Below are 72,089 nucleotides of genomic sequence, written 5' to 3'. Positions count from 1 at the left end.
AGTACTCCCGTACGCTCCCGTACCCCGACACGTAATAGTGTCAGTTAGAAGAACTAACGGATGAACACATAGTTCAAAAACACCTAATGAACATATAGTTCGAGAACACCTTATGAACATATAGTTCAAACATACCTACTGATTACAAGTCTGCTAACGTTCCATTGGACTATCTAAAATAGTCTGTGGCCGTTGTCTATACTCTGCTAGATGACTAGATCATCTTAAACATCGATACCTCTCATCACCTTTATTCATCACACACCATCTAATTCATCTACCCATGGTTTTACCCAACATATTTGTAGATAAAAATACATATACAGTTTAAAACTTGTATAAAACACCTATTCAACAGTCACCTTAATTAAACAATTAATATAATTACACATAGCACGTATTTTAAAGAAAATACTTCATATATATGTGTAAGGTGAAAGTAACTATACACTCACTTGATCAGAAGATGATCGGACAGCACTATGGCTTCTAGAAGTAGTATTCTTCGGTGAAACCGGGAGATCTTCACAAAAACCGGGCTTCTCGCGGGCAGAGCTTCGGCTCGGAAACTTTACTTCTCGGGATCTTCGGGACTTCGGGACTTGCTTCGGGGCTCGGGAATGATACCGGGGCTTCAGGATATTTCTTGCACGTAAAACGGGGTAAAAACGAGTGAGAGAGAAGAGTTTGAACAAAAGAAAACGGCAACCCTCGACATCTATTTATAGGGTGCTGAAACCTCGATTACGCTGGGCGTAACCCCAAATTACGCTGGGCGTAATCCTCCGTCGACATGTACGCTGGGCGTACAAAGATCTACGCGGGGCGTAGTTCGGATAAGCTTTGGTATGCGTGCCACGAACTTCAAAAATTCACAACTTTCGCATACGAGGTCCGTTTTCGACGTTCTTTATATCCACGCGTAGGTGAGATTATGCTCTACAACTTTCATTTAGACTCTGTCGGCTAATTTTGACGTTATTTTTATTGTATTATTTTTATTAGGCCGGGACAGGAAAACTCCGTTATAAAATCATAACTTCTTCATCTGACGTCCGTTTTCGTCTGTCTTTTTAATGTTGGACTACTAACGACGAGATCTTCGATTCTCGTTTAGATTGTTTCGGCCAAATATCACTCGATCTCAATTTCGAGATTTGGGCTGTATACCGCTAAGTCGAAACTTAGAAAAATCATAACTTCCTCATACGAAGTCAGATTTAGACATTCTTTTCATGCACGCTATTGGTTTAACGAACTCTACGACTTTAGTTTAGACCACTAAGGCTAAATATCGCTCTATCGTAAATTCACTATTTACGTCGCGCTGTGTCGTGCCGGTTCTGTCACGAAACTTCGACAGGTCATAACCTCTTCGTTATAACTCGGATTTCGGCGTTCTTTATATGTACAGAATCCTTGTAACATATACTGCAACTTGGTTAAGATTACTCCTTCTAAATAATCTTCCATCAAAAAGTCATTTTTGATGCTTATCGTTTCTAAATTGACTGGCCCGGATCTACGGGCGTTACACAGCCAGCAGCCAAGGATTTTCTGTTTGATTCGGTAGTGCGAGGTGAGTCTTTTCACTATATCCATAGGTCGAAGGCACCAATGCCATCCCATTACGTGTTATGTGGAATGCTAGTTGTCTCTTTGATACTTGCATGAAAGACCATGGGGGTAGTCCATGACACTTGGATATCAGACCATGGGGGGAACCCATGGCATTCCAGGTAAAGACCTTGGGGGAGCCCATGGCACTTGGTTATTAGACCATGGGGGACCTATGACATTACAAGTAAAGACCATGGGGGAGCCCATGGAAACTATATGTATGTTGCATGATATTCTGTGGTTGTATGTTTTATGGTATTTTGGGGAACTTAATAAGCTTTGTGCTTACGGGTTTCAGTTTATGTTTTAGGTACTCCGGTATTAAAATGCAAGAGCTTGGGACGATTGCAGAGCACACGCCACATGTTTTCGCATTCTGTGAATTACTCTGATTTGATGATGTTTGTCTAAATCTTGGTTACCTTGGTTTTATGGGAAAATTATGTATTAACGATTCATTGATGTAAAAACAAAAAAAAAATATGTCATGATTTTCAGGACGTTACAAGTTGGTATCAGAGCCTTGGTTTGAGGAATTCGGACATACTATTGGGTGTGTCTGACCTCAAACTGAGGATTTGGTAAAGTTTTCAAAAGAAAAGTATTTTTAAGAAAGGAGTTTTCTAAGATAAGAAAAGGGTGTGGTGCATGCAATCATCCATGCTCAAGTAAGTTTTCCCAAAATACTCATACATGTTATTTGATATGATTTGATTTATGAATCTGTGAGTCGCATGCTAGTTAGGGCTAAGGATCTGCTCAGTTTTTGCATGATAGAATATTATGAGAGATTCCTTTGTATGTATATTGTATGAGATGGTAGACTTGCATGCTAGTGTTGATTAGTTAGTGGTAGATTGGCCTGATATCTGATGCATTGTAGCCTTAGGAGTATTGGATGCTATGATGGAATGGGAATATCTATTGGAATCAGTAACTGCTAAGTGTATGCTTTAAAAATTGTATATGGTTAGGATCTTATAGCCCTAAAATAATTGATTTGGCCATATTTCCTATTCCTTGTTTGGTTGTGGTTCTAGGGCAGATTCTTTTATTCGATAGTCTATTTGATCCTGTTTTGTATATAATTTGTATGTATAAGGCAACCAACAGTGAGGGTGGAAATTTCTAGCATGAGTTGTGGTGTGGTTTGAATGTCCTATGATCGTTCTATAGATTGGAGTGTTATTGCACGAATGCTGCTTGCTTTGTGGAACTCTTAGGTGATGGGAGTTAGCTACTAAGTGAACATGATTGTATTCATGAGGTGGGTGACTGACATTGTGGGGAGTTCTTCAGCAGCTGATGGCAGGGTAAAGTTGGGAACCTAGGAAGGCATAGGGATTGCTTCAGTGGGTTTTGTTGTGCTAGGTAGCGAGTGGTTAGTATATGGATTTGAGAAGGCGACTTAGAGGATTCGGTAGGATTCTTGAGGAAAGTATGGATAGGTGTGGAAGGTAGTATTGGGCCCGTACTACTGAAAGCACAAGATTTATACTCGAATCGGGAAGAGTTCTAGAAAATCTAGGAAGCCTGTGGGATGAGGATTCTTGGGTATGTTCTGACCCTTTGATTATTGTTTTTCTGTATGGTGTTGAGCGCTCAGGGAGGAGGTTTAGGTTCTGGTTCCAGCTTAGGTGCAAAACTGAGCCGATTAGCGGGCAGATGCAGGAATTCATCTCGTTGGAGATTACCTGTGGTATTTTGGAGTAGACTCCTTTGATCTTTGGTTCAGCTAAGGAGGGGATTTTGGAGATTTTGGATGAGCGCTTGGGCACGATCCGTGCTGAGGTTATGGCTATCATTGGAGCTTGCACTCTATCATTTCGCGAGCGGGAGATCAATTTGGAGCACCTGGGGAAGAGGGGCCAGATCAGGTGCAATCAAGGGAGGGTCCCAGGAAGAGACCTAAGACTTCGGATCAGCGATTGGGGGACCAGCAGGGCCGGGGTTAGTGCAACACATGTAGGAAACTGCAGGATGGAGCTTGCTGTTCCAGGGGTATGGGTTGCTAGAAGTGTAGCAGGATTGATCATGTCAGCATGGATTGTCCTCAGGGGGCAATCCCGTTATGTTTTCTCTGCGACCAATTGGGCCACAAGAGGGTCGTCTATCCGATGAGGAAGGGGGAGCAATGAGTGCACCTACTCCGACTATTTTGCGGATATCTGATAGTCGTGAGGGTAGGGGTAGGAGACCCAACAGAGAGGAGCCGATCATTGCAGTGTCAGTCAGGGGAGACCAGTGCTCCAGCAGGTGATATTGCGGGTATGTTATCTTTTGCTTTTTATTCGGTTGTTATCGGTATTTATGTTGCTTAGAATGTTTTATTGGTTTGGGTAAGCGTTATATTTGGTTTAATTCCATGTTATTGTTGGGTTATATATTCGAGAATTGTTATGTGCCTTTTGCAATCCATGAATCATTAGTGGGTTATTGAGGGGTTGCATCTCGTGTAGCGGGTTCCAATGTGTTCGGTTGTTATTCTGGTGTTGGTCAGAATCGTTTCAGGGGTATTGTGTGGAAGGTCTATGGTTAGGATTCAGCGGGTTAGTTCTCCAGTGTCGTTAGGGTTCAATGATTTTAGTAATCGTTCTGGTAGGAGCGGTAGTTGCCTATGGAAGAACTGTTGGGTTCAAGCACTATTGTTGCTAGGAGAGGAGCGGTAGCAGGAAGATGGTGGTGTCAGTTGCATGAGTTGTTTGGTTATTGGAAATGTCAGGGGAGTTTTATATTTTCTCAGGTTGCAGTCGATTACGATTCAATGATTCTTCGAAAGTGGGAGTGGGGATGAAGATTCGTCCGTTCAGGGGAAAGGGTTATGGTTTTTAGTCGCCAGCACAAGAACTCAGGGAATTGGTATGGTATCATGGGGGTGATTTGGATTATCGGAATGGCTAAGGTTTCAAGAGTATTCTTCCGGGTTTCGGGAGTTGGGCAATCATTGAGTTTGGCTAGCAATGGAACGCTAGTATTGTTTAGCATAGGTCATAAGTGGTTCATGTTGTATGAAGTTGATGGGTTGGGAATCCATAAGGATTTAAGAGATGAGAGAGCTTCGTCGAATCCTAAGGGGGGGGGGGAGAATCGATCGGAAATTCCGGAAGTTTGGAAGGGTGTGGAACTAGGATAAGTTTCACATCTTGGCCAGGGAGAGAGACGACCCAAGCGGCCGTTTAGATTGAGATCGTGTAAGTGGGAGTTCAGAAAACTTCCAACCGTTGGGAGGCGTCTTCTTTATTGTGCGTAGCAGGCTTGCGGTTGAGTCCAGGTTGAAGGCTTTGGGATTCGAAGTGTGACCCGAAAATCTGATTGGATGCAGGTTTCGACTAAGGATGCTTGGGGTTGTGATGGTTTGGGTGTGCTAAGGCCATTGGTGGTAACCATGATTGGTTGGAAGTGTTGTATGACTGTGATGGGATCGTAGCATTCACCAGTTCGAGATAGACTATAATTAGAGGTGGTCATGAGCGTTAAAGGGGAATCAGTTCGTGCCTTGGGCACGCTGGTCAAGATTGTCGAGAAGTATTCTCTATTTTAGGTTAAGAACCATTGGGGTCTGAGGTGGAGTCGGGCCTGTGTAGCTTTAGATGAGTAGGACCCATGGGCGAGGCTCGTGTCATTATGGCATTACAGGTCGGACCTGGTAGAGACCGTTGGGTTAAGGTTTTGGATTCTGAGTTGCAGGATCAAGTGGGTGGTCATTGTGTGACGTAGAGGGGTTTATAGGCTGGGTAGCCTTGTTATTTGGACTCTTGGGAACCTGGTGGTTGGACCAGGTGCGAGATTGGTAGTCTTAGCGATGGTTGGGAACCTTTATATCTTTTTATAGAGAGGGATTGTCGTAAATCAGAAGGTTTGAGGTGAAATGCAAGTGCAGATCCGTGCATCTCGGGTTATGAGTTGAGGATCAGGTTGAATTTGGTGAGATATCGAGTCGGGTTCGCAAGTGTTTATATGCAGGATTTTCTTTTCAGTGGGATAAGAATTGGGGTATCTATATGTTGAGGGCATCAATCAAAGGGTTCAAGGGTAAGAATGGATTTAGTTTTGATGATAAATCAAGCCATTGTGATTGTGTTTTTTGTTGGTACTCTCTTTGAAGGAAATCAAGATAAGACAAGGCGGTATTCTTGATTTGGAACTCGAGTGTGGAGTCGCTTGATATTCGGAGAATATGTTAGGACACTTTCGGTTTTGATTAAATAATCTCAGAGTAAATGATTTGATACTGTTGCACACCTCTCGTCTGATTCTAACCGTTGCAGGGATGAGTCTATAACTCGAAGGATTATCTGAGCCTTCTGTTAAGTATAAGTATTTTGCGACAATATTTGGTTTGTGATTCTGTCTCCTAGTGGGAACCTTGAGTTATCAGGAGTTGAGTAGTCAGTTGGGAGATAAATGGAAATGATTTACCAACGGTTCAGTATGGGCATCTTTCAGAGAGTCAGACCATCTCGAAACTTCAGATTTCAAGGTTCGGAAGGGTAGTTGTGGTTTCTGCAAGGGATTAAGGATTCGTTCTTCATCGGGTTTGGAGAGTTCTTCTAGGATTGGTTTCGGTGGCCATGGGAAGGCTGTGGTATACTCGGGATTATGGCCATGTGGCTCAGGTTGTTTGGTGTGCTGGGGATGGTAAGGAATGATTTCGAGTACGAAATCTAATTTAAGTGGGAAAGACTTGTAACACCCTGTTCCGGATGGATTCCAAATTCGAGGTTGCGGCCCAAAGATCGGTCATCATCGGGCTTAGGGCCTTTGAGTAGATGATATATAGGGCCATTTGGGTGCGAGTGATGTAATTGAAGAGATTCGGGTGTTCGGTTCGTGTTTTGGAGCCTAGAGGTATTTCGGTAAATTTTCAGATCGGGCTTTTGTGTAAACTGGATTTTTGTTCGAAAGGTCTTAAGGCTGGTATGGGTTGATAGAAGTGTAGAAATTGTCGTTACCTTTCCGTGGATATAAATATCATCGGAAATGGACATATAACAAAGAAGTTATGGCCTTCGGAAGTGTGGTGGTTTTATGGTTTAGCCGGGTATGTGGGGCGTACACAGGTGTACGCATAGCATACTTGTGAAAAGGGCACTATGCGGGGCATACCTCGGCACACGTTGGGCGTACTGATCAGGATGGTTGCGGGTGCTCTACGGAGTTCACTGGGCGTACCATAAGTACGTTGGGCGTACTAAAGTCAGACCAAAATCCTATTTTAGAGTCTTGGACCCTATTTAAGCTCCTTATCTCATAACCTAACCCTAATATCTTCAGCTGCCATCCCTCTAAACCCTAAAAATCGACCCTTAGCCCCCATTTGACTGATTCTTGAGCTTCAAAGTGATTTATGTGTGCTTTTGGTGTTTGAGGAGGAAGAATGAACTTCTTGAAGAGTCATTGCTTGACTTGGAGCTGTTGGATCCAGGCTTTGTTCACCTAGATCTAACTTCTGGAGGTATAAAGTCTCAACCTTGGCAAATTTTTCTTGTAGATCTAGCTAGGTGGCATTTTGTTATGATTTTGGTCCCTTTGTGGTGGTTCTTGTGAGTAGAAGTTACTCCAAAACCTTTGAGCTTCATATTTTGCCCTTGTTGGGGTTATGGAGTCATAATGTTCGGATCTAGATGAGTATAAACCTTCCATGCATTATTTGGTAGTCTTTTGGTGAAGCTTGGGACTTAGGGTTTTGATTTGGGTACCATTAAGTCATGCTAAGTCATAAAGTCAGGAACTTTATGACTTAAGAAGTCCCTTTGAATTAGATCTGGAACTTTGGACTAAGCCCTTAAGGTATTAAGTAGTTTTTAAGATATTTTGAAGTGATTTTGACCCTTAGAGTTCATCTTTGGTCTTGGGCTTCATTAGGCCATGCAAAGGTTTAAATCCTTCGACTTTATGGACCAAGTCACTTATATTTGACTATTCTGAGGTTTTAGACGTCTTGGCTTAAGCGATTAATACGTTTTATAGGTTGGTTGTGGGTTGGGTCAGTACGTGGGGCGTACCTCCTCGTACGCGAGGCGTACTGGTTTCTTGGTCATATGCTTAGGGTACCCATTGAGTACGCGGGGCGTACTCAGTCAGATGAGACTTTGCATTTTGGGCTTCAAGTTTGGGCTTGGGTGTGGGGTTATTAATGGGCCATCTGAGTACAAGTATTTTGGACTAAGAAAAATGGTTGGGCTTTCGGGTAAAGGCCCATGTAAGGGGTTTGGGCCGACTTTTGGAAAATTGGGCCATATTTGGGTCTTGGTTGATTAATTGACCTTTGGGCCTTTTAGATTGTGAGTTTGAGCCTTACTCTTGGACCAAGCTAGGTTAGAGGTAAAATGGCCTTTTTACCCCAAGTATGGTTTTATGGTAATGGATTGGAACCCAATTGTTGATTGGGTGTTGTTTTGACTTTGAGAGTTCGGGGATCTGTCAGCCAGCAGCCAGGTATTTTTTGTTTGATTCAGTAGTGCGAGGTGAGTCTTCTCACTATATCCATGGGTCGAAGGCACCAATGCCTGCCCATTACGTGTTTTGTGGAATGCTAGTTGTCTCTGTGATACTTGCATGAAAGACCATTGGGGTAGTCCATGGCACTTGAATATCAGACCATGGGGGGAGCCCATGACATTCCAGGTAAAGTTCATGGAGGGAGCCCATGGCACATTATTAGACCATGGGTGGGACCCACGACATTCCAGGTAAAGACCATGGGGGGGAGCCCATGACAACTTCATGTATGTTGCATGATATTATGTGGTTGTATGTTATGTGGTATTTTGGGGAACTTACTAAGCTTTGTGCTTATGGTTTTTAGTTTGTATTTCAGGTACTTCGGTTTTCAAATGAAAGAGCTCGCGACGATTGCAGAGCACACACCACATGTTTCCGCATTCTGTGAATTACTCTGATTTGATGATGTTTTGCTAAATCTTGGTTACCTTGGTTTTATGGGAGTGTTATGTATTAACGACTCATTAATCTAAAAACAAAAAAAAAATTATGTCATGATTTTCGGGACGTTACACATCTGATCTGTATCACTAAACAATAAAAGTTATAACATAAAATGACATCATCTTTGAAAAAGGCTTGGTTAAAGGACTAAATAAGGCACTAAATCAGAAGCTTACAGGACGTTAACAAAAGACAGAAATACCCCATTCTTCTTGTTACATGGTTAACAAATAAACAAAATTTGAAGAACATGTTGGCTACAAAATAATCTCATCAAGATATTTACCAAAATGGAATAAAAATTCTGAGAGTTATTGATTTTTAGTGTTATAATATATGTTGGCAGTATTGAACACCTGGTAGGTGGAAGTTAAACTTTGACAATTCCCTTGTACCCAAAAACCAATTTCACCTAAATTAAACCTATTGATATTGATATTAACTTACATAAGAAAATGTAGAGTTATCGATCATCACTCGTCTTCAAGGAATTCATGTGTCACAACTGGCATTTTGCTAGGAAATTCTACTCTCATGTAATCATTCACCTAGTGTAATAACTTGTACTCTGAGAGAATATCATACTCTATGCTCATTCAAATACATCTCACGTGTTCAACTAAGGGCTGAAAACCCTAAAAATCCCGGTTTAAGTTCACTATGGACTAGGATTCTCTTATTGGGCCTAATGGACCAATAAACCTTCAACTTGAACTACTTTGGGCCTAGAAACCCTAATTGGGTTCTAATTGGACCCACACTCATAAAACTTAACATTTTGGGCCATAATGAGCCTAAAATGGATTAGTTTACCCTATTGGGCCTTATTGGACCATAACAACTCCAATTAACTCTAACGGACCTAAAACCCATCCGTTTATCTTATGTTGGGCCGTAAGTACTTCCAAGGGCCCAATGGGCCGAAAATTTATAATTAGACTTCATAAAAATTGAGCAAGGCCAAGGTTGGGCTCAAAAACATTTCATTATCATTTCTCTTAGCCCATTCTCGGCCCAACATCAATTAACACAAAAAGAAAACTAATGGGAGAAAATGGGGTGACACCTCATAAATAATTGTTGGATATCCATGCAAGAGTGCATGTATCCATGCACCTCTCACATCACACCCCTTAAAGAGTCAACTTATCTCTCTCTCATCTCTCACTTTAATTCTCAGCCACACTCTCATTTCTCCAACCTTTCTCTTTTCAAACTCAAAAATACTTATCTAGATCATCTAACACTCCTCCATCCACTTTCCTCAAGAAAACTGTGAGTATAAGGAAGATCTTCAAGAGAATCACTTCAAGCTTCATTTTGTGGTAAGATCTTGCAAATCCAAGTGTCATACTTCATCTTTAAACTCATTCACTCCTCTTACACCCATGTGTTCGTGAATCATACTCTTAGAGCATCTTAGAGCTCGAAAATCATCTCAATAACACATCTAGGGCCGAGATCTCTTCACTTCTTCATCAACAACCGAAACATCAAAGCAAAGGTGAGTTCATACCCCTATTTTCGATTTTTACTTGGTTTTGGGGGAGAATACAAGTTGATTTATGTAGATCTATGTGTATATGCATGAATATGTGTGTTTTTCATGACTTATTTGTTGATTATGTGCTATACACTTCATAAATCTAAAAATATGTTAAGAACATTAAGTTTATCACTTGGATCTACATGAAAACCTTGAGAAAAGTATGTATTATCACATATTAGACATGTAAACTAGTAGACTGGGATTTATGCCCTTAAAATAGCAAAAATGAGTGTTGTGTTCAAAGATCTATAAACTAAACTCAAAATTCAGCCCTTGACAGAAACGTTTTGGTCCAATCTCGAACTGTTTTGACCACCTAAATGATAATATTTTTCAAAACTGTTTTACATGCAAAACGTTCAAGTTTATACCTTTAAAATGACTACTCTCACGTTTTCATGCGATATTTCTACAATTTTTGGCGAATTTTACAAAACTGCCTATCAGATTTGAAATAATTTCGGATCAGCCTGTGAAGATGAGCAATTTCACACTTGTTAGAGGCCATTAAAAATTTTGAGAAACATTGTGAACAAAGTAGACAAAATTTCCAAACTTCCAGAATTTACGGATCCAAATTTCGATTTACGATGATTTTTCTACAAATTTTCCAACAACTAGGCCAGAAAAGCCAAAAACCAGAAAAATGTGTGTTTTCACAAAAATCAAGCCAAAAATGATATTTTTGAAAAAAATGGGTTTAAAATGTTATTTTTACCACAAACTAGTCATAAACACAAGTTTTGAACAAAATGGGGACTAAAGTGTTATTTTTACTAAAATTGGGTCTTAATTGTAAATTTTTGGCTTATTGGGCCAAGAACGTCATTTTTACAAAAAGTGGGCCTTTTATGTTATTTTAGTGAATACTTGAACCAAAACAACAATAAACTAACAAACGGATTAATTTTGATCATTTCTAGGTTATTGGGCCTTAGTGGCCCATTTATATGTTTGATAGGTTTTGTATACTATTTGCGTGCTATTTGGGCCTATAAATACCTTACATGTGAAATGGGCCTTAGTTGTCCTTTTACATATATTTTGGGCCCATGTTATATAATCTCATTCATATTAGGTTTTGAAATGACTCACATGTTTAGCGATGCCCTAGTGGCTCACTTACATGGTTCGTTGGGCCTGGAATGAGTTTTATACGTTTATCTTCGCGTAAATTCGATTAAGGATCTAGTGAGTTTTTGTTGGTTGACACCTATTAAGTGTAAGATCGTAGCCTGTAGTTATAATCAGAGTCTCTTGGAAGGAGAGCGGGGTTTTGTGTATAGATCTATATGGGGATGACACCCCACACCTGAGCTGTTCGCTACAGTTAGACTACATCGGTCTAGGGTGACTATAACCTTATTCTATTTTTCAGTCGGCGTTCACAAACGCCAAGACAGGTGAGATTGTCATTATTTAGTATGGTTATGACGGCTCACTTATAGGAATTAACGTTATGAAGTTTGCGTAAGACTATTTTCTTTTATGTTGGATTACTAGGAAACTTACTCACACTGGTACCCCACCTCGGTGTTGGTACGTCAGTATTAACTATTCTTCTTTTACGGGCAACATCGGGTTGTCCGGGGACATTCTATATACATTCTCTTCAATTACTTTTGACATTCTATTAAACAATAACACACATGCATTAATACAAGATCAGACATAAACATACCAAACTATTTTAAGAAAATACAGGATTTTCTTGTGATTACAAAGTTATACAAATCATTTTCTCAAATATACTTATGAACTCACCAACATTATATATGTTGACGTTTTCAAAATAACTTGTATTCTCAGGGACTCGTTAAGCAGAAGAATCAACAAGAATAGGGGATTTTGTTTTGTGTACTGTCAAACATCATACATTGAATGTTTTGGTCATGTTATTTAAAAGATTGTACTTGATGTAAACAATGGCAGTTGTATTATATTCTGCATGGTAATGATGATGTTATGTTTCATTTATATTCATTGTAATGATATTTCAAGATGAAGTCACGCACAAGCCCCCGGGCGTTTCCGCCGTCTGGTTCGGGGGTGTGACATCATGTCAATCGTTTCAAAATAAAGTAATTAGATATTTGATTGTACTGGGAGTTTGAAGAAAATTATTGGGTTTTCTAAAGTAAATATGAGAAACTTAAAAATGGAGGAAATTTGTTGAGGAATATGGAATTAACGAACCAGGTTGGACAAGCAAGCTGCAAGAGATGGAAGGGACATATGTTGTAGAGTACACATCTATACAAACAAGCCATCGACGTGAAATCAGGTGGACACTGAACCCATTAAATGTAACCATGGTCATCGACGGGAGATGATCACGAAATGTGCCTCCTTGAATCCTTGAACCTGAAAATTAAAACAAAAAAACATGTTCGTGGGATTAATCAGGAACCGATGTTCTAGAAATGATGATGTGAAATCAAAAAGATTCTAAGCAGATGAAGTCATGGTAAAAATAAGGAAACAATCGTTATTGTGATAAATCAAATCCCTTATGAATTTAAATTTGTGGGTACCTTTGTTTATAGACCCTATAGGGTATATTCACTTTTCCACACACACACACACACACACACATATATATATATATATATATATATATATATATATATATATATATATATATATATATATATGTATATATATATATATATATATATATATATATATATATATATATATATATGTGTGTGTGTGTGTGTATGTGTGTGTCTATATATATATATATATATATATATATATATATATATATATATATATATATATATATATATATATATATATGTATATATATACTCGTTTCCATCTTTTAGGCCACCACAGTACGCTGCTGCTACAGCTTCAGTTGTGAATGAAATATATTTTACACCACCTTGAACCTTGGATCCCCAGATTGTTGAGCAGTTCAGACAATTCATTGCTGCCAATCCGACTGACATGTCAGCTTCCTTCTCTCATTCATGTATAACTTCATCCAACACTTCAGGTATTCTGTCATCTTTGTGGATATGCATCTCATCACATGTCACCATATTTGTCATCTTTTGTTTCGTTATCATCTCGTACACCTGTCTTTGTTATTTTTGCTTGTGCTACACCTATGTCAGTAGAGGGTGTTGGTTCTACTGTCACTCCTTATATATCATTAATAAATGTTTATTACATTCCTACACTTGCTTTAAATCTTGCATCGATCAGTCAGTTGTGTAAGTCTGGTTGTTGGGCCTTCTCTTCTGATTGATTCTACTGTGTATAGGACATTCGGTCTTGGAAGGTGATTGGGATAGGCCGTAGACTTGGGGAGCTTTATGTTTTGGAGCAGCTACATGTTGCTGTATCTAGTGTCGATTTGTCGTGTTTTTGTTTAAACCCTTCGTCGTTTGTTTTCTATTTTTGGCATTCTTGTTTCGGACATGTGTCAGCATCTCATTTATAGTTTTTGGTTTCCACTAACGTATTAGGTTCTTTGAAAACTGATGATATTTTTGATTGTTGTGCTTGTAAACTGGAAAAATTTTCTACTTTACCGTTTAATAAAAGTGTCACTCGTTCTGTTTCTCCCTTTGATATCGTGCATTCTGATGTGTGGGGTCCATCTCTGATCACCTCTAAACCGGGAGCTAACTATTGTGTTTCATTCATTGATGATTACACTCATTATACGTGGGTTTATTTTATGAAGCGCGGGTCTGACTTTGTCACCCTATATAGTGACTTTAGAGCTCTTGTCAAGACTCAACACCATGCTGTCATAAAATGTTTTCGGTGTGACTTGGGAGGGGAATTTACCTCTAATGATTTTAAACAATTATTGGCATCTGATGGCACTGTGCATCAGTTATCTTGTACAGACACCCCTTAGTAGAATAGTGTGCCAAAAAGAAAACACCGACATCTCCTAAAAACTGCAAGATCGTTGCTACTTTCTGTTGCAGTTCCTAATATGTTTTGGGGAGAAGTTGTTCATACCGCCACTTACATTATTAATAGCATTCCTACTGCGTACACTTCGGGGATGTCTCCTTATGAAATGTTGTTTGGGTAACTGCCAAATTATTCTTCATGACGAGTGTTTGGGTGTACTTGTTTTGTCTTGAATCCTCATGTAGAGAGAGATAAGTTGTCTTCAAAATCACCTCTTTGTGTATTTATGGGATATGGTATTGGTCAGAAAGGTTATTGATGTTATGATCCATCAAATCAGAAATTCTATGTCTCTCGTACTGTCACTTTTTTAGAGTACAATTCGTTTTATAGCATTCCTGTTCAGTCACGTGATGCAAACCAAGAGGAGCTTCGTACTATTGATCCATTTAGCATTAACATTGATGATCCATCACCTGCCATTGATTCACCACTTGTCGTTGATCCTCTGCCTGCAGATCATCAGGATCCCCCACCATCGAGGCCTTATCGTAATAAGAAGTCCACAAAGCTTACTGAATTTGTCTATTCCTCTTACTCACCAGTATTTGCCTCCTTTAGTGCTAATGTACATCGTCTCTCTGAGCCAACACCCTATAAAGAGGACGTTTCTGATCGTCTTTGGCATACCGCTATGGCTGAGGAACCTGCTGCACTTTATCAGACTCATACAAGGGATCTGGTTCCGCTTTCGCCCGAAAAGCAGACGATTGGTTGTCGTTGGGTATATAAAATCAAAAAAAGTATGATGGATCCATTGAGCATTATAAATCCAGACTTGATGCGAAAGGGTACGCGCAAAAGTATGGTATGGATTATGAGGAGGCTTTTGCTCCTGTTGCAAAAATGACGATTGCCGGCACCTTGATTGCAGTTTCTTCCATTTCCCAATGGAAGATTTATCAGATAGATGTCAAGAATGCATTCTTCAATAGCGATCTTCATGAGGAAGTATACATGTCTCCTCGCCCTTGCATTGCTAACCAACCAGGTGAAGTTTGTGGACTTCGGAAGGCACTATATGGCCACAAACAAGCCCCTCATGTTTAGTTTGAGAAATTTTCTAAGGTGTTTAATTCGCTTCGTTTTCAAACAAGTAACCATGACTCGGCTCTATTTGTTCGATGTACAAGTACATGTCAGATTATTCATTCCCTATATACGATGACATGATTATTACTAGTGATGATCATGATGGTATATAGTCTTTAAAGTGTGATTCGGCTCAGTCTCCAAAGGGTTATCTTTTATGTCAAACGAAGTATATTTCAGTTTTTTTGAACGCTCATGACTCAGGAATAATCGGACAATGGATATGCCTATAGAGAGTAATGCAAAGTATTCTCCAAATGATGGTGTCCCCTTATCAGATTTAAGCCTTTATCATACCATTATAGGGAGTTTCGTTTACCTGATTGTCACTAGAACATATATTGCTCTTGTAGTTCATGTGGTTAGCCAATTTGTCACTTCCCTACTATTGTTTATTTGCGAGATGTTCTTCATATTTTGAGATATCTTCGTGGTACTCAGTTCCGCACCTTTGTGTTTCCATCTGCATCCTCTCTTGATTTGTATGCCTATAGTGATGCAAATTGGGATAGTGATATATATGATTGTAAGTCCACTACCGAGTATTGTGTTTTTCTTTGAGATTCATTGATATCATAGAAGAGCAAGAAACAAGATGTTGTCTCTCGATCTTCTACATAATCTGAGTATCAAGCCACAGCTATCACCACTTGTGAGATTTATTCGTTGATATGGCTTTTTGCAAATATGGGCGTTCACATCTATCAACCTACCCATTTGTATTGTGACAACGAGAGTGTGATAATGATTTCTAAGAATTCAGTGTTTCATCAGAGCACAAAACACATTGAGATTTATTGTCATTTCACACGACATCATCTCCAGAAGAGAACTATCTCCCTTCCTTATGTTCCTTCCACTTTGCATATTATTGATATCCTTACGAAGCTATTGACTGCTCCTCAATTTCATTTTATGTCTGACAAACTATCAATGCTTATTGTTGTTGCATTGTAAGTTTGACGGGGGATGTTAGCCTAAGAAGATTTTGGGCTTTATTTTGTACTGGGATTTATGTTGGCCCGTTAGCTAGAAAACCCTAATTAGTTAGTCTATATATTTTGTCTTTTCCTTACATTGTATCATGTACTTCTCATTTGATAATAATATAAAATCCTATTCGTTATATGTCTTGTTAGTTTACATCTACTTCGTGTTAAAATGTTTACTTCGGGCTTATGCATCTTCGAGAATGATTTTTTTCTTTGTTCCAGTGTCATACCTACGATTTTACTTGGTGTTGCTGCAACAGATAAATGGGGAAAAAGAAACATAATGTTACACTTCTGGTCCTTAGAGTCTTAATTAAGTGACAATTTGGGACAGTTTCATAAAACGTTTACATTTTCGGGGCCGACTTTCGGGATAATCATATCAAACATTTTGACAAGAATTTTTCACATGAACAATACATAATTGACTCCGGTTCATGTTAAAGGTTGTCCAAAAAGTCAAAATTTCGAAAATTGTCATTTTTTTTTTACTTTTTTTGGATTTGAAGTTTCATGTTTATTCCACTTGTTGAGGGAGAGTATAGCATTGATATATCGGATTTGAATTCATTCTCATGGTAATTTTAAGGTTTTATAACCATATTTCAATTATAAAAAAATGAGAAGAATTTGGTATGGTCATTCCAAAAATATTGCGACTTTTCAACATGGTGATTTTTAATGAAGCTTGAAAACAATTATTGAATTCGAGTGTGTTTAGTGTCTTGATGAGCATATATGAAGTTTTTTTTTGTGACTGACTATGTGGTTTAATGTTTTTCGACTTTGGTATTTCTTGATCAAGTTTTATCAAAAATCTTAATCTTGATTTGTTACATGACACTTTTGGATCTTCATGCCTTTAGCAAATGTTGTTCATGATTATTTTGAAAACCGATGTGATGTTTATGGTGATTTATTCAAAAGATTTGGGAAGCATAGAAATCATACAGATTACTTAATCTGAAGTGGGTGTTTTTGATGAGTTTTCACTAAAAAGACAATTTTTGGATTACTTTCGATCGATAGCTTGAGTTGATATTTCCCTTAGAAGTTTTTCCTTTACATATCCTAAAGCCCATCGATGCTTATTGAGCATGGAAGATTTGAGTTTTTGGATTTCTTCATGGTTGCTTGCCATTATGATGTCACGAATGAACTTCTTATTACTAGATGCTTTTCGGATTTTTGAGTCGCGTCGTTCATTTTTTCATGGAGGATGAAAAGAAAAGACTTGGAAAACCCAATTAGACATGTGTGTTTTTATCAAGGTTGTAAAAATCGCTCGGTGGTAGCTCGGCGGTCGACTCGGGTCAAGCGATTAATCGGTTTGGCGGGGATTAATCGGGGACCATAAATTACTAACAAAACTATTTTAAAACTTAATATATCCTAAGAAAAAATTGTATTTGAAAATTTAAAATTTTGAAATTTTGAAATATTTGGTATAATATTTGAAAATTTGAATATTTAAAAATTTAAAATTTTGAAGTTTTGTAAATTTTGGTGTAATATTTGAAATTTTGAAATTTTGAATTTTTTAAAATCTTCCCGCCAAGGACCGCCGACAACCGCCAAGGACCGCCTAGCCCGAGTTTGACCGATATTGACCAATTTCCGCCAAGCACCTCTAATCGTAATCAGTTGCAGACCGCCTAGCGCCTAGGCCGATATTTACAACACTGGTTTTTAGTTTATGACTTAAGAGGGATACTTGAACATGCCCATCTATAAATAGTGATTGACATATTCATCGCAGAGTGTGTTTAAGAGATAAAATATTTAAGATTTGTGAGTCGAGTTAATTATTTAGATTAGATATAGTTCCTTTTATAATTCCTAACTATGATTGATAATGGCTTTTAACACCCATATCATCATGTCGACTGTGGTCTTATTATTTCGCATGTCAAATCAAGTTTTCATGTCCTAACAGAAGCATTTATACCTCTTATCTCCATCCTTTTGCAAGGTTATTATTAATTCTTATAGATCTTTTTGTTATCTTTTTAGGGATATAAAGTACATGTCCTAATTATCTTTCGACGGTTTTCTATAGATTTTACAAAATAACATACAAATTGTCCATCAATCTAGATCAATCCGTAAAGATGATCACCATCACCTTATAAATTAGTGATCATAATTCATTGTAAAAATATATTTTAAATTAGAATTCTTCATATAAGCTCAATCAAAGACCTCATACCAATTTTATTTTTCTAGAATTATTTATGCATTTTATAAGATGACTATTGTAAATAGCCATTATTCTGGACCATCCTGTGAAGAATGTCAATTCCATCCAACATGGAAATGGAATCGAGCCAGGCCCTTTTAAGGGAATAAACTAAACAAAATCATCAAAATATAGAAAAAACCCATATATAAATTTAAGTTTTCAAAATTTAATTATGATTTTTACAAAATAACCAGTGATCAGTGGACTTTCCGGACCAGTCGGAATTCATTCCAAAAACTATATATATTTTTTTCGAATTAGTTCAATCCCTTAGTATTAACAAAACTACAAATCCATAACTTTCAACGGTCATATTTTTCATGTAATTTTGACAATCCAATCATTTTATATGATTTTTAAAGCTAAGGGAAATTTTCAGAATTTTACGATACTAACAAGATTAACTTTACATTTTGTCCCACAAAACAATCACTTAATAAATAAGTTTATAACCATCTATTTCAACAAGATACAAGTTCTAATCATGCATACTAAGAGGTGCAATAAGAGTATCTTAATGGATTAAGAAATGAATCAAAATTAACATACAACTACAATTTTTCACATCAATTGATAACTAAAAAGAACATAGGGTTAAGCTTCTAATAAAAACCCATTAAGCACTTAGTTCATTGTAACAAGCCTTAAGAGCCACAACTTAGTCGCCATGGATTGGTGGTGACATGGTGGTGATAAGGTGGTCCTAGGGTGGTCAAAACCCTTACACCAAGAACATTGCTAAAAATGGAAAGGATAGAGCAATTCCTAGGATATAAACTTATAGCCATGAAATTAGAAACTAACGACCACGCCACCACTAGGTGTTGACAATGTGGTTCTCCAATAGCCACCACCATTGACGATGGTGGTGGTTTGTGGTAGTGAAGTTCGGTGATTTTTATGAGAAAAAATGGAAGAATAAAGGCTAAATGAAGAGGGGGATTTATACCAAGATGAAAGCTCATTGCAACACCACTTTCTTGCTATACCTTCTGTGGCTAATAATCCCGAGACCAAGCTTCTACTAGTCACCTCAAACTCTCACTTTCTCTGTTTTTTCACCGGCAACATCACTACCCCATATCTCACTCTTTTGCGGCCTCTCTTTCTCTCTCATTAGCTCTCTCTCAAAAGTAGTTGTTCCCAAAAAGAGGAGGCTAGGGTTTGTGTGGATTACGATAAAAGAAAAGAAAAACGAAGGAAATGATATAAGGTTTGGTTGATAGACTAACACAATGTTCAAGACTAATACAATGTTCATAAGGAATTCCACGTCAATTTTTGGAATTTACACAAATGATCCACCTGATTTGAAAAAAAAAATTTACTTGGCCAGTCGACACCATATCTTTACATTATAAGTTTCCAAAATAACTCTAAAGAGTCCCTCATAATTTTTTTGTTTCTTTAAATGTCATATAAATATATTATTATTATTATTATTATTATTATATTAAACATTATTTATTTATTTAATAAATTAATTAACCATTAGATGTCAATAAATGTAATAAATGCCTCTTTAAGCAATTAAAATGTTAATAAAACCCTATTTCTATATAATTATTTATTCTTATATTTACATTCCTCTTTTAAATAATTAAAAAGAAAAATAGGGCTTTACATCATCTAATTAGGGTCCTCACAGGCTTGCATATATAAACATTAGAAAGGGAAAATGTGGTAGTAATGTGAAGATCAAGGCATCAGATTGGTTTGTGAATTCCATGTCAAGCACAAATTGCATAGGATGGGTGGGGAGGGTAATAGGTTTGGGTGAAGGCCAACATTTGGGCAAAAATAGTTTGGTTGTGGATGAAGAGGTGGGGTTTTTGGATTGTAAATAAGCAGTGGATAAGGAGGTAGAGGCTTGATTCGTCGTTGTTGGAGTTAGACCAGGTAAATCATGGACCGAGGATGAAAAGATGGAGAAAGATTAAAGGAATCAATAGGAAGTGATATATGGTGGAAATGAGTCGAAGAAATCATATGAGGGTGACAAGGAAGGTGACATTCACCTTGAAGGGAAGATAGATTCATCAAAGGTAACATGAAAAGAGATGATAAATTTATCGGTGGATAGGTCAAACTATCGAACCTACGATTTTGTAAAGAACATCTAAACAATGCACGATGTGCTAGGGGATTGGTGAGGTGTAGTGAGGTAAGGATTGTATAGACACAAGTATGAGTAAGAAGTGGGTTTTTGAAAGAGATGCAAAAAGGTGTGTTATAAATAAAATTGGAAGAGGAAATTGTGACATCCCCAAAATCACGGCCAGAAAAGACCGGTTTCATTTATGCTTTTAAATAAAATCAGAGTAATCCTTTGATTAAAAGAGTTGCGGAATTTGTTCCCAGAACAAAATATGATAAGAATTTATCAAAGCATTTCACAAAGAAATGTATTTTCATTATATAACAAAACCCCGGGATGTCATGTTCCGATACAGACCAAAAGCATAAACAATACAAAATAGACCTTACAACAGTTACATATAACTACGGGTCTATAATCCAAAAATATATTGACAATGTCATCCAACTTATGCTCTCGTGCCACTACCTGTAATACAAAGAAAACTGAGTGGGTCAAGCTTGGGAGGCTGGTGAGCATATAGGGTTTTCAACCCACAATAAATAATTATATTTAGTTCATCAACCAACAATAACCCGATTACCCGTTCCCGTTATCCTCACATTACGTCCCTAAAACACCTATCATAAGGGACCTAGACTAAGGATCAACACCGGGATGGACACTACTGCCAAGGGGGTCCCTCAGCAATAAATGTCCTAAAGCCAACCATGAGGGGATGGAGTACACCGGTGAACACATCGTTCACAAACACCTACAGGTTGCGAGCCTGCTAGCGTTCCACTGGACTGTCTAGAAAAGTCTGTGGTCGTCATCTATACTCCGCTAGATGACTGGATCAACAACAACATCGAGGTCTCTCATCATTTTATTTCATCACACACCAACTGTCTACCCATGTTCTACCCAACATATTAGTAGATAAAATATATACATTTATATACAGCTTAAAACCTGTACAAAACATCCATTCAACAACTAGTTCAAATAAACAAATAATATATAAACACATAGCAAGTATTTTATAAAGAATACTTCATATCTATGTGTTAGAAGAAAACGAATATACACTCACTTGATAAGACGATGATCGGACAACACCTCGCCTCTGAGAACAATCGTTTCCGATGAAACCGAGATGTTTTCTCCAAAAAACGGGCTTTACTAGGGCAGAGTTTCGACTCGGAAACTTTACTTCTCGGGATCTTCGGGGCTTCGGGACTTGCTTCGGGTCTCGGGAATGATACCGGGGCTTCGGGGTTATTTCTTGCACGCAAAACGAGGAAATATGGGAGAGAGAGAAGAATTTGAGCACTAAAACTTGGCAGCCCACGACATCTATTTATAGGGGCAGATCCCTGCGATTACGCTGGGCGTAACTTCAGAGTATGCTGGGCGTACTCCCTCTACAAGCAGTACGCTGGGCGTACTCTTCGGATAAGCATTAGTATGCGTGCCTCGAACTTCAAAAATTCATAACTATCGCATACGAGCTCCGTTTTCGACGTTGTTTATATCCACGCGTAGGTGAGACTATGCTCTACAACTTTCATTTAGACTCCGTCGGCTAATTGTGACTTTATTTTTATTATATTATTTTTAGTAGGCCGGGACAGGAAAACTCCGTTATAAAATCATAACTTTTTCATCCGACGTCCGTTTTCATCTGTCTTTTTACCGTTTGACCACTAACGATGAGATCTTCGATTCTCGTTTAGATTGTTTCGGCCAAATATCACTCGATGTCAATTTCGAGATTTGGGCTGTACATCGCTAAGTCGAAACTTAGAAAAACAATAACTTCCTCATACGAAGTCAGATTTAGACGTTCTTTTTATTCACGCTCTCGGTTTAACGAATTCTACAACTTCCGTTTTGATCACTAAGGCTAGATATCGCTCTATCTTAAATTCGTATTTTACGTCATACAGTGCCGTGTCGGTTCTGTCGCGAAACTTCGACAGGTCATAACTTCTTCGTTATAACTCGGATTTCAGCATTCTTTATATATTCGGAAACCTTGCCACGACCACTACAACTTCCTTCATAGACATCGGGCTTATCTAATATTTTATTTTATCGCTTATTTTTATCCTTAATTCATTTAAATCACACAATTAAGCAATAAACATATAATACTCAAATAATACATTCTTATTATTTCAAAGCGAGTTACAAAGGTTAACCTACACTATTACATCAACATTAATGCCTATCCCAGAAACACGGGCGTTACAATTCTCTCCACCTTAGAATGATTCTGTCCCGGAATCATCAACGAAAATAGGACTTGTATAATGATTCCATACATTATCTTTCTATCCTAACTAATAACCGTAACTTCTATGTTTCCTCGAAAGAGTATCTAACTCTAGGGTTTCTTGACTGCAGACGATGCTCAATCTTGCATCTGCTTTTCGTACTATACTGGACTTTCAATCATAACTTTCAAGTTACACAATAAGTCCTTATTGTGGACTCCTTATTCTTCTTAGGATAAATACTTTCCTTTATCTATTGTAACAGACCGATGGGTCATGCTCTAATGATCTCTCATCGTATGATGCAATGCTTAGACTCAAGTCTCTTAGAGTCAAATTCCAGAATGGAATATACCTTCCTTCATATTCTAATGCGATATAACCACATTTTAACATGTAGCATTTCTAGCTACTAACTTCTTTAACAACGTGCACGATACAATTGGTCGCATTGATTTCACCCTTCTGACTTAAGTCAGATGTTACATCGAGCTTAGTTCTCTGAACCATGTAACAAACTCATTGTAGTCGGACTCAATTCGATATAACCACTAGGGTCGGAATAACAGCCATCTTACTAGTCATTACCAAAACAATGGTAATAACATACTTGAATAAAACGGAATCAATTACTAGCTTCTTTGTAACCTTGTGACTTTCCCTGATCCAAGCGTGAGTCCTGTGCTTCCAGTAGTATAGATCTCTACTACTATTCACACCTACTCATACTCGTCCCAAGTATTGTCTCGCAGTCCCCAAGTTCTAAAATCACAAAACAATTTAACACATACGAATATGTCCAAATAATCATAGAAATTTTCCTAGACTCTACTAGGACTTCTTCCATGCGTATCTTCAATCATCAATTCTACTTTAACTCGATTGGTGATGGAAATTCCAGATTATGGGACAACTTCAAGAATTACACCAATCGTTCCATCATCCTGCCAATCGAAGGTGTACTTTAGACGTACTGTACTCCTTTAAACGTACTGTTATTTTATCAGACATAAACTAAAGGCAAGATACCACATTCGACATCTTCCGATAGGTGTCACTCAATACATCAGATAACAAAACCAGGGTTTATATTAATTCTTGAAACTATTACACAAAAGTTCGAGTTCACCCTATACTATGCCTCTAATAGGCTACACCATATGTTACTTCATAATTTGATCTTTGGATATGAAATCCTTATTCCTGATTCCTCGCGTTATTGTCTGCTTCGTCGAGGATCATGTGGAATGCCCTTGTCTTTGGTGGAATATTGGGTCTTGCTGCCTCCTTCTTTTTAGGACAGTCTCTTGAGATGTACCCCTCCTCACCACACCCGTAGCAGACTTTCTTGGTAAGGGTGCATTCGTTGGCATAGTGCCCTGGCTTTCCACATTTGAAGTATGTGGCTTCCCCGCCACATTTCTCAAGATGCTTCTTCTTGCATTTGTCGCACCATTTCGCTTCGCCTCCTCCACCTCCTCCTCTCGAACCAGATTTCGAGAATTCATTTTTCTTGTTGGACCCTGAAGACCCATCAAACTTCCTCTTCTCACCAACCTCTGATCTCTCCAGACCCTTCTCCCTGATCTGAGTCTCAACATTCTTAGCAGCCCAGATGGCGGCTTTTAATGTGGTTGCTTGCTTAACCATTAGACCATAGTCCGCTGGTAGTCCGAGGGCAAACTTGTTGACCTTTGAGAGCTCTGTTGGAACTAGGTATGGGATAAGCTTCATCTTTTTTGTGAAACTTGCAGCGTATTAAGTAACGCTCATTTTTCCCTTCTTCAAATTTTGAAACTCATTATTGATTTCCAGAAGGTCCTGCTCGGAGCAGTATTGCAGTTTCAGTTGTTCCACAAAGTCTTCCCAAGACATTTTGCTCGCTTCTCCCTTAGGCATAGAGTCAGCTAACAGCTTCCACCAACTCAACACGATAGATTTTAACAAATGGATCGCAAGAGCGGTCTTATGCCTGTTGCTGGATTCGCAACTTTCAAACATCGTCTCCATTTCAGAGATCCAGTCCATAACTTGCACCGGCGTCGGGCTTCCGGATACACATGGTGGTTTGGATGCCATGAAATGTTTATACTTGTATCCACGTCCGTCGTTTCCTCCATCACGATTGTTTTGTCTAACAATTGGTGGGTTGGCTTGACCAACAGTCCCACTGAAGTTTCCTCCTTCTGACTGCCCTTTACTTAATTCGGGCTGCACAATCGGCATAGAAGGTTCTTCAAGATTCTGTTGAAGCAGACATCTAGTTTCTTCCATCTGACGATCCAACATCGTCTGAATCATCAATTGTACACCAGCCATTGTCATTGGCTCAGGTGCTACTGCTACAACAGGTGCGTGCTCGATTACAGGTGGTTGATTCATGTTTTTGTTCGCGTTTCCGACTCCGTTTCTTGTTCTTGCCATTCTTGATCTATACACCGAATAAGGTGAATTTAGATCCTCAATTACGATAGAGAATCAAATCATCCTTATCACTTCGAAACATTTACATGCTAGTTCTAATACCGTCGTCATACGCTTAGAATCCTAAACACATAAGGTTTCCAGACCCGGTTGGCAACAAACCATAGATCCGAAGAAATAATATCATATATGGCAAACATATAACATTTAGCACATAAAAGCATTTTAGGCAACTTTCCTAAAATAAACTAGTGCTCGTGTCTTAAATATAACAGACACTCATCTCACAATCTTCACTTAGCATTCTAAGTTTAAGTCTAGAAATCCTACAAATTCCTAGTTCGCTTAAACTAATGCTCTGATACCAACTGTCACATCCCCAAAATCACGGCCAGAAAAGACCGGTTTCATTTATGCTTTTAAATAAAATCAGAGTAATCCTTTGATTAAAAGAGTTGCGGAATTTGTTCCCAAAGTATAAACAATACAAAATAGACCTCGGGATGTAAAAAAACCTCGGGATGTCATGTTCCGATACAGTCCAAAAGCATAAACAATACAAAATAGACCTTACAACAGTTACATATAACTACGGGTCTATAATCCAAAAATATATTGACAATGTCATCCAACTTATGCTCTCGTGCCACTACCTGTAATACAAAGAAAACTGAGTGGGTCAGGCTTGGGAGGCTGGTGAGCATATAGGGTTTTCAACCCACAATAGATAATTATATTTAGTTCATCAACCAACAATAACCCGAATACCCGTTCCCGTTATCCTCACATTACGTCCCTAAAACACCTATCATAAGGGGCCTAGACTAAGGATCAACATCGAGATGGACACTACTGCCAAGGGGGTCCCTCAGCAATAAATGTCCTAAAGGAAACCATGGGGGGGGGGATGGAGTACACCGGTGAACACATCGTTCACAAACACCTACAGGTTGCGAGCCTGCTAGCGTTCCACTGGACTGTCTAGAAAAGTCTGTGGTCGTCATCTATACTCCGCTAGATGACTGGATCAACAACAACATCGAGGCCTCTCGTCATTTTATTTCATCACACACCAACTGTCTACCCATGTTCTACCCAACATATTAGTAGATAAAATATATACATTTATATACAACTTAAAACCTGTACAAAACATCCATTCAACAACTAGTTCAAATAAACAAATAATATATAAACACATAGCAAGTATTTAATAAAGAATACTTCATATCTATGTGTTAGAAGAAAACGAATATACACTCACTTGATAAGACGATGATCGGACAACACCTCGTCTCTGAAAACAATCGTTTCTGATGAAACCGGGATGTTTTCTCCAAAAACCGGGCTTTACGCGGGCAGAGATTCGGCTCGGAAACTTTACTTCTCGGGATCTTCGGGGCTTCGGGACTTGCTTCGGGTCTCGGGAATGATATCGGGGCTTTGGGGGTATTTCTTGCACGCAAAACGAGGAAATATGGGAGAGATAAGAATTTGAGCACTAAAACTCGGCAGCCCACAACATCTATTTATAGGGGCTGATCCCTACGATTACGCTGGGCGTAACTTCAGAGTACGCTGGGCGCACTCCCTCTACAAGCAGTACGCTGGGCGTACTCTTCGGATAAGCTTTGGTATGCGTCCTCGAACTTCAAAAATTCATAACTTTGGCATACGAGCTCCGTTTTCGACGTTCTTTATATCCATGCGTAGGTGAGACTATGCTCTACAACTTTCATTTAGACTCCGTCGGCTAATTTTGAATTTATTTTTATTATATTATTTTTAGTAGGCCGGGACAGGAAAACTCCGTTATAAAATCATAACTTCTTCATCCGACGTTCGTTTTCGTCTTTCTTTTTACCGTTGGACCACTAACGACGAGATCTTCGATTCTCGTTTAGATTGTTTCGGCCAAATATCACTCGATCTCAATTTTGAGATTTGGGTTGTATACCGCTAAGTTGAAACTTAGAAAAATCATAATTTCCTCATACGAAGTCAGATTTAGACGTTCTTTTTATGCACGCTCTCGGTTTAACAAATTCTACGACTTTCGTTTAGATCACTAAGGCTAGATATCGCTCTATCTTAAATTCATATTTTACGTCATACAGTGTCGTGTCGGTTCTATCGCGAAACTTCGACAGATCATAACTTCTTCGTTATAACTCAGATTTCGGCATTCTTTATATATTCAGAAACCTTGCCACGACCACTACAACTTCCTTCATAGATATCGGGCTTATCTAATATTTTATTTTATCGCTTATTTTTATCCTTAATTCATTTAAATCACACAATTAAGCAATAAACATATAATACTCAAATAATACATTCTTTTTATTTCAAAACGAGTTACAAAGGTTAACCTACACTATTACATCAACATTAATGCCTAGCCCAGAAACACGGGCGTTACAGAAATGATATCGAGAAGATGAGCGGTCATGAGAAATATGAGTCAGAAGTAGGTTTTTGAAAGAGATGCTAAAAGGTATGTAATAAATAACAGTGGAAGATGGAATGATATTAAGAAGGTGAGCGGTCATGAGAAGAGCCTCAACCCAAAAGGTGAGTTAGAGGCGAGCTTGAAAGAGACATATGAGAACATGAGTTTTGAGCGGTGTGTTTTGCCATTTTTGTAACGTTCCAAAAATTCATATTAAAATTTTCATTTTTAAAACAATAAACCATACAAACGAGTTGTTCCAAAACCGATCAAAGTGAATATATTATTTAAACATCAAATTAAATATTGAATGTTATCAATGCGGAAAACACTGGTGGATGGGGTGTAGTCATGTCGGGCCCTTCACTTTCGTACCAGAAGTCCCTGAAACCATACACATAAAACCGTAAGCACAAAGCTTAGTGAGTTCCCCAAAATACCACATACCATACATAAGAAAGTGAATGCTATCGGCCAAATCATAATCTTACAATCACTTCCTGCCATGGGCCAAATCATGGTCTTTCCATGCAATGCCGAGGGCCAAATCCCGGTCTTACATACAAGTACCAGGGGCCAGATCCTGGTCTTTAATACAATTGACAGGGGCCAGATCATGGTCTTTCATACAATTGCCAAGGGCCAGATCCTGGTCTTTCATGCAAGTATCACAGAGACAACTAGCACTCTACATAACATAGTAATGGGTCGGCATTTGTGCCTTCGACCCGTCAAACACAGTAAGGGGACTCACCTCTCAATCGGAAAGATCGCTGAACAGGACACTGCTCCGAATATCAGCTCTACCGGTCACCTATTCATTGGAACATGACCAAACATAACTTATTAATCAATATACCCAAAATACCCCTAGGTCAAACTTGGTCAAAGTCAAAGTCAAAGTTAATCGAGTTAACCGGGTCAACTCGGTGAGTACGCTGGGCGTACCGAACAGGTATGCGGGTTTACTACACCTTTGACTAGAGTCGAGGGGCTGAACACGTACGCGTAGCATACCCTTTGGTATGCCCAATGTACACGACTGCCTCCCTTTCTTCCCACTAAGAGCTTAATCCTTAAGCTATTTCGTACAAAAATCTAGATCTAGCCCTCAAATGATGTTCTTATTCATAAATTTTCCAACTTTATGATCTTACTTGGCTATTAAGTGATCAATACCAAATATCCTAACTTCTTAACTCTTTAAGATGAACTAGCTCATGCATGGAAGGAAACTAAGGTCCAAGATTACATTTTTATGGTTCCTAATAACTCCATAATGGATAAAGTTTCCACCTTTATCCATTAGAATGGTTGCAACAACCAAGATCTACTCTTTAAGTCTCAAAGGGACCAAAAGTGCATCTTTTTCAACTTAATCCATTAAGTCTAAGTCTCCAACCGTTAGATCTTAATCAATATGATATTTAGATGGATAAAGTTTCCAACTTTATCCATAACAAGGTCACAAACTTTAAAGATCTAACCTTTATGTAGTAAAGTGACCAAAAGTTCATAACACCCAAAACTAGCTAGATCTAACAAATGCATCATCAAGATTCAAGCTTTATACCTATAGAAGAAAGATCAAGGTGACCAAAGTTTGGATCTACAAGCTCTAATGCAACCAACACTTCTTCAAAGAGCTCTTTCTTCTCCAAAATGCACCAAGAACACTCCAAAGCACTCAAGAAAACCTTCTTTTGCTCAAAAGACTCTGACTATGGTTAGAGATTCAAGGGAGGGTGTTGGAGAGGTGGAAGCTGAGAATGGAATGTGTTTCGGGAAGTTAAGGAGCTTAAATAGGGCTCAAAACATGAAAATAGGGTTTAGGCGCTGATCGCGTATGCCCAGTGTACTCCAGGTATGCCTAGTACACCCAATGTATATCCTATACGCCCAACATACTAGGCTAAGCCTACAGCCTTCCTAACTTCAAATGGTCATAACTTCTTCATTCCAACTCCGTTTTCGACGATCTTTATATCCACGGAAATATATTGAAGAGCCCCAAAATATTATCTGGATATCTTGGACTAAAAACTTCCCAAATAAAAATCCATATTTCATGCAAGAAGTCTAAAATATCACTTTTCCCTATTTTACCCTTTGACTCCAACACAAACCAAACTCTTGGATCCCGTAATCTACATTACCCACATCCAAATGGGTCTAAAACTCTCTTTCCCAAAGCTCGAAGCCTTATGATACTTGAACTTTGGGTCATGGCCCCGAATTATGAAACGACTCGAAACACGGTGTTACAACTCTCCCCCACTTAAATTAGATTTCGTCCACGAATTCAATTCTTGATAATTTCTAGCCAATCAGACGATCCGACCATATCTTCCAGATACTTGATAAAATTTGACCATAACATACGATGGCCTTACAATAATCGAACCCATCCTTAGTAGAACTCACATACTGATGACAAATGAATCCTTGCTCCTGCTGACCTTAACCAATAAAGGAAAACCATCACTACTCATCTTAAATCTCGGAATCCAATACCTTATCTGACTTCCCGATATACAAAACCATTCTGAATCAGAGCCAGTATGGCTCCGCTTCGCCATCTAATCTGAACGAAATCCTTACCAGTCTAAATTATCCTACTGACCAAACATTCGCATTTTCGATCTATCCAAGATATTTTGAGCTTCAAGCTGATATACCAATTATCTGAAGCGTCAGATTCCAGACCGGTCGCTGAAACTGACATCCTTTCAAACGACTGTACCACGAGACTCAATTCAAGAGTCTGTTTGGCGAAGCTACCCTAACCTACTTGTATATAAGGCTTCAACAACCATCCTGTTCCAATCAGGGATATCATAACCAACCATCACATCGATGCAATGTAACTTACTTTGCTCTAAATGAATGCTACATGCCCAACTGTAGTCTTACATCACGATCAGCCCCATACGTTCCACAAACTTTATTGATTCTACGAATGTTGTGTCCTTCCCATAGTCTCACTACCCATCCTGTTATGGTCTAATCCCACCTAGAGGAATCTACGAGCCAAATCGTAGATTCGCCACACTTTCACAATTTCTCATTGACCAGGTGAATGCTACGGGTCACCCCATAGTCTTACAACACTTGTATCACTACCCGCCAACCTAGTGAATGCTACAGCCACCCCGCAGTCTTACAATACTTATATCACTACCTACCAACCTAGTGAATGTTACTGTCACCCTGCAGTCTTACAATACTTCTATCACTACCTGCTAACCTAGTGAATGCTACGGCCACCCCGCAGTCTTAAAACATTTATATCACTACCTGCCAACCAAATAAATCATGGGTCGAAGCCTCATTCGACTATACCCCAATCAGGTATCTGGGTCATGCTTCGAGTCCCAAAGTCTTTAACAGACAAGAACAGGCAGAGAGGCTCTATCACAACCCTCAACTTGGACCTATTCACATACCCGCCATACGCCATTACTGATGCGCAAGGTAACCTAAAATCTCATTCCTTGTGTAATCCCTTAGTCCAAGCGGTTCTCCCTCACTTGGTATCAATTGCGCTCTTCCAATCACAAAGTTGATAGATTTCCAATCTATCTTGCAACCTGACTACTCGAAGCTATCGATAACCTGAGCCCACAAGTACTAGCGTTCCATTACTAGCCAATCCTAGCGAGCACACACCTACCAAAATTGAATGAATACTCCCCGAAATCACAATGAACTCAATATTCTCAAGCACTTTCCACTGAATCCACTATAAGTCCTCGGCGACTTTATCGGACAACGAACAAAAAAATCTCAACTATCAAAACGGGTACCTAACCAATTCAACGACCTACTTGCACTAGTGTAATTCCCATTCGAACCTGCAACTGACCACACTTCGAAGGTATGAACTTGAAAATTACCGATCTTACACCCACGATCAAACCAATTCCTTATTGCCTTGTATCCCAGAAAGACCCCTACAAAACCTACATTCAAACCCAACATTGCCACCTTGCGGATTCCTTGAGTTCCTTGCTGATGCCACCAAAGATTGAACCGGATGCTGGTCTTCTCTCACTTAAAGCTTGATCTGATGGTGGTCAATTCCTCCCACATCGAAATCCAAAACCGGCTCACCCAAATATTCTCTAAGCACGACTCTCGGTATGCAAAATGGCATATGAAGATTCTCAAAATAAAATGTCTAGATCATCATGAGGAAAAATTTAAATTCTAGGTGGAGACTTAGAAAAACTACACATAGCGTCTCACACACAACATACCATCACAAACGCAAACAATAAGAACACGAAGGAAAGAAAATAGCACATACCTGCCACGTCAACTGGTGAAACTCGAATCTCTTTGGCCTGTAACTGCAATGCTCGGCTCCTCACCATGGGAACATTCTGCCCTCGCGACCATCAATAATCCTCAGAGTGGTTGGAGCAGGTGCCCTCACTGCTCCCCTCATCGGCTCCGGACAGTCGGCCATCTTGTGGCCTACTTGGTTCCAGTGGAAACATAACGGAATCGTCCGCTGGGGACAATATCTGCTGCCATGACCAAGCCTGCCACACTTGTAGAAACCTGAACCCCTAGAACAACAAACTCCATCGTGCTGCTTCCTGCACGTGCTGCACTGACCTCGGCCTTGCTAGCCTCTCATTCGCTGATAATAAGTCTTGATTCTCTTTGCAGGACCCCCAATTGTCAGCACCTGTTATGGCTTCCTCTTCCCGAGGTGCTCCAAATCAATCTCCCGCTCTCGAGCTCTAACTATCATGTTCTCCAAATTCCGACAAGTCGAAAAGCTAACAAACTACATGATATCATCTCGCAACATATCATGATACCTCACGTTCTTTATCTCCTCGTCTGCTGCATACTGCAGAACCAATAAAGCTCTCTCCCGAAACTTAGCAGTGGTCTTTGCCAGTAGTCTGGCGAAGGCCCTGAAAACCACCTCGTCACCTGTTGCACCTCAATTACCGGTGCAAACTCCTCCTGGAATCTCGCGACAAACTCTTCCCAAGACATGGCCATTACGGCCGCAGATCCCAATACCTTACTAACCTACTCCCACCAATCACGGGCTCGGTCCCTCAAAAGACAAGATGCAAAACCCACCTTCGCCCCCTCAGGACAGAAGCTCGTACGTTGAGCATTATCAATGTCAGTGATCCATTTCCAGCTAGCAACGGGGTCCTCAGCCTTAAAGAACTCTGGAGCTCCACAAACCTTATACTCCCAAAATGATGGAGTTCGCGCTCCCAACTGTCCTGCTGTGATCTCAGCCCGAAAATCCCAAGTCTCTCATCCAACAACTCTGTAATCCCAAAACAGTACGCATCCAGATGCTCCTGCATAATCTCCATGATCCTCTCCTTGATCGTACCAAAGATCACATGAGTCTGCACCAAAATACTGTGGGTGATCTCCAACAAGATGAACTCCCGCATCTAGTCATCAATTGGCTTAGTGCCAGCACCTGAGTCTGAACCATATCCTTAGCCACGAGTGCTCACCACCATACTCAAAAGCAACCACACAATAATTAGAACATACTCCAAGAATCCTCATCCCTCAGGCTTCATAGATCTTCCGTGACTCCCCTCGATTCGAGTATGGACCATGTGTTTTCAGTAGTACATTCCCAATACTACCTTCCACACCTACACATACATTCCTCAAGAGTTATCCCGAATCCTCCAAGTCACCTTCTCAAATTGGTACTCCAAGTACCTGCTAAATAGTGTAACCCAACCCACTAAAGCACTTCCTAGTCTCTCTTAGGTTCCTGACCTCATCTTGCCATCAGCTGCTGAACAACTCCCACTAATGTCAGCTAACTACTTCATGAATACAATCATATGAAACAAATCTTAAATAATCCTTCGAGTAAAAGACTCAATCCATACAACGGTTGGACTTAAACAAGAGCTGCACAATAGGGTTAAATCCATCACTCTAAGTTTATTTAACCTTTGCAGCATGCAAATTAACATATTCACTTAATAGTTAACTCCCATCACTAAGGGGTCCCACAAAGCACAAAGCAAGCAACATTCGTGTAGTAACACTCCAAGCCACAAAACAACGAAAGTACATCTCAAGCTCACTCTCTATGATCCTAATCATATATAATTTTTAAAACATACACTTATCAATCACTTCTGCCAATATAGATTCCAAATCTAGCATATCATCTAATTCTCCTAGGCTACAAGGCATCACATATCAGGCCGATCCATCATGCAATTCCTGAAAGTATCCCTAGCCTTATCCTAGCATGTAACCATTCATATCATATATCATATCAACATATATGGTTATTCTGGGAATCATTTACTTGAGCTCGGCTGATTACACGCATCATACCCCCATTTTCTTTATAAAAATCTTTTTAGAAACTTGTTTTCTTTACAAAAATCTTTTTACAAACTTATTTTCTTTCAAAAGATTACCAATTCCTCAGTTTGAGTTCAGACATACCCGAGAGTGTACCTGAATCCCTCAAATCAAGGCTCTAATACCAACTTGTAACGTCCCAAAAATTTATAGTAAAATTTTCATTTTAAAAAAAAATAAACCATACAAACGAGTCGTTCCAAAATAGATCAAAGTAATATATTATTTAAACATCAGAGTAAATATTGAAAGTTGCTAATGCAGAAAACTCTGGTGGATGCGGTTCAGTAATGTCGGGCCCTTTCCTTTCGTACCGGAAGTACCTGAAACCATAAACATAAAACCGTAAGCAGAAAGCTTAGTGAGTTCCACAAAATACCACATACCATACATAAGAAAGTGAATGCTATGGGCCAAATCATAGTCTTACAATCACTTCCTGCTATGGGCTAAATCATGGTATTTCCTTGCAACACTGAGGGCCAAATCCCGGTCTTACATACAAGTTGTTGGATTAGATGTCTAAGCCCATAACTATTATTGGTATGTACTTGACCCGAGAGTAGCATGGTCCATTTGGGTTGCATATCATCTGGACAATTTGTTAGGATAGACTCTTGAGAGAAGGATTTATATATGATTTATTAATATATTATAAGTTATAATATATTAATATGAAATCATATGTTTTAATTAGTATTGATCAAGAATTAATTTGGAATTAATTTAGTGATCAAAAGAGACTAATTAAATCTATGGAGACTAATTATGGTAATTAGTTATATTTATATGTGTTGGGCTTATGATCCATGTTGGACCAAGTTTATGTATGGATACATAAAGAGTTGGGCCACATGAACCATGGATCATAAACCCATGGGTATGGGTTTGGGTTAACCCATGACCTTCGGAATTCCACATATAAATATGTTACTTCATAGCCAAAATCACCACTAATGTATTCTTGGAGAATATGGACGGTTTTGGTGTGTATGAATTCTCTATCAAGTTTCATCCTTTGTCCATGATGTGTTGTGACTTCATTAGAAGATTCCACACTATTGGGGCTAAGCTCTTAAGGCCAAATACATCAAGACTTCAAGCTACATGAAAGGTATGTTACCCTAACTAGTATCTTATATGGTTTATGTCAAATGCATGCTAGTTATAGGTTTAATGCCTTGGAAACCATTTGCATGCCTAATTAGTGAAAACATAGATCCAAGGTTTTTAGGGTTGTATGTGCACCATAGGATGTTGTAGCATACTAAAACCCATCAGTGGTATCAGAGCCAAGGCTTGTTTTCAATTATACTTGATGCAAATTGCTGAAAAAATTGATTTTCTGGCAGTCTGGACAGTGGACTCGCCGAGTCCACTGACAGACTCGTCGAGTAGCATGCATTTTGCCTTGGACTCACCGAGTCCACTGATGGACTCGCCGAGTCCAAGTACAAATCTGACCAACTCGCAGAGTTTGTTCATGTACTCGACGAGTTGGTGCTACAGAGTGCAGTTTTTCGACTTTTAAGCCTGGAATTGGACTAGGAACATTACCCTAAGCTGTTTTTGAACTTATAAACCTGTTTTTTGATGTGGTAATGTTCATGCTAATCCAATTCAAAAGATAATTGTCATAATTTCAAGATTTGTATTAGTTTATATGTTTACGCTAATTTCTTGAAGATTGATGATATGAATTATATTGTTCTTATGAGTTAGTTTAGATTAATAGAAAAATTATGTGATAATTTGTTTTCGATCCAAATTGATCTAAAAGTTGTTCATAATATGTGTTTCTCTAACTTGTCCTCAAGTTATATGAAAAGGCTCATTTATGATTTTTTAAAACTCATAAGATTTCTATAAGTTATGAAAATGAAGAGTCTCATTGTTTAAATGTTTTAAAGTCTTCCATAATTTGTCCTCAAGTTATGGAACTTGAAGAGTATTTTCATTAAAACTACTTTAAACTCATATGTGTCACAACTAGCATTTTTGGCTAGGAAATTCCGTCCTCAGGTAAGCAATGACTATTGTGAGACTTGTGCTAACACATTAAAGTGTACAATATGATTCCTAATGAGCCATATAAATTTAGAATGCAAATCTCTCTATGCATCTCAAATCTCTCCATGTATCTCAAATCTCTCCCAAATCTCTCCATGTATCTCAAATCTCTCCCAAATCTTTCTATGTATCTCAAATCTCTCCCAAATCTCTCTATGTATCTCAAATCTCTCTCAAATCTCCCTATTTAGTTTTTCCTTAGTCAAAATCAACTCAAAATGAAAGGAGAAAGCTTGAAAGAACAAGCACATTTGGAACCTCCTTAAGCAACTTCGGAACCCCCCCCCCCCACTTCGGAACCTTCAAAAATGGCTCCGGAATTAAGGTGCTCCGGAACGACCTTGCACCGGACAATCTCGCTCCGGAATAATCACTCTGGACAATTTCGTTTGGAGCCTTCGTGTTCGCTTCGGAAAGTAACGTCTCGCAGCCTCGGAAGAATTGGGTCCAGATCAGAGCTGACTCCGGAAGTGAGGATCAACTCCGGAATCCCACTCCGGAACTTGAGAAGAGCTTCATAATTTATGATTTGACTCCAGAACCTTTGAATCCACTCCGGAAATTGGGGGCTGACTTCGGAACTCACCAAGTGACTCCGAAATTCACCCTTTGGCTCCGGATTTCGACCCATTTCGGACCTTTTCATCATTTTGAGGTATTTTGACGTTGGGAATTCCTCCAAACTCGTATTTTTCCTAACTTAAACCCCTTAAACCTCTATTTTAAGCCAGATTTGATCATTTAAGATAATATTTAAAGATTTCAAAAGATGTTATTCTAAACCATGAGAGGTGAATAAGACAAATGCCTTTGACCTTTTGATGCAACATCTCAACCATTTCCAAGGTGGTCACGGATAAACATGTAACATCTCCCAGATCTCCAAGCACATGTCAAATCAACTTTATTTCCTCTATTTGTTTTAGAAGAACTTCTTTTTGCCAGTCCCCACTCTTATCTCATTTCACTCCATGGGGGATTTCATATTTCCTCAAGAAATCCTTTCCTAACCCATTTGACAAACTCCCCTCAAGAACAAGTGGATTCTTCCAAAAATCTTTATCATCAAGGTGGTGCTTGGAGATTAGGTGAGCTATTTCGAAATCTCCTAGTATTTCTATATATTATTCTGTTAAAATCATCTCATTTACACACAAGATCCTATTTTAACCTCCTTAGAATAATCTAGGCTTCAAGGAGTTCAACAAGGGCATTCTATTGCTTAGGATCAAGATCTCTTCACTACACTTCAAAACCCCACCAAATCAAAGCATGGTGAGCTTCATACCCCTACTTTTTCGAGATTTCTATTGTTTTTGATGGAGGATACAAGTCAAAGGTCTTGTGAAATTATCAACTATTTACTGTCCATATTTTGCATGTTGTAAAATATGTGTTAAAAACTCATGAAACTCCTTATAGAAGCCCATAATTCGAGATTTTGATTAAGTCCCAAGAACTTAAACTATATTTCACAAACTATTGTTAATTTGAAGTAAAAACTAGTATTCATATGAATTATCATTCATGAAATCTTACGCCAAAAGTCACAAAGATTGTTCAAGGAAATTGTTTAAACAAAAGATTGGAACTAATATTTTGAAAATATTATGTTACGAAAATATTGATATCTTGGGCTACTTTCCGTCCACATATATATATATATATATATATATATATATATATATATATATATATATATATATATATATATATATATATATATATCATTTTTGGAACACGAAATGGATTTGAAAAATCATTGAACATCGAAATTTCTAAAGGACCAAAAATGAAATTTTCGGATAAACAAGGGCCTTTTTAAATGTTTCATAAGTATAAAATCCATAATGAACATTTTAGAAGAATTGAGCCATTCTCAACAATGCACCTAGTTTTGAATTACTCATGACACCTTTAATTAATATTGGGTCATTTTTGATAATTGTAATTCAAAGTGGATTAATTCCAATAAACGAAAACGATAGATCTAGTCAATGAGTACAAGTATCATTGTTTATTTAATAAATAATGGATCTCAACGATTTGCTCAAAAGGTTGTTAATATTCTAGTCAGACGAATCTCAAAAGTACATAAATATAAAAATATTAGTGTACGTCTAAAGTCCTGTATGGAGTTATAGCTAGAGTCTCCTGGAGGGAGAGCGAGAATTTGTGTATAGATCTATACCGGGTTGACACCCCGCACCTTCGCTGTTCGCTACAGCTAGACCGGCCAGTCTAGGGTGACAAATGTCTTTAAGCAAAACACGGGTTCCTGAGAAACGCCAAAACGGGTCTCCGTCATATTAGTATGGTTATAACGACTCACTAGAATATGTTATTACATCTAGAAAATTTATGTAAGGATAACCTCATAAATAAACTTTGGCACGTTGTGTTGACTGGCCTACGCATGGTAGTGATGGTCCGCATTTGTTGTGTTGACTGTCCTTTTTCATTGCGGGGAATGTCCACAATCACCATGTTGATTTCTTTCACCTAACAAGTATTAGAGTCTTAATACTGCTATTTTACAAATCAGAAAACATAGGATTTTCCGGGGGAAATGTTTGTATACGATTTTGAAAACGATAAACTAACACACACATATGCAAGTATACTCAATTGGAAATAGAAATTACGAATATTTTATGTAGGAGAAAATATAGGATTTTATGGAGTAAACGATTTTATACGATTTCGATGACGATAAACTAGAACGCATACCCAATTATACCCGATAAGAAAAACGAGATTTACAACTATATTTCTTTTTGAAAATAGGGGATTTTCTAGAAACTGTTGGTTATTAGTACTCAAAAGAACTATTCTCGAACACAGTTCGCCTTTACAAATTATACTACTTTTCAAAAATCACTCCTTATAAGGATGAACAAAAACTAACGACATGCACACATATATCCATAATTTTCAAAGCAAGACCTCAAACGATTTCATAGAAAATATTGGATTTTCGGAAACTACAATGAGAACGATTCTTAACAAGTGTAAAACTATTTTATACAAAAATGCTTATGAACTCACCAACTTTTAGTTGACGCTTTTCAAAACGACTTGTATTCTCAGGGATCTAGTAAGCAGGTAAAAAGGGACGCGGACGCGGGACTATTTTGTTGTAGTTTGGAATTTTTCTACTTATGTCTCTTTTGTGTAACTTGAAGGACAAATACAATATGTAAACAATGTAAGTTTGATATCTCAATGTATGATGCTTGGATTTACTCTGTTTCATTTATATTCAATTGTTATGATACTGCATAATGAAGTCACCCGCCTTCGGACGTTTCCGCCGTCTGGTCCGGGGTGTGACAGATTGGTATCAGTGCATTGTTTATAGTGAACTGGTATATCTAGCCATACAAGATATACAACTATCAATACAATGGGATGAAAACACACTCTGTCTAAAAGTATACTTTAAAAGATAAGTATTTTATAAAAGCATACATATTTACTAACACTGTATCATAACGAGAAGAAACCGAAAGTAACTACAGGTTGAACACTACAGTCAAATCTGGGCAGTTATATAATCATATCTGGGATAAATATAGCCTGATCAACTATATTTATTTGAGATATGACCAACATGTGCTTGGGAGTGATGGTAGTGTTGCAACAAACCTAAAACCTACCAACTATACGTACAATAAAACATTAGAATCAAACATCAAGTTTAAAATACTATAGGAGTATTTTAGGATACTATAAACCCCTCCCACACCTAAACCTTTCCTGTATATCTCGTACTTGAACAAACAACATAGTTCAAATTCCTCACCAAGATTTCTACTACCCTGTCACGGTGATTTGCGGATGGGGCAAGGAGAGACCAAAAGAAGTCCATGAGGAAAACCCATAAGTGGATCCTAAGTAATACCAAGAGATGAATTGTGAAAGGGAGGATTCCGACTAAGAGCCCAATAAGGATGAAAGCGCCAAGGAAACCCTTAACGAGCTTTACCCAATTGGGAGTAGGCCAGAGACCCTTTCACTTCTCTCTTACCAGATACGTAAACACCCCATATAAGTGCCCCTGGATTGGACATACCTAGAAACAAAACAATACTCACGCAAAGACAAGCTTAGTGATTGAATCCTACCCGGTTCAGGGCGCATCTCCACAAAAGACAATCCGATCCACGATCGACATGCATCGAACTCCGATAGCCAACATCCTCACGAATCAAGCATCACTTCCGTTTGGGCCACAAGTAACCCGAATTGACTCCCAGTTTCCAACCCTCTGCCATGGAGTAATGGAGACCGTAAACAAAGCCCGATTTACAACAATGTAAATCCGATCCCCCACAAGCAACAAGAACATCATTCCAAATGCCTTACGAAACCCACAAGTAGGACCAGAAAACTATGCAGACCATCTACACTCCTTGAAGGAGGAAGTGGTCATGTGGAGACCATAACTCATTGTAATCAAGGCTAGGGCAGCCTTAGCAGTGTAAGGAACACAAAAAGGACTCTCATAACATAAGTGAAATGGCGAAGCACTTTGTGCACCATATCGGTATAGTAGAATCACCGCGCTACTCGTCTTAGGTTCATAATGCCTTTAATCGCAACCAGTAGTAGTAAACCAGGAGGAGTACGCCCTCCAAGAATCCATACAATCAAATCCGCTAACTATATTGCTAACTATGTGCTATTTTGACGGACTTAACGTCATACAATATATGTTTCCACTCTCTACCATAACTACATCACGGGGATGTAGGTTGACGCAATTAGCACCATCACGTTAAGATTATACGAGTAAACTCACTTGGAATTAACTACGAGTACCTACCAACTCACCTTTTGTGTGCAACAGAGTCATGTCTTCTCATGAAAATAACCAGTACCCCGACGATGCACTGGTCCTACGAATAGACTCCGCCACTTTCCAAGCCACTGTAACAGCCGTCATGGCATACTTCAATGCCAACAACGCAAACAAAATTGGAAGCAGTGTCGATAATTTCAACCGTAACAACAACTAAGGAAACCAACGAAGGACAACTCACCAATGCACTCTAAAACCTAAACCTAAGAACAAGAAATGAAAGTTCGGGATCGAAAAAGGAGGCAGTTAGACTCAGAGGCTTACTAAAAGGCAACAAGCGAGGGCAGTCCCTACCCCTACTAACCCTACTCCTCCCACACCGAGACAATCATATCTTGGGAGCATTCCACGCTGCAATAAGTGCAAATAACATCATCGGGGAGCCTGCCGAAAATTTCATTGCAAAAGGTGCAACAAGATGGGGCACACCTCCCGCTACTGTAGGACCCCGGCCCCATGCGTCACTCCGACCCTCAACCCAGAAGTAAGTCCAGTATGTCACAAATGCGGTGCAACAGGACATTTCAAGAGAGATTGTCCAACCGAGATGACTGACGGAGGAGTTGACAACTAGACAGGAAGAGGCGACAATGAATCCCACAGCAGTTTTTGGTACATTCCCACGATAAACTTTAGGCATCAAATTATCACAAAAAGTTTTTGTCAATTAAAAACATAATCCAAAAACTATTTCCTCATTAGAGCAAATCATGTAAATCACGGAGAAGCTAGAGATCCTTACGAATGGACCATGATGGTTCCATATGAACGTTAGTATCATATATAGTCAGAATTCCACAAACTAATAGCGGGTGATCCCGCCTTATTTTCCTGTTCCTGGTCTGAATGTTGTTAGGACAGAACCGCGCAATCAATTATCTTTTAAAAATCCTAAGTATATACGGTTAAGTCACATCCATCTATAGTAGAAAAACCTGGCAGAATTCAGATTTCGAATTCCCTTGCCTTATGGCAACGCCCTTGTGTTACTAAACACCTAGCAAGCAGGAACAAAATAGACCCAATGGTAACAACAAAAACGAAACTAGTAGTGATAAGAACATGAACATAGAACACCCTGTCATTCCTAACAACCAATACTCCCCAATAGACGTAACACATGTTATAACAAAGAGTCCAATGTCACCAATTGGCACATACAGGCTTGATTCCCGCCTTACAACCCTCGAGCACTGCAAATAGACTTTCGTCTTACTCAACCGGATAACAAAACTCTTTCAGTCGGTAACGACAAATCCCTAGCAACCAGACACCTAAGTCCTGTTACCATGCTCTCCCCCAGCCCCAATAAAGATTGAAAATCAAGAAGCAAAAGGCAGCAAGGGAATCCAAAAGGCTTCCAACCTTCCTCCCTTGATTCCCATAATCCCTTTATAAACCTCAACCATGTGCTAAACGAAGATAGAATCACCTCGACTCCTGGAACCACCCCAATAACCAAATACCATATACAACTTAGCACGGTCACAAGAATAGATAGTGTTTGATCACAAGATCGACATAATAGGTAAAGGAAACATCAGACCAAGTCCCTAACCGCAGGAAGCACCTATCTAACTCATAATGAAGAAATACGAAATTACCATAAGCACCACTGACTACGAACAAGCCAAACAAACCCATCCTCAAATATCGATACTCCCTACCCCGAATCAGACACTTGTTCAACCAACAACAAGGAACTGGCAGAGGCTGACCTGCCATTAGCTCGGAAAACCATAGGAAGAAAACTCCCAAGATAATCTAAAAACTCATAAAGTCAACCACATCACACGCAAACTCAACCTTGGTAACCATAGTACCAACCCTGAGGGCCCAGAAAACTCTACTTCTAGGACACCGGGATTTCAATCGCTAGAAGACCATTCAAAAGTCCTCGCTAAGATAGGCCCGATAACCCATAGCCTCCGATTAACCTAAGATCCCAGTTTCGGACATTTCACCTTCCATGTATTCAACGCTCATAAGTGTCAGACCACCGAAGCTCTAGAAATCCCATTTGACGAGAATCAAGGCAAACAAGAACCCCCACCCCGAAGAGGAGCATGTGTACTAGAAGTTGACAAGGCTTGGGATACCCACCCGCCTCTAATCGAGCACTCATATAACAACAACTACCACTCGGGCATAGGAGTTGCACCCTTCGAGGCCCTGCGTGGCCAGAGGTGCAGATCATCCTCTGTTGGGCTGAGGTGGGAAACACCCAGCTGGCAAGAGGAAAAACGCCCAATAGCACACTCACTAGACCCGAGATTATTCGAGAAACAACGGAAAGGATAGTTCAAACCCGAGCACGACTCCAAACATCGCGAGCCCGACAAAAAGAGTTATGCAGATAGTAGGTTAAAGCCTTGGAACCCTAAGTAGGGGATCATAGTATTATTAAAGATCTTCCCTCGGGGAAGGATGACACGATTTGAAAGGAAAGGTAAACTAAATCCCCGATGCATCGGACCATTTGAGATCCTTGCACGGATCGGTCCGGTAGCCTACAAACTCCAACTACCCTTCGAGCTTAGTGACGTACACCCTGTATTCCATGTGTCGAACCTAGGAAGTGTTTATCGGACAAAACCCTCCCAGTTCCACTAGACAAGATTAAAGTGAACTAGAACCTTCTAATCGTTGAGCAGCCTAACGATATAATGGAAAGGGAAGTTAAGCGCACGAAACAAAGTCGCATCCCGATGGCGAAGGTCCGATGGAACGCTAAGAGTAGACCAAAATTCACGTGGGAAAGCGAAGACCAGATAAAGAAAAAGTACCCTCACCTATTTCCGCACTCATGACCCTACCTTTCGAAAGAATTTCGGGACGAAATTCCCTCTAATGGGGGGATGATGTCACAACTAGCATATTTTGCTAGGAAATTCCGTCCATAGGTAAGCAATGACTATTGTGAGACTTGTGCTAACACATTTAAGTGTACAATATGATTCCTAATGAGCCATATAAAGTTAGAATGCAAATCTCTCTATGCATCTCAAATCTCTCCCAAATCTCTCCATGTATCTCAAATCTCTCCCAAATCTCTCCATGTATCTCAAATCTCTCCCAAATCTCTCTATGTATCTCAAACCTCTCTCAAATCTCCATATGTAGTTTTTCCTTAGTCAAAATCAACTCAAAATGAAAGGAGAAAGCTTGAAAGAACAAGCACATTTGGAACCTCCTTAAGCAACTTCGGACCCCCCCCCACTTCGGAACCTTCAAAAATGGCTTCGGAATTAAGGTGCTTCGGAATGACCTTGCACCGGACAATCTCGCTCTGGAATAATCACTCCGGACAATCTCGTTTGGAGCCTTCGTGTTCGCTTCGGAAAGTAACGTCTCACAGCCTCGGAAGAATTGGGTCCGGATCAGTGCTGACTCCGGAAGTGAGGATCGACTCCGGAATCCCACTCCATAACTTGAGAATAGCTTCGTAATTTATGATTTGACTCCAGAACCTTTGAATCCACTCCGAAAATTGGGGGCTGACTTCGGAACTCACAAAGTGACTCCGAAATTCACCCTTTGGCTCCGGATTTCGACCCATTTCGGACCTTTTCATCATTTTGAGGTATTTTGACGTCGGGAATTCCTCAAAATTCGTATTTTTTCTAACTTAAACCCCTTAAACCTCTATTTTAAGCCAAATTTGATCATTTAAGATAATATTTAAAGATTTCAAAAGATGTTATTCTAAACCATGAGAGGTGAATAAGACAAATGCCTTTAACCTTTTGATGCAACATCTCAACCATTTCCAAGGTGGTCACTGATAAACATGTAACATCCTCCAGATCTCCAAGCACATGTCAAATCAACTTTATTTCCTCTATTTGTTTTAGAAGAACTCCTTTTTTCCAGTCCCCACTCTTATCTCATTTCACTCCCTGGGGGATTTCATATTTCCTCAAGAAATCCTTTCCTCACCCATTTAACAAACTCCCCTCAAGAACAAGTGGATTCTTCCAAAAATCTTTATCATCAAGGTGGTGCTTGGAGATTAGGTGAGCTATTTCGAATTCTCCTAGTATTTCTATATATTATTCTGTTAAAATCATCTCATTTACACACAAGATCCTATTTTAACCTCCTTAGAATAATCTAGGCTTCAAGGAGTTCAACAAGGTCATTCTAGTGCTTAGGATCAAGATCTCTTCACTACACTTCAAAACCCCACCAAATCAAACCAAGGTGAGCTTCATACCCCTACTTTTTTTCGAGATTTCTATTGTTTTTGATGGAGGATACAAGTCAAAGGTCTTGTGAAATTATCAACTATTTACTGTCCATATTTTGCATGTTGTAAAATATGTGTTAAAAACTCATGAAACTCCTTGTAGAAGCCCATAATTCGAGATTTTGATTAAGTCCCAAGAACTTAAACTACATTTCACAAACTATTGTTAATTTGAAGTAAAAACTAGTATTCATATGAATTATCATTCATGAAATCTTACGCCAAAAGTCATAAAGATTGTTCAAGGAAATTGTTTAAACAAAAGATTGGAACTAATATTTTGAAAATATTATGTTACGAAAATAATGATATCTTGGGCTACTTTTCGTCCATATATATATATATATATATATATATATATATATATATATATATATATATATATATATATATATCATTTTTGGAACACGAAATGGATTTGAAAAATCATTGAACATAAAAATTTCTAAAGGACCAAAAATGAAATTTTCTGATAAACAAGGGCATTTTTAAATGTTTCATAAGTATAAAATCCATAATGAACATTTTAGAAGAATTGGGCCATTCTCAACGATGCACCTAGTTTTGAATTACTCATGACACCTTTAATTAATATTGGGTCATTTTTGATAATTGTAATTCAAAGTCGATTTATTCCAATAAACGAAAACGATAAATCTAGTCAATGAGTACAAGTATCATTTTTTATTTAATAAATAATGGATCTCAACGATTTGCTCAAAAGGTTGTTAATATTCTAGTCAGACGAATGTCAAAAGTACCTAAATATAAAAATATTAGTGTACGTCTAACGTCCTGTAAGGAGTTATTGCCAGAGTCTCCTGGAGGGAGAGCGGGAATTTGTGTATAGATCTATACGGGGTTGACACCCCGCACCTTCGCTGTTCGCTACAGCTAGACCAGCCAGTCTAGGGTGACAAATGTCTTTAAGCAAAACACAGGCGCCTGAGAAACGCCAAAACAGGTCTCTGTCATATTAGTATGGTTATAACGACTCACTAGAATATGTTATTGCATCTAGAAAATTTATGTAAGGATAACCTCATAAATAAACTTTGGCACGTTGTGTTGACTGCCCTACGCATGGTAGTGATGGTCCGCATTTGTTGTGTTGACTGTCCTTTTTCATTGTGCGGAATGTCCACAATCGCCATGTTGATTTCTTTCACCTAACAAGTATTAGAGTCTTAATACTGCTATTTTACAAATCAGAAAACATAGGATTTTCCGGGGGAAATGTTTGTATACGATTTTGAAAACGATAAACTAACACACACATATGCAAGTATACTCAGTTGGAAACAGAACTTACGAATATTTTATATAGCAAAAAATATAGGATTTTCTGGAGTAAACGATTTTATACGATTTCGATGACGATAAACTAGAACGCATACCCAATTATACCCGATAAGAAAAACGAGATTTACAACTATATTTCTTTTTAAAAATAGGGGATTTTCTGGAAACTGTTGGTTATTAGTACTCAAAAGAACTATTCTCGAACACAGTTCGCCTTTACAAATTATACTACTTTTCAAAAATCACTCCTTATAAGGATGAACAAAAAGTAACGACATGCACGCATATATCCATAATTTTTAAAGCAAGACCTCAAACGATTTCATAGAAAATATCGAATTTTCTGAAAGTACAATGAGAACGATTCTAAAGAAGTGTAAAACTATTTTATACAAAAATGATTATGAACTCACCAACTTTTAATTGATGCTTTTCAAAATGACTTGTATTCTCAGGGATCTAGTAAGCGGGTAAAAAGGGACGCGGACGCGGGACTATTTTGATGTAGTTTGGAATTTTTCTACTTATGTTTCTTTTGTGTAACTTGAAGGACAAATACAATATGTAAACAATGTAAGTTTGATATCTCAATGTATGATGTTTGGATTTACTCTATTTCATTTATATTCAATCGTTATGATATTGCACAATGAAGTCACCCGCCTTCGGACGTTTCCGCCATCTGGTCCGGGGGTGTGACAATATGTAATGGAAACCAAACGTTTTTTGAATTGTTCAAAACTTGCCCTCAAGTTTTGGAATTTGTAAAGTTTCCCCCCATGAATACTTTAATTCCAAGTTAATACCTTAGAATTTTAAAAGATAAAATTCAACCCTTATACTATTATAATATTAATAGTTAATAGTTATATATATGTATAAGAACAAAGTCAGTCTTACCGTTAGTAGGCCTCATTCACGAAGGCGGTCTATAAGGGGGGTATAAGGTTACTGCCTATAAAATGACAGTTTAATGGGTGTCCACTCTCACCCACCGCTTCCTTGACTGGTGGAGGGTCGTTAGCCGAACGGGTTTGACAGGACATTAATTCTCCTTTCATTAAAAGTATAATGATAAATATAAAGTAACTAAACCTTATTAAATTCCCAATCTTAGTTACTTTAGGAAAATGGGAATTTGGTGCTAACCCATGAAATTACACTTTGTACCTTACCAAGTCGTTGGTGGAGCGTGTGTGGGTAACCGACACACTAACATGGACTAGTAAGAGTGGCAAAGGGCAACTTAATGTTTATCATAGATTGGTGGAGCGCGTGTGGGTAACCGGCATATCGATTAGGTGAAAGCAATTAAGGGTACCAAGTTAATTTTCATGGTTATTCACACCTTGTTTGTGATCCTCGGCATCCCAGTCACAAACTTGAGAGGGCACAATCGAGATTTAAACATGCCATTGAAAAGTTCAATGAATCTCAAAGGATCTAGGAGTTTCAATTCACTTAAGACCTAAAATTATTTTTCGTTTTTCGTGGTGGAAATTAGTAAATCGTCATTTACATACCTTCAAATATTTTGTAGCTTGGATTACGGCATCCCTCTTCCAAGTTATAAAATATTTTGTTGGGTCCTAGCCTTAATATTTCATATTGGGTGTTATATTAAGAACTTAGATCAACTAACTTGAATTTCTCCCACATAGATGTCTAGTTCAGACAACTATGATCTTCCCAAATCTCTTGGAACAAGCTTTCTCCATCTCCTCCAATAATTCTCCCTAACCCACAAGTTTAAAGACTTGAATAGTTCAAGGTCACTCAAGCCCTATTGGCAAGTGTATGTGCACTCACATCTTGGAGATGAAGTCACATATTGACAGGCTGGGAGAGTTGGGTGTCAAAGTCTCGAGGAAGTTGGCTATTGACTGGGTTCTTCAATCACTTCCTAAGTCCCATAGTGAGTTCTTTAAGGACTACTATGTAACAAACTATGACATGACCCTTAATGATCTTACCTATTTGCTTGTTGCTGCTGAATCAGCAATGATTTAGGGCACTGGTAAAGTAAATTTGATTGGAAGATCTACTTCCCAAACTTTCATGGACATGGACAATAGAAACATTGGAAGTCCAGAAAAGTCTTCTCTTCCCAATGGAAAGGGATTGGCCATAGTCAACCCGGTTGAGCAAATGACAAAGAGAAAGGCTAAGTCTGAGACAGACTCATGTACCATTACTAAAGAGTCGATTTCCAAAGAAAGGGGAATTACTTAAGAAGCTGCCCTATTTACCTGAAAGTTCACTAGGATGGTAAAAGTCAATAAATTTGACTATGCTTCGGGTAAAGTCCACTATCTAACTCTATTAAGTTCCTATTTGGAGATTCTTACTACATGATGTGATTAGGTCACATTTTGATGTTTTGTAGAATCGAAGAAAGGAAGCTTAAAGGAAGAGTAAGCTAATTCTGATCGTGAAGAGATGGATTTCAATCTCATAATATGAAGATCATAATTTTGAGCTGCTACTTAAGAGTTTTGATATATTGCTTAGGAATAGATAACAACATGTTTTTCATATGCATTTGCATTGTAAGGATAAGTTTTTTTCACAAGTTTTAAATAAAAGAAAAGTTTTTGATTTTATTTATTTTAAGTATCCTTACAATGGCATTTGTGAAAAATTGTTGTTTATATGATTCCATTGATAGCAATATTGGAAAATGGATTTGATTCTTTCGTTTGTGGTAGTGTCATAATTCACCAAATAAGGAAAGATTCTCATCACCCAAGTTTCAGTTGGATAGAAACTTGGAATCATGCAACTTGTATTGTATGATGAATGAGAATTTTCATCTTTGGGAAATTAAGACTAATTCCTTGTTCACATGTATATGTGAGTCAAGTGAAGGACTTGGAGATCGGGTACACTTGGTTGTGCGCTGATCAGATCCACCACAAAGAACGATAAGGCTATTCGTCATGATTTACTAAAGTTTAGTAAATATGGTTATGCTTACAAGTTTAAGTATAATTCTAAAACAATGGAAAAGTTTCAATGTATGGCAGGACGAATGAGAAGAATCAAATTAGGCAGAAAGATAAAAGTTTCTCCAATCTGAAAAGATGGTAGAGTACTTCAGTATCATGTTTATGATCATCTTAAATATTAGGAAAAACCATTTCACAATTGATCCTCTAAGGACATCTTAGTGCATTTGTTTGACTAAGAAGAGGAATCGTGAATTGTTGAAATGGTTAAATCAAAAGATGAATCATACTTCGTTCCAAAATTTAGTCTTAGAGTAACACTCCAAGATCAAGCCTTGACTGACATAATGTTAAGAAGGTTTATAACACTTGTCAAATGTATAGTAAAATGTTTTCTTACTCTTGTGCATTTGAAATTGGTAAGTTGTGATGTTTTGGATAAAACAAAGACCAACTAAGACCAATTGTGTGAAGTGTTCGTCTTGATAAGTATCCGCACTAACTCTTGAATATTTGTTTTGTCAAGGAATGGTTCTTGACAAGAGAATCTTATGTGTCAAGAGGTCAGTGGGAGTCTTAATGATCTTGAAAAGGGTCTCAAGAACTAATCAAGAATAAAACCTATTGTTTTTCACTAGCACACGACTTGAGGTTTGTAACCTATCGTGTTGACATTTTCTTCTTTATATGCCCATTCCAGTTAAAGTTGAATATGCTTGTGAGTTCTATGAGTTCTCAATTATTTGCATAACAACCTGGAAGCAATGGTAGGCCTTGTGCTGCCAGGTGGCAAGAAGTTAAGATTGAACAAGTTCAGTCCATATGAGTTTGGATTTGTCACTAACCTCCTCTTGTGGTTATGACAAATTCACATGGATAGGATCACATACACCATAAAATCTAAGTGTCATAAGGCTTCTCTCCGATTCATGAAAATGATAGTGAGGAAACGCTTTCGCTAAATAGTTTTTAAGTAGATAGCAATTGTGATATTTGCATTCTCAAAGTCGTTAGTGGAGCGTGTGTGGTTAACCGGCACACTAACATGGACTTGTGAGAAATGGCAAAGGTCTAAACAATTGAGACTATGATTACGGCATCCTTTTTCATAGTTCTAAAAATTGTTTAGACACATATATGAGCTATCTAAAGAATGGTGTATGATATTAATAAAGTCTTATCAAAGCATCTCGTATCAGAAATCTAAACTTTGGTAAGAAAGTCAATAAAGTATTGATTTCTAGAAGTCCAACTGATTTCTGGATACATGTCAAAGCTAGTGGGAGCATAATTATTATGCTAGTAATTATTATGCTAGTGGGAGCATAATCAATTATGATAAGTGTTGCAAGTTAGCAATGTTAATTATAGAAAAAAAAAGTTTCAATTGGGAAAAGTTGTTTTGCTATAATTAAGGGAGAGGAAATTATACTTCATTTCAATTCTAAAAGCTTAGATTGAGATTTTTATTATCTTTAGTCAAGGATATATATATGAATTTTATGTTGGAATAGTTCAACATAAGGAAATTCTATATATATTGCTTTCTCAAAATTCGATTATGATTACGGCATCCCTCTTCATAGTCGAATTATGAAAATATGGCAAATAAAAAATATTGTAGCAAAAGACTAGTGTAGGATCATGTCTTTATGTGAGACATCATGAATCGTGTCCCATATGCTTCGGGTATAGGATCGATTACATGTTCTATAATATTTATCCTTTCTAAATTTTCCAAATGCCTAAGGCATTAAGAGGGGAAAAGGTCTAGAATTGGATATGACTAAAATGATTAAGCAATTGTCGAAGACAATCTAAGGTTTACCAAAGATTGGTTCCTCATGGACAGTTAGAAGTATGGTGTAAATTTTTAGAAGGAACATATTGACATATTCTGAAAGGAGGCAACTCTTGTTCAGAAGTGATAGTCAAAATGGGAATGTGGAAATGTTTCCATAGGTAGAAGTTATTCATTAAATCTGTGTAAGATTAGAAAACTTAATGCAAGAAGGATGTTCAAAGGAATGTACTTTGAATTTGAGACTTCGTTTCCATGGAATTGCTCTCCATTGGAATACTTTGTAATGTCTGTTGCCGAGTCTTTGTGACTTTTGTGCATAGTATTTACAAGAGGATAATTGCATATAAGTTTAAAATCTAACATATTACAGTAAATGACAAGAATTTGGTATTCTTACATTTACGGTAAGGATTTGGGATTGTGAAATGAGCATCATTGGAATCATGTTCAATTGGTCTATTTCACAAAGTAAGGATCATAGACAAATATAGTATGCATACTTGGAGTATGGCATAACTGTTGTTTGGGCAAACATAGTGTGCATGCTTGGAGCATGGCATGATTATTGTTTCAGTTCAAGTATTAAGTTGATTATTTGAAACATTATACAATGAATAATGAGTAATCAATATGGTGTTTAAATAAAAGGTGTTTTATTTACTCTCAAAGGTGCTTGGCGCCATATAGGATTAGTATTGTTCTTGTATTTCACTTTGCATGTTTTGACTTCCCGAATAACTAGGTTATTCAAACTCTCCACAGTCAATCATACTTTGGAAGTAGGTATGAATCAAGACTGTCATGAATTGGGCTTGTAGATGTCTAAAGTGTTTAGACATAGCAAAAGTTGCTGCAATATTCATGAGTGCTCCTGGAATGAGATTCGAGTATTGGATTAAACCCACGCTCATTTGAATCACTTCATGGATTTTATCATGAGTGATCATGAGACGATAATATCTTATATTCTTCAAACCTAGAGATATGATTTGTTGACTATGAGTTGGTTATACATTGATTGTACGAAAACGCATAATTAACTTGATGTTATAAAACGTGCCTTTGTGTATGATTCAACAAGTGGTTAGTACAAGCATATGAGTTGAAGTTTATCCATTCCTTTTACCCTTGGAGGGATAAAGGCGATATCTGTGGGGCCCTCGATGATTTAGTGATGACAAACGTAAGTGCTTGGCCGGGCCTGGACTGATTTGATTTGTTCAATTAGTCGGTCGTCATCAATCCAAAATCGGGAAACAACAAATGGACAGAGAGTATGATTATAATCCATGTCTCAGTCCATATGATATCTAGAATGGAGGAATACATGATCCCTTATCTAATGGACACGTCATTTGACTAGGTCAAAGTTCGACAGCGACTTTTAAGAGCTATGATTGCTAGTCGGGTTTTGGAGTCATACTTGCAATAATAGTTTTAGATTTATCCAAGTGGGAAACTGTTGGATTAGATGTCTAAGCCCATAACTATTATTGGTATGTACTTGGCCCGAGAGTAGCATGGTCCATTTGGGTTGCATATCATCAGGACAATTTGTTAGGATAGACTCTTGAGAGAAGGATTTATATATGATTTATTAATATATTATAAGTTATAATATATTAATATGAAATAATATGTTTTAATTAGTATTGATCAAGAATGAATTTGGAATTAATTTAGTGATCAAAAGAGACTAATTAAATCTATGGGGACTAATTATGGTAATTAGTTATATTTATATGTGTTGGGCTTATGATCCATGTTGGACCAAGTTTATGCATGGATACATAAAGAGTTGGGCCACATGAACCATGAATCATAAACCCATGGGTATGGGTTTGGGTTAACCCATGACCTTTGGAATTCTACATATAAATATGTTACTTCATAGCCAAAATCACCACTAATGTATTCTTGGAGAATATGGACGGTTTTGGTGTGTATGAATTCTCTCTCAAGTTTCATCCTTTGTCCATGATGTGTTGTGACTTCATTTGAAGCTTCCACACTATTGGGGCTAAGCTCTTAAGGCCAAATACATCAAGACTTCAAGCTACATGATAGGTATGTTACCCTAACTAGTATCTTATATGGTTTATGTCAAATGCATGCTAGTTATAGGTTTAATGCCTTGGAAACCATTTGCATGTATAATTAGTGAAAACATAGATCCAAGGTTTTTAGGGGCCAGAGCCTGATCTTTCATACAATTACCAAGGTCCAGATCCTGGTCTTTCATATAATTGTTAGGGGCCAGATCCTGGTCTTTCATGCAAGTATCACAGAGATAACTACCACTCTACGTAACATAGTAATGGGCCGACATTGGAGCCTTCTACCCGTCAAACACAGTGAGGAGACTCACCTCTCAATCGGAAAGATCGCTGAACAGGGCATTGCTCCGAATATCAGCGCTACCGGTCACCTATTCATTGGAACATGACCAAACTTAACTTATAAGCAATATACCCAAAATACCCCTAGGTCAAACTTGGTCAAACTCATAGTCAAAGTCAAATTCAAAGCAACCAAGTTAACCGAGTCAACTCGATGAGTACGTTGGGCGTACCCAACAGGTAAGCGGGGCGTACTATACATTTAACCAAAGTCGAGGGTCTGACCATGTACGTGCAGCGTACGCGGCTGTCACCCTTTTTTCTCATAAAGAGCTTAATCCTTAATCTCTTTTGTCCAAAAATATAGATCTAGCCCTCAAATGATGTTCTTAATCATAAAGTTTCCAACTTTATGATCTTACGTGGCTATTAAGTTCTCAACACCAAATATCCTAACTTCTTAACTCTTTAAGACAACCTAGATCATGCATGGAAGGAAACTAAGGTCCAAGATTACATTTTTATGGTTCATAATAACTCCATAATGGATAAAGTTTCCAACTTTATCCATTAGAATGATACAAACAATGAAGATCTAGTCTTTAAGTCTCAAAGGGTCCAAAGTGCATCTTTTTCAACTTAATCCATTAAGTCCAAGTCTCCAACCTTTAGATCTGAATCAATATAATGTTTAGATGGATAAAGTTTCCAACTTTATCCATCTGAAGGTCAAAAACTTTCAAGATCTAAACTTTATGCACTAAAGTGACCAAAAGCTCATAAAACCTAAAACTAGCTAGATCTAACAAATGCATCATCAAGATTTCAAGCTTTATACCTCTAGAAGAAAGATCAAGGTGAAAAAAGTCTGGATCTACAAGCTCTAATGCAACCAAAACTTCTTCAAAGAGCTCCTTCTTCTCTAAAATGCACAAAGAACACTCCAAAGCACTCAAGAACACCTTCTTTTGCTCAAAAGGCTCAAACCAGGGTTAGGGTTTCAAGGGAGGATGTTGGAGAGGTGGAGGCTAAGAATGGAATGGGTTTAGGGAACTTAAGGAGCTTAAATAGGGCTCAAACCATGAAAATAGGGTTTGGGCACTGATCGCATACGCCCAACGTACGCCAGGAATGCCCAACGTACTCCATGTATGCCTTAAAACATTTCAAGGCCAAGGTGGAAAGAACAAATCAATCCACCAAGGTAGGGCTCGTGAGTTACGTGGGTTTTAGACCTTAAAACATTTCAAGTATTTTCAAAGAAATTCATTTCTTACATACCATAAATTATCATTTCAGATCATAACATTAATTTACTTTCTCATTCCCAAGACCAAGGTGGAAAGAACAAATCAATCCACCAAGGTATCATAATAGGACATCTACTTCGCGACGGGGAGGTACTACCCTAGTAGATTCCTCTAGTGCCTCTTATGAGGTATCATGGTCCGGACGGTTTTTCATTGCATCATTACATTCTTTCCTTTTTCTATTAACATATAATCATTGAAACATATTCAAAAGACACAATTTACTTTTCAAAACATTTTTTTTCATAAGATAGTTTAACATTTAGCCATGCACCCCAAAGTGGGTAAAAAATCCACACATACTCACCCAGTTCTCCGATGTAGGTTGTTACCAAGCTCCTTTTCCACAAGTAACACTCCCTTACGTACTTCTTATTCAATACAAGTAAAGGTAAATAAAAAGGACCAAAATACCCCTCATAGGTTCCATTACTAAATTTTATTGCTTCATAGTATTCCTCATGAAAGCATATGAATGTAGGCGAAAACCGTGCGTCAATCCGAGTCCGTATGCAGAAGTTATGACTAAAATACTAAAATTCAGATTTTTGGTCGAGCTGGGAAAACTGCTGTATGTGCGCGGGCCGCGTGCTTGGCCACGCGGGTCGCATGCCGTAGCAGCCCAAACACCCCCAAAAACTCACTTTTTGAGTCTTAAACTTCCATGGATGGTTTTGGTCTTTTAGGTAATCATTTGTAACACTTTTAAAGGTTTCCAAGCACTACTAAAGGGTGTTTCATCATGTCAAACATTCAACCTAATTTATTAAGTTCTCAATCAAAATGTTAAGTTTATAATGCTTACGAACACTCAAGTGAAAGGGTTAAGAGCTCAAGTTGATCAAGAACACTCTTTAACCAATATGACTTATTACCAAATCATCTAATACATCATTGGGTGTTGTTAAGTGATTAACATTACACAATCTCATGTTAATTCCTTAATGGAGTTATGGAATGTCAAATTCCATTCCAACCTTCCCATTTTGCCCTTATGGCCAGTAACTCCATATTTTAACTAGGAATCATTCATGTCTTCATGTTATTGCATTTAAATCATATAATTAGTATAACTCATGTTTATGAGTATCATATACTCATCAAATGCTCACAAACAAAAGATTCCATTATTTTCATCACATTTCACTCAATACCATTCCAATTCTAGCATATACATGATTCTACCATCATGGATGAATTTGAGCATTCTAATTGGATTTGTTGCTATCAAATATCATCTAGGTCATAGAATCTAATCTCATTTCATTATCAATTGCCATATTCTCAATTTGGGTTTTCTAGGGTTCATGAAGGTTTTCACCCAAATCATCAAAACCATCAATGGAATGATTAGTTTGAGATTAGAACCATCAAACCCACCCAAAGGGGGTTAGAAATTGAAACCTTAATCATGAAAACCTATTAAACTCGACATTAGGGTTTCACCCTCTTCACAACTTCGAATTTCAAGGGTAATAGAGAAGAGTTTTACCTTGCTAGCCTTGATTCCTTCTCTCGTCTGCTTTATTGTCGAATTCTCCTCTTGAATCAAGCCCTAAATGTCATGAAATGAAGCATTCACCATTAGAGCTCTCTATTCCTTTCAAAATACCTTCAACAAGAATGAGGGAAGTGTGCTTGCATCTTATTTCCTCAAATTTTCAGTTATGGTCCCTCTAGTTTGAGAATTTTGTTAGTTCTTACCATTACTTGCATTTTCCCAATTCTAGCATGTTATTAGATACATTTTAATCATTAACATCCTTATTTTATTTTTAATTTAAATTTTTAGGGTGTTACAAAAAACTTCTCAAACAAAAATCCATATTTCATGCAAGAAGTCTGAAACATCACTTTTCCCGTTTTACCATTTGACTCCAACACAAACCAAACTCTTGGATCCCGTAATCTACATTACCCACATCCGAATGGGTCTAAACCACTCTTTCCCAAAGCCTGAAGACTTATGATACTTGATCTTTGGGTTACGGCTCCGAATTATGAAACGACTCGAAACAGGATGTTACAATTTTATGTGACATATGAGAACATGAGTTATCATATTCCTTAGTTATCGCATTGTCACATTTTTAATTTATATCCAATGAAAGTTTGGACATAAGAGTAAATGTGAAAACTTTAAAAACACATTGGATTTATGTTTGATCGGATATACCCACATGAAATGCAAGATATGATTGACAAATATAACAAATGGATATGTCCACACATCAAAGTATATTATTTTTTTTAAAAAAGTTATAAAACAGTTGATGTAGAAATAGAAAAGAGGAGACGTACATGTTTCCCAACTTGACACACATGTAAAGTTGAATTATACTTTTGTTTGTTATATGAATAACATTGCCGAAAATAAAGACTTCAAACATGATCATTAGGTGATCAAGACTAATGCCAAAAGGAAGAATTAGATGACATAAGAGCTTGTCGTGACGGTAAAGTGACAAAATAAAGATCACTATAACCGTCACATCGGAGTACAATTGTTGTGGTCGATAGTCTTTCATAGAAAAATCAAACTTATAAAATGATATGGAAACATTGTTAGAACGAGTAAATTGATGGACAAAAATAATACTTTTTTATAGTGTAGGGTGAAGAACATAACTAAAATTACAAATATCATAGATTTTTTAAGAATACCAACATCTACATAACGATGCGAGGTGGCCCGATTTCCATATAACATTTGTTGCCAATTTAGTTTTGGAATGTCATGGTGTTACATATGGCTGTAAACGAACCGAACGAACACGAACGAATGCTTGTTCATGTTCGTTCGTTTAAGTTAACCGAACAAATGAACGAACACGAACGAGTTTTCTTGTTCATGTTCGTTCGTTTAACAAATTACATTGTTCATGTTCGTTCGTTTATGTTCGTGAACATGTTAAACAAACATAAACGAACGAAACATAAATGAATAAAGATAAACAAACATAACTGAACCTATATGAACATATAATATAGTAATGTAATCAAAGACAATTAAACATATATGAAAATAAAAGGAACTTATATGAACAACATAAACGAACGACATAAACGAATGTTCATGAACATAATTGAACGAACGAGACTATTGTACAAGTTCGCTCGTTTAACTAAACGAATAAGAATTTGTGTTCATCTTCGTTCATTTATTAGATAAACGAACATAAACGAACTTTACGCCGAACGGTTCACGAACAGTTCACCGAGTTCGTTTACAACCCTAGTGTTATAAGATTACACAAGAATCATTAGTTGGTTGGGTGGGTCGGGTGCTTATTGTTAAAGCCTAAGACTTTGGGTGGTAACATGGGCTTGGGGTGCAATTAGAGCTGCTGTGGCCCATTGGTGTTGCTCGTTGGGCTGATATTGTTTTTGTTGGACAGTCTGTCCCTATAAAGGTTATTGGGCTTGCACAAGGTGGGACTGACTAAATGCATGGCCATTCGGCCCATTCCATTAAAGCTTAAGCAGATAAGCCTAAAAGGGCTTTTGTGGCGTGAAATCGTATCCCCGTGACTGAATGCGAAGCGGATTTTAGCATTGACCGTCGTCGTGATACCCACCCACCACGATGATTTTTTCCATGGTGCTGTCCTCGGTTTGACAGTTGTATTGCAAGTACAGTATGAGAAGAGGAGGTCTAGTGAGGGCCTAGATTTTGAAACTTTACAAATTTAATTCTCCTTGAGTAGAAACATAGACCGTGCTTCATGAAAGTTCAGGATCGAATACGATGGTGGATGAGTTGACGATATACTTGTATCTGGGTGAGAGACCCGTTAATTGTGTAGGTAACTGTATTCTTTTCGAGTATATGCATCGATATTGTCGAGAAGATTAGTGATAAATTTAATGAGTGCAATATGCGGCAACGGATGAATTATCAATGTTGATGTTGCGAAGTTAGTTTACTAGTCGGTGGATTTTTGCGTCTTTATTATCCCACATAAATTTTTTGAGATTGATCCAAACATGATGAGAGGTTGAATAGATTAATAAGGGTTAAATAAATCCAAAGTTTCATAATGGAATCAATTTTCTTCAATTTTGAGTTTCTCATGTGTGGCACATAGTATGTCACAAGAGTCATCTATCTGATTAATCATGCCAAATTCGGTGCAAAGAGGCTCGAAAAACTCTCCAAGCATCATAGTAGAGTTGTTCAAGATCAAGAATAGGATGAACATATGCTTTTATGTTTGTTACGTCATACGGTTTTTTGAAGGTGGGTGACTAATTTTCATTGTTGTTGGCCTTGAGAAAAGAAAGAGGAAGAATTAAAGGACGGGAGATTGGAGAAGGGAGGTGGGAGGTGGGAGGAGGCCAAAAAATTGAATAGGGTTTAGGGTTTCGGGTCTGTTCCATCACAGTGACATATAAGTATAAAATGGGCTTTGATATATAAATACAAATAAAGCTAAATACATTGGCCAATATAAACTCTATATTAACACCGCATTTGTTTAAATATAATTAAAATAAGACGGATTGGCCTTTATAGAAAAGGTAACAACTAAAAACCCTAATACTACGACCCTCTCATCCCTCTAAATTCAATGTCCACCTCCTCTACCTCTAAATGAAAATCATATTTTATTTTTATTGTTGGTGTCAAGCAACATTCGTATCAATGTGTGTTGATACTGTTGGAAATCAATCTTAAAAACCGTCTCTTACATCAAAGTATTCCTACGTATTGAGAAATGCAACTCTAACATCCTATGGATGTGATTATGGCCTTATGGGTTGATCATATATATTATGTTCTAATTGAACCTGGTACTCAAAATTTAAATTTTTTTTAAGTTGTCTTCCTTTGTCCTCCATTATGCGTGGTTCTTTAAATCTAATCACAACTCCCTAATCATGTCATTATTGGGATTTCTTTCCATTTATTATGTAAATTTTACACTTAATAATAAAAATCTTGACTATTTTATTTAATTATAAGTTCATTCCTAACCGAAGCCCAAATTTATGATGGAACTAGCAATTTACTTCAAACCATAAAACCATAAAGACGATTTATGTAATCTATCTATAATATTTTAATAAAAAGTAAATAAGATGCTACGGATCTACGATGAATGAATGATTGTTAAATTTTTTATGTAACATAACTTTTGTAATAAAATAAATAAAGAAAAAAGAAAAAGGGAAAAAAAAAGGTCATTTTGCAGCCCCTCGGCCTATAAATGGTTCCAAGAGATGGACTACCCAAAGCATCCCTTCCTCATAAAGAAAAAATACACACTACTACAAGACTTAAAAATGAAGTCAACGACATCCACCGCAATATGTGCAGCAGCAATAATCCTGTTGATGGTCTTGGCCGGAACGCAGGTGGCCACGGCGGTGACATGCCAGGTTACACAGCTGGCTCCATGTGCAGCGGCCATCTCATCATCATCACCACCGTCAAAGCAGTGCTGCGCAAAGATACAAGAGCAGAGGCCATGTCTATGTCAGTACTTGAAGAACCCTAGCCTGAAAGGTTATGTTACATCTCCCAATGCCAAGAAGGTGGCCAGGACTTGTGGGGTTCCAATTCCTAAGTGCTAGAATACTACCCCTCATGCACTATGTATTGCTCCTGTAATAGTGACGAGTGCTTAATTATTCTTCTCTTTTAATTAGGTAGTGGTGTGCTGTCTTAATTATGTGTAATCGTTCCATCTATGTCTTAAATAAATAGTTTATTATACTTTTTCTCTTTACATATTGTTCTAGCCTTCTAGGTTTATTTTCCTTGTTCTAAGATGTTGTGTTATTGTTGAGATTTTTATTTGATTATGTGTATATTGGTCTAAAAGATGTTAGATATGCCATTAATTTTCTTTGTGATTTTTTGTGCATCAACAAATTAAAGCTGTAAAATTGTGGACAATTTAGTTGTTATTATTATTATTATTATTATTATTATTATTATTATTATTACTATTAGAGATAATATCTTGAAAATATATTGCATTATAATGCATCACGATGGGAGAAAATATATATTGGTTTTTACTTTTTAGAGATGTTTTTATATATTCTTTAGTTACCATATGCTGAAAAATATGGGAGCCTTAAAATGCTTTCCTTTTAATTAAAAAGCTTTCATTGTAGCTTTTTTCTAGTATTCAAGAGATTTTTGGTTTGAACAAAATACACTTTAACGGTTTTAGAGTGTGTTGCATGGAGAAAAATCGTATTTCCCTTTCATGATAAGTCGTTTATTTGGTTTCTAAGTTACAACTTTCTATTGATTTAACCTTAATTTTATTTTATTTTTCTATAAAAAACCATTATGGTTTTCCATTCGATCATTTTAGCAGGTTTCAAGCAATTTTCTGGCTTTTTATACATGCTTTTCGAAAAAAAATATAAACCATTTTTCTTTTAAAGGCAATATTATTATTATTATTATTTTTTGAAAAAAAACCCTCACATTTGACAAAACAATTTGTTTTTAACAAGAATCATATGAATCCCCTAAGTTGCTTAACCATGACTATTCACATAAACCCTTATGCTAAACAACATACATAACTTGCTACAACACTTCCTAGGCTCTCCTAGGAATCCTCGTCTCACTTGCTCCTACACTACAAGGAACTTCTACCAACATCGTCGGTTGCCTTATGCATGCAAATTATACACAAAACGGGATCACATAGACTGTCGAATAAATAATTATACCCTAAACTCACAACCAGACAAGGAATAGGAAATGAGGCTAAATCAGTCATTCTAGGGCTATATGATCCTAATCATATACAATTTTTAAATCATACACTTAACAATTAACTTTGCCGATATAGATCCCATGTAATACATAACATCCAATCTCCCTACGCTACACGTCATCACACAAATCATACGATTCTATCATGCGATTCATGAAGATATCCTTAGCCCTAATCTAGCATGCAGTTTACATAATAGCATACTAATCATAATACCGACGTATGTGTATTTTGGGAATTACTTGATTGAGCTCGACTAATTGCACGCATTGCACTCTTTTTTGTAATAATCTTTTTAGAAAATTTATTTTCTTTTGAAAAGATTATCAATTCCTCAGTTTGAGTTCAGACACACCCGAGAGTATGACCGAATCCCTCAAACCAATGCTCAGATACCAAATTGTAACATCCCAAAATCACTGCTAAAAATTTTCTTTTCTAAATCATCCATTTCATACATTAAGTGTATCAAAACCAATCACGATAAAATTTAGTTTAACATCAGAGTAAAATCAATAGTCGTCAATGCGGAAAAACATAGGGGAGTGTTGTGCAGTCAAGCCGGGGCCTTCCCTTTAGAACTGGAAGTACCTACAAATGTTAAACCATAAAATCGTAAGTACAAAGCTTAGTGAGTTTCCCAAGATACCACATACCATACAAATGGGCCCAACCCAACATAAAAATCAGCCCCATACAAGATACATATAATGTTCCCAGCCCAACATGGAAATGGGCCTAGTTCATTATACATATAAATGGGCCCAACCCAACATGCAAACAAATAGGTGCAACCAAACATGAAAAATGGGCCTAGCCCAAGATACATACAAATGAGCCCAACCCAATATACATACAGATGCAAGAGTCACAAAGAAAGCTTGTTGGGTCACATATTCGTATAGATTTGATGATGCAAAATATATACATTATAGTTACAGTTTATCAACTCATTGTAGATAGTCAGTCATGTCTAAGCAAGTGTAAATAATACACTTAGAAAAGTTGATCTGTTAGAGTTTGTTTAGTTAGATAATATGGAGATATGCTAATGGAAGTTCGTATGTCGAAGACTGAAGATCATCCCTTGATAAGCAAAAGACCCTAAAGACTCTATCAGCACCAAAGGTATAAAATCACCATTCACTGAAGACTAATCAGTGTGTCCATACATTGAAGGTCCTATAATGATGACACACAAGTGATACACCGATGACACACGCTAATGGTTATACACTAATGAAACTGAAGCTGATCAACGAGACTCCCTAAAGTTGATGCTCTGATCAGCGTATGATGTGTTGATGATGATATCCGAACATGGAGTAGATCAGATCTACTTGGTGAAGAAGTATTCTGAAGATTTGATCTGATCCATTCCTTATATACTAGATTAACTTACTTATTTAAAATAGGTTAGAATCAATCCCTTGATTGAAGGGATTCTATAGGATAGATTAGTATATAATCTTGTATTAGGGTAAAACCCTAATTAGGTCTTTGTGACGGCTTTGTGTCAATTGCTTTGTGCACCGTTTTCTTTGTGAGCACTGTTCTTATTAAAAGATATATTTTCGATAATCCTTTGTTATTCTATTGTTCTTTCTTGTTTGTATCTGATCTACAAATCTATAAAGGGTTTGGGACCAACACAACTAGCATTCTACATAGTATAGTGAGAAGATTCACTTGTGTCATGATGTCAGATAACCACAACTAATTGCCACGAAACCAATGCTACAAAACACCTAACAATCAAACAAGGTCCCACCTTCGCCTAAAGTCCAAAACTAGTCACTTTGTCCAAAAGTCAAACCATGTCAAGAAGTCAACGGTCAAGGTCAAAGCCAATGGTCAGCACTTCCATTAGCTGACCCTCATGTCGTGACTAGCTCAAGGTCACATTGTGAGAAACAGAATCAACCCGGTCCCAACTCAGTCGCATCTCAAATCATCTTAGATCCAAACGACCATCACGTCATGATGTACAGGTTGTCACGTCGTGATCGAATCAGTCCAAATTAATTGGGGAAAACCCCAGTCATCACGACGTGGCAATCAAGGGTGTCACGTTGTGAAAACCGGTTATCCCAGCTTATTGGATTCAGTTATCCTCCCATTAAGCCATTCATCCAATCTTTCCATAAAGCATCCTATGGTCCAATAATACCTAAAGGTCGATGATTTTTATCCATACATGCTTATTCTGAGTCTTAGACCCCAACTAGGTCAAACATGAAGCAAATAACCAAAGATCAAATGCATGGGTCCAATACACATTCAATTTCCAGATCTGAACCATATAATATACAAAGGACCTCAAGGATCCATAAAGTAGCTAACTTTATGGAATCCTACCATTCCAACTACCTCATAAATGAAGAAAGTGGAACAAAACCTTAGATCTAGCCACCTATTATAAGAAAGTTTGGGTCTTGGACACTTACAAAGGTCCAAAGATGCACAAAATGAAGCCCCAAGCTAGCCAAGATGCTCAAAACACTTCCAAGTCCTCCTTCCTTCACAAGCAAACACAAGCACCAAATTAGCCTAAAATAGAAGAGAGGGATTAGCTTTTTCTTTTATAGGTTTGGAGGTGATGGAGATTGAGGGTGAAGGAAAACCTAGGCCCTCACTTCCTTTAAATAGGGTCCAAGTCTGAAATTAGGCTTTTCCATTTAATCAGGTGTCATGTTGTGACACCACATAGTTTCACGTCATTACACTTAAATGACCCTTCCCGCATAATGCGACTATGTGACGATGTGATGGTGCTTCCCTCACGTCACCTTCAAAATCCACATTTTACTTAAAATTTCGTACCTTAATGATCCGAATGTTACATATGATACTTTCATCATGAACCATGACATGAATGGGTTGGAAAATCCTATCTATGAGTTGTATTCAATGTTGAAAACTACTGAGAAAAACATCCCAAAGAAACCCTCCTCCCCCAAAGTGCTCATGATTTCTGATGGACAAGTCAAGTAGAAGAAACAAAGCAAGAAATCCAAGGACAAGCCACAAGATGGAAAAGGAAAATGGAAGAAAGCTCCCTAAGCTGAACCGCTAAAGAAGAAAGAGAAAGTTTCTAAGGGTGACACTTGCTTTGAGTGTGGAGTTGTTGGGCAGTGGAAATGGAATTTTCCTATATATCTTGCTGGGTTGAAAGCCAACAAGGTCGGGGAAAGCAATTCAGGTATATCTATTTTCATGATTGAAATGGGATTATCTATTTTTTCATCTAACACTTTGGTATTTGATACTAGTTGTGCAACTCACATATGTAATTCATTCTAGGGGTTTGGAAAGAATAAGGAGATAAAAGCGGATGAGATGGTACTACATGTTGGCAATGGAGCACGGGTTGCAGTCCAACTGATAAGGCATTTTGATTTTTGTTTACCATTTAGTCTATATTTTTCATTAAGCAATATGTGTTTGATAACCTCTAGTACTAATAAATGGAATTTATGAATTGAACTTTGATAACACTTCAAAAAATAAGTCCCTTTATCATGTTAACAAAAAAAGGCTAAACAAGATTTGAACAAAAAATATCTATGACATTGTCGCCTGGGTAAAATAAACAAGAAATGCATATCCCAACTCCAAAAGAGTGGGATTTTGGGGGCAATTAACAATAAGTCATTTGATATATGTAAATCTTGTTTATTGGTAAGATGTGTGACATCCCCATTTTCCCGATCAAAAAGACCATTTTATTTCTGCTTATTTTAAAACAGAGTATTCTTTATATTACAAAATTTGTCCCATAAAAGTATGTAACACCCTATTTCGAATTGTTTCATAATCTGGGGCCGTGACCCGAAGAACGTTTATCATAAGGCTTAGGGCCTTTGGGAAAGAGACTTAGACCCCCCCATTGAGTGTGAATAATGTAGGTTAGATGATCTGGGATTTCAGTTTGTGTTTTGGAGTCCAAGGGTATATCGATAAAGTGGAATTCGGGCCTTTTATGAATTTTGGATCGTAGTTTGGAAGTTTTATTGCAAGGATAGGTTGTTAGAAGTGTAGAGCTTCACATTACCTTTCCGTGGATATAAGGATCGTCGAAATCAGATTTAAAACAAAGAAGTTATGGCCTTCGGAAGTTTGGTTTGTTTAAGGCCAAGCGTAGTGCGCTAGGTGTACATAGGGAGTATGTTGGGCGTACCAGGCAGGAGGATCGCGGACACCTATTGGAGTACGTTGGGCATACTGGGAGTACACAGGGCATACTGCAGCCTCATTGTAATGCCCGGTTCCCGGTACATATTTTTATTACAAGTTTTTGCATATTTACACAGGGACTCGACGAGTTGGAGGCCCAACTCGTCGAGTAGATGCGAAGAATTGGACGCGGGTGGAAGAGTCTACTCGCCGAGTCGAAAGCCCCGACTCGATGAGTAGACCTGTCTAGATGAAACCCTAAATTTGAGGGTTTTCACAGTATTTAAACAACTTATAGGGCCTCCACTCCAGCCTCCATCACCCTCAGACTCTTTTCACGAAACCCTAATCGAATATTGAGTGTTCTTTAGCCTTTGTGCCATTTGTGTGTCTTTGAAGCTTGAGAAGAAGGAGGAGGCTTGGGAGATCAAGAGAAAGCTAGTAGATCCAAAGGTTTTGGCCCATTTCCAGCTCATTTAAGGTACAAAGTTGATACCTTGACTATTTATTTCTTAGATCTCCATTTAGGGCTATTTTATACCTTTTTTAAGTGTTAGTGAAGCCATACTCGAGATTGTGAGCATCCATGGAGTTGTACTTCAGATCTTGAACCTTTAAGGGTTCCCATGGCATAAAGGTGCCAACTTTATGGCCATGGGAGTCCCATGCACCTTGTAGACTTCATTTAAGGCCCTTATGAGCTAGTTAACCCTTGCATGCACGTAAAGTTTGTAACTTTATGTGCTATATCGATCCTAGGAGGTCAGATCTATGTTCTGGATGCATTAAACCCAACTGAAATCGACTTGGTAGACATGGACTTTGGGGGACTCGGCGAGCCGTTCATAGGACTCGACGAGTCGGGTTATGGTTCCCCAACCGTTTCTGTTTCCGATTGATCTGGTTGAGTCTAGAAGAGGACTCAACAAGGTGGACGTGGATATGGACTTGAAGATCAAAGGACTCGACGAGTTCAAGGATGAACTTGGCGAGTTCAAGACATTGTCCCAACTAATATGAAGCAGGACTCGACGAGTTCAAGGATGAACTCGGTGAGTCAATGAGCAAATGTTCCGATCTGTATGAAGGAGTACTCGACGAGTCCAAGGAAGGACTCGACGAGTTCAAGTGGAAAGTCCCGATTCTGTCATAAGGAGAAACTCGACGAGTTAGAGGGTAAGTCGACGAGTCCGATCGCGAATTTGAGTTTCTCTGAATTATGGAACTCGACGAGTTGATGGATCAACTCGGCGAGTTGAGTCAACCAGGATGTTGACTTTGACCACGGTGTTGACCTTGACTTTGACTTTGACCTGAGTTGACCCTTGAAAGGGTTAAGAGTATGAAATGGTAAATAAGAAAGGTTGTTATGTGTAGGTGTTTGAGAGGAGTTGATTCCCGCACCGAGGACAGTTCATACACTTCATGACATTAAGGTGAGTTACCTTGCAGTAGAAGTGGGTCTACGACCACAATGCCGGCCCTATAGTAGGAGTTGTTTGTTAGATGATTGTCTTCGTGATAATTATCTGGTATGTTATGTTTATGTATTTTTATGTTATGATGATATGTGATAATGATAAGAAGGGTAGGATAGACCCTGGTACCGGTCGATAGGGCCGAAGGGGTATGTCATCACCCGAATAAGCTAGGCGGTACATGATTTATATGTTTTGCACTAGGATGCTATGTGGTAGAAGTAGGGGTGAAATAGTCCCCGGTACCGGTCGACAAGACCGAAGGGGTAGGACAACACCCTGATATGCTAGGCTAGGTACCGGTCGACAGGACCGAAGGGGTAGGCCAGCACCCTAATATGCTAGGCTAGGTACTGGTCGACAGAACCGAAGGGGTAGGCCAGCAGCCTGATATGCTAGGCAAGTTACCGGTTGAAAGAGATCGAAGGGGGGTAGTACCCAGATATCTTAGATTGTATGTGTTATGTATGGTATGTGGTATGATGGGGGAACTCACTAAAGCTTCGTGCTTACAGTTTACAGTTCTGTTTTCAGGTACCTCTTCATCGAAGGGGAAGGAGCCAGCACGGCAACAGCGCATTGCACACACACCTGATTTCCGCACTATGATGTTCTTGGGATTGTACTCTGACATTATTATTATTATTCCATGACATGTTTTTTATGACATTTGACTTATGGTTTTTGAGTTTGATATGATATCGATGATGTTTTTCAGTAAATGGTTTTATAAATTACTTAATTAAAATCAAAATTTAATTGGGATGTTACAAGTTGGTATCAGAGCCTTGGTTTGAGGGATTTGGACACACCTTCGGGGGTGTCTGGACTCAAATCGAGGGTTTGAAAGATTTTTACAAGAAAATAGTTTTTCTAAAATTTAAAATAAGGAGTTTTGAGAAAGAACAAGGTGTGTGATGCGTGCAACCAACCGAGCTCAAGTAAGTTTTCCCCAAGATACCCATACATGTTATGTTATGATATGATATGCTTATGAGAACTGCATGCTAGATTAGGGCTAAGGATCTAGGAATGATGCCTTATATGCCTATTTACTTTGTATGACAACTGCATGCTAGATTAGGACTAAGGACCTAGGGAGATGCGTTATGTGCCTGCTATATGTGCTTATTGAGATATATGCTAGAACTGATTAGTCAGCAATACGATGGCCTGTATAGGACATGCTTGGTGTGGTTACTCAATGCTCGAATGCTGCTTGCTTTGTGCTTTTAGGGATTCTAGTTATATTTAACTAACTAGTAAACGAATATGTTAAGTTACATATTGCGAGGACTAAATAATTTCAGAAGGTTAGGTCTAGCCCTATTGCGCAGCTCTTGTTTGAGTCCAACCGTTGTAGGGTAGGACCTCTCATTCGAAGAATTATCTGGTCTTAGTGATATGTAATGGTATTCGCAAGCTAGTTAGGTAAAGGTGGTAGGAGTTCCTTATGCAGCTGATGGCGGAGAGTAGGTCGTAGAGTTACCCTAGGGTAAGCCTAGGATGAAATTAGTGCAGAGAACAGTAGCAGTAGAAGGGACTTGGTAAAGTCAAGGCAAACCTTGAGGAAAGTACGGATAGATGTGGAAGGTAGTATGGGCCCGTACTACTGAATGCAGAGGATCCATACTCGAGTCAAGGAGGGCTGAGATGAAACCAGGGAACTTGTAGTATGTGAGACCTCTCAAGGTTATGTATAACCCTGACGATTATGTGTTATGTTTCAGAATGGTGATGATTACGCGACATGGAGGGGGAGGTTCAGGGTCAGGATTGGGTTCAGGATCAGTTTCGAGATTAGGTGTCGAGCTAGTTGATGAAGGACTACGTGAGTTCATTGCTTCTGAGATCACTAGAGGCATCCTTGAGTCGACCCCGGTGATTTTCGGGTCGATCAAGGAGGGGATTATCGAGCTGATGGAGGATCGCCTCAGGGCATTTCAGAGTGACATGGTTGCCACTCAGACAGGGACACACACACTCTCCTTCAAGGACTTCAGGGGACGTGGTGCGCCAGAATTCCACGGGGTGAAGGACCCCATTGTTGCCAGGAGGTGGATTGCAGACATCGAGTCTGCACAGTTGACGAGCTTCTGCCCTGAAGGGTCTAAGGTCCGGTATGCTGCAGGGTGCTTAAGAGACCGAGCTCGAGATTGGTGGGAGGCGGATTGTGATTTGTTAGGAGCCCCAGCCGTTGAGTCTATGACTTGGTCAGACTTTGTGACCAGGTTTATGGCGTAGCGGGGGATGAGGATATGAGGAAGACCCGGTACTATGATATGAGACAGACGACAGAGTCAGTGGCGACGATTACTGCCAAGTTCAGGGAGAGGTCCTTAATGGTGCCTCAGTACGCGGGGGATGAGGATATGAGGAAGACCCGGTACTATGATATGCTGAGAGCTGACATTAGGAAATATGTCAGCTACTCAGCATGTCCGACTTTGGAGGACATGATAGCTAGGGCGAGAGAGAGGGAGATTGATATCGAGGACATCCGGAAGAGGAAGGCGGAGACTGGGCAGGTTTCTGGGGTTTTGGGGAAGAAACCCAAGGGATCTGACACTAGGTCGAAGGGCCAGCAGGGCGGGAGCCGCTGTGGGAAATGTGGCAAGACTCATGAGGGGGTTTGTAGACTAGGATCATCAGGCTGCTATAAGTGAGGCAAGACTAGGCACTTTAGTAGGGATTGTACTGCCCCTACCCCCACCTTTCAGACATCAGACCTGATTTTCTTTCATTGCAATCAGAAGGGCCATAAAAGGTCAACTGCTCGAGATTGACCGCAGCAGCGCCAGTGGCGGCGCCTGCTCCAGCGACCCTGCGGATTACTGATGGCCGGCAGGGCAAGTCAGAGGCTCCAGTGGTGAGGAGCCGAGCCTTCCAGCTGACCGTCGAAGAGGCGCATGCCGCACCTGATGTGGTGATGGGTATGTTTTCTTCTCCCTAACTCTTATTTCATGTCGATTATGATATTTATGTGCTGTGTTTATGTGTTATGTTTAGGATCATTGCACGTGAACGGTATCCCAGTACAAATGTTATTGAATTCGGGGGCTACCTGATCATTTGTTTCTCTTGCGCTTAGCAAGTGGTTTTCTGAGTCCTCAGGCATGTTAGACTATCCTTTAGAGGTTGAGATTACTGACAACCGATCTGTCCGAGCATTAGAGGTTTTCAGAGACTGCGTATTAAGGTTATACGATGAGCATTACCTCGTAGACTTGGTTCCCATTCCGTTACGAGGGAACAAGGTTATCATAGGCATGGACTGGTTGAGCCCTAATGAGGCGGTGATCGACTGTGCACAAAAGCTGGTGCGTATCAAGACCCCAAGTGGGGGAGAGCTGGTGATTAAGGGTGATAGGCCACAGCGAGGACCAGCTTTATGATCAACAGTGAGGGCTAGGCGCTATCTTCAGCAGGGTTGCGCAGGGTACATCGCCTATGTTATGGATACCCGGGAAGCGGGTAAGGCGACTGTGAGTGATGTGCCAGTGGTGCGAGAGTAGCCGGACGTATTTCCAGAGGAGCTGCCTGGGATACCTCCGGAGAGGCAGGTGGAGTTTCGGATCGACCTAGTCCTTGGTGCGGCTCCGATAGCCAAGGCACCATATCGGTTGGCTCATCTTGAGATGCAGGAGCTGTGTACACAGCTGCAGGAGCTGTTAGACAAGGGATTCATTAGACCTAGCAGTTCACCCTGGGGATCCCCGATCCTATTTGTGAAGAAGAAGGACAGGTCGCATCGGATGTGTATAGATTACCGGGAGCTGAACAAGGTGACGGTGAAGAACCGTTACCCACTCCCGAGGATTGATGATCTCTTAGACCAGTTACAGGGGGCATCTTGGTTTTCCAAGATAGATTTGCATTCAGGCTACCATCAGATGAGGGTCAGAGATGAGGATGTACAGAAGACTGCTTTTCGGACACGCTATGGCCACTACGAGTTCGTGGTGATCCCCTTCGGGCTCACCAACACTCCTGCCGTGTTCATGGACCTCATGAACTGCATGTGCAGACCGATGCTGGATCGGTATGTGATAGTTTTCATTGATGATATCTTGGTTTACTCCAAGATGCAGGAGCAGCACAAGGAGCACTTGCGAGAGGTGCTGGATACCTTGAGGAGGGAGAGCTTGTACGCCAAGTTCTCCACGAGCGAGTTCTGGTTGCGCAAGGTGCAGTTTCTTGGGAACCTTGTCAACCAGAATGGGATTTTGGTTGACCTGGCCAAGGTGGAGGCCGTGATGAGATGAGAGGTTCCGAAGTCACTATCTGAGATTCGGAGTTTCCTGGGATTGGCAGGCTATTACCGGAGATTCATTCAGGACTTCTCCAAGATAACCGTACCCTTGACACGGTTGACCAAGAAGGTCGTGGTCTTTCGTTGGGGGCCTGAGCTGCAGGCAGCATTTGAGACATCGAGACAGATATTATGCGAGGCGCCGATTTTATCCCTGCCGGAGGGCGTGGAGCATTTCGTAGTGTACTGCGATGCATCCATATCGGGTTTGGGCGTAGTACTGATGCAGAGAGGGCACGTCATCGCCTACGCCTCGAGGCAGCCGAAGCCTCACGAGGTGAACTACCCGACCCATGACTTGGAGTTGGGGGCGGTCGTCTTCGCCCTCAAGATATGGCGACATTACCTCTATGGGGTCCGTTGTACCATTTACACGGATCACAAGAGTCTGAGGTACCTCATGGATCATCCGAATCTAAACATGAGGCAGCGTCGGTGGCTAGATGTGGTGAAGGATTATGAATGTGAGATCCTCTACCACCCG

The sequence above is a fragment of the Lactuca virosa genome, chromosome 8 (assembly GCF_052849685.1).
Source record: "Lactuca virosa cultivar CGN04683 chromosome 8, Lactuca_virosa_CGN04683_v6, whole genome shotgun sequence".
In the NCBI taxonomy this organism is placed as follows: Eukaryota; Viridiplantae; Streptophyta; class Magnoliopsida; order Asterales; family Asteraceae; genus Lactuca; species Lactuca virosa.
Note: the sequence above shows the minus strand (reverse complement) of the source record.